At 37.7% G+C, this 72089-nt stretch overlaps 1 protein-coding gene and 2 pseudogenes across 1 annotated transcript; all 3 read left to right on the top strand.

The window, feature by feature from the left end:
* The first annotated feature begins 9603 nt into the window (after nt 1–9603).
* Nucleotides 9604–9720, top strand: LOC132041230 (5S ribosomal RNA; annotated as a pseudogene).
* A 20655-nt stretch (nt 9721–30375) lies between these two features.
* LOC132041315 (5S ribosomal RNA) lies at nt 30376–30492 on the top strand (annotated as a pseudogene).
* A 5842-nt stretch (nt 30493–36334) lies between these two features.
* Nucleotides 36335–47761, top strand: LOC132039517 (squamosa promoter-binding-like protein 6). The gene is made up of 8 exons (XM_059429985.1): nt 36335–36377; nt 39198–39386; nt 43661–43975; nt 44289–44589; nt 44926–45017; nt 45663–45714; nt 45800–46589; nt 47723–47761. The coding sequence occupies exons 1-7, from the start codon at nt 36335–36337 to the stop codon at nt 46542–46544; spliced, it is 1737 nt and encodes a 578-aa protein (XP_059285968.1). The 3' UTR covers nt 46545–46589; nt 47723–47761.
* The last annotated feature ends 24328 nt before the right edge of the window (nt 47762–72089 follow it).

The raw sequence follows: 72089 nt of genomic DNA, 5'->3' as shown, positions 1-72089 counted from the left end.
GCACTTAGAAAAAATTTGAGAAAAATAGAGTAGTATATTTGTGGTATATCATGTATATGACCTCTTAATAGCTAGGAAATTTTCAGCTTGGTCTTGTCATTTGGGCCTATTACCTGTGTGTGGTTTATTGTTATCATTATTTTTGGGCTTATTTCATACCTGGGCCATTTTTGTTATTCTGTCGTCACAAAGTATTAAGTGGGCTAGGCCTAATAAATTGTAATTCATTTTTTGGCTTTTGTAATAATCATTGTAGTCTAAATGTTTGTATTTAGTTTAATTCATGAATATATACTGATATCGCATACTCATTTGTATCTTTGTCCATTCAAACCCATTGGTGGGCCCCAACAGGGCCCAATAACGTATCTAGATCGAGTCAACTTTTCCCTTGGAGCATACGTTGGATTTCAGACGAACCCGATTGCATAAATACCTTCCTTTTGGGCTTGGTCGGCCCAATCTCTCTATCTCTATTTAATTATGTACTTTACATTGTTACTTGCTCAATTATTGTGTAAATTGGAGCCCTTATAGGATTATCATGTATTTTAAAATCGCCAAAAAAAATGAATTTGTTACAAAATGTGAGATTAATTTGAGGCATTAATGCAAACCTGTGACTAGTTTGATTAGAAAGACTAAAACTGCCGATTTTGTGAAATTGAGGACCAAATTGAGCATTTATGAAACCTGTGGACTTATGACATATGGACTGATTTGGACTAATATTCAAAACTTGTGGGACTAATTGTAACTATTTAGACTTAGATTAAAAAATAAAACTTGGCTAAAACTTGACCAAAAAATAGAATAAAAAAGGGACTATATATATAGGATACGATTAATATACGGACTATAATAGTATGCCTGAAATTGTTTTCCTAAAAACTATTTTCTATACTTAAAAAATATTTTTCCAAAACTATCTTTGGGTGGACTTACATAGAGTTCTACTTAGGTTAAGAGTCTTCAGGTATTAGCCTAAGTGTTCTAGTCCGACACCCTCAACGCCCAATTTTGGGCAAAATTTTACCATTTTTGTTTCTTGAACGTGATATATTTCGCATGAATTACTAAAATCGTTTGTTGCAGAAATATAAGTCGAAACAATTTATTTACCATAAACAATTCATATCTACAAATGCATACTATTAGAACCCATAGATCAACCGTATTCTATGGATCTTTAATACCAGGGTGCCTAACACCTTCCCGGGGGGGTCACCAGAACCCTTACCCGAACTTTGGTTAGATTAGGATTCTTTTAAAATTTAACTGTTTTAAATGAACCCTTTTCGAACTAGTTTTCCTAATCTCCTAAAAATTATGTGGCGACTCTAAAATAATATCCATTTAGAGTACCATCCACGTACAAGTATATTTTTTCTGTCACACCCTAATTTCCGATAGGGTATGATGGGCACCTGACCCTTACCTAGGGCCGAGCGAACCCGCTGGCTATCGTAATACTCATAACCATACTGGGCCCACAAAACATAACATGCGCACGTAATGAAAATTTTTCGTAAAACAAACATGCCTTTCGTTTTTTTCTCAAATCAAATAAAAATCTAGCCGTATGAAAACCGTAATATAAGGCACAATAGTACTTCGGCTTATATAGCCGCTTGCCAAACACATCGGTAGCGTAATGCATACAAACACACCGCTTACATAGCCGCTTACAAAACGTACCCGACATATCATACACTCGACATCGTTCGCAAAGTCTCTACTAACATCTCGATACCATACAAGCACTCGGACTCGCAAAGATTCGGAAGACACGGAACTCGCTAATCCAAATTCGGAACATCTTCTCGCTAACATCACCTACTCATCCGTGCTCGTGGTATTAAACGCACCAAAGAAAGGGGGTCAAGATGAATATGTATCGAGTATGTAAAGCATAGCATACGAAAATGAAATCATAACCTAAATCGGTAACAGTAAAGTGAGTATAAAAACCCAAATACCAAAGTACTCACATCCGACACACAAATCATACTTACTCATACCGAACGCATCATAATCAATATATGAAATAACATTAACCGATGTGGATTTGCCTAGACCAATGTGGGATTTGCTCCTCATCATTGGGTTTGCCCCACCATCGTGGAACAAACTCATCATATCATCATACATCATCACATACCAAATGCGGTCCATAGACCCGCTGGACGTAACGTGGTCGCCACCCTATCCGGCGCCACAACACAAGATAACACCGTAAGTTTCAAATCTCCGTACAACCCCGAACATAACACACCATCACAACATATCATAATCCATATCACAAGATAACTCCATAAACGGAACCCGCCCCTATGGCGAGGTCTCGGAACCGTAACACAAAGATAACACCGTAGTATATCATAGTGCGCACGATCATATACCGGCTCGGGATCCGTGAAAGAGGTAACACGTAACGCACGAGCAGATCGTAAGTGACCACACGCATATCGTACATCATCACGTACTCAACCGAGTGATCAAAACGAACCCTCTTTTTTGAAAATCCAAAACCATAGTCAAATCAAGTTTTTCCCGAATCTCGCTCGGGACATATCAAACCAAACTTCGTAAACCGTTGTTACGTATCAAAATCATGGGCATAAAATCCTTATTTCCAACTCGACGATAAATAAATAATCATTCTTGGGATCGGAAAAGTGGTCGTATTAAATCCCTTTTAAAAAAAAATAGGTCATTTAAAACCGACATAGAAAAGTCGGGACCCACGGACGAGCGTCAACCCAATCCGGCCCGCCTATAAAAATTTAAGTCCTTACTCGTCATGAAATCATTTGCGAAGAAATCAAAGCGATCCGAGCTCTCTCTTGAAAGTTACGGTCGTTCGTAGTTTCGAAATCGTTTAGGAACATATCTCTTTTGAAAACAAAACTCTTTTGAAACAAAATTCTTTTTAAAAAATATAACTCTTTTGCAACCTTAGAAATTTAATCATACTAAAAACGTAAGGATCATAACTCGACCGCATTAAGGACACGAATATTAAGAAACATATAAGAATCGCTTACACAACATTTCAAACTCAATCATATCAAAGACATACGAACCATAGCCCGACCATACTAAGGATACCAACATCAAAAGCAAATACAAATCACAAACATACTCGAAACTTAAGAACGGAGTTACCCCGAGACACAAATCATGTCATACCTTAATCCCGTCTAAGACATGCCAAAAGAAAAGAAGGGTAAGCTTCACATACCTCGATTGCTTCCTAAGCTAATCCAAACTCAAGTCTCGGCTTCTCAAAATCTACAATAAGGTCATTATGCATTAACCATTAGTCATAAGCATCGAGAGATCCAATTCCAAGTTTGCACTTTATTTACAGAATTTTGGGCAGCATTTCCCTATAAATGCAACAACCCCGAGATTTCAACTCGGCCAAATTCATCAACAACAATACCAACAAACATTCTAACAACATCAACCATTTATTCAAAACGCACTTTATCATCAACAACCTTCTTTCGCACAATGCGACGACATTCCAATTACGTTCAATCCAACATATATAATCAATTCAATATCATTGCTCACGCGTTCAAATACCAACTCAAAACCATTCAAACATGATTCAATAACATTTCCAACAATCCACAAAAATATTCAAACAATCCAAATAATATGCCATAGAACCCGAAACCTTCCCAACTCAACATGAACAACCATAACATATTTCTTCCTTCCAAATTCATAAACTTCACTAACAATCCGCACGTTAACAATATTATTCACGTAAATTCGTAAACCATATTAAAATCACATTATCTTCTCTAACAACTTACAAACGACTCCAACTTCCATTTAAATCATTAAACCATCATTTTCATTATGGAATCCATATCAACAACAACCAAAATATTAAATAAAAATTAGTTCATCACTCCAACATAACCAACACCTACACGGCTTCACTTCAACATACCATATTTCATGAATTTCCACACACCACAACACATATAAACCATCCATAACGTGTGAAAAGAGGATTAAAACTTACCTTCTTCAACATTTTCTTGTTCCCATGCTCCTCTAATTACAAATGAAATTATATTCGTGACTATGACGCCTCTTGACTTCGATTGGTACTTCATTACTTGAAATCTCACTCAAAATCCTCAATTGTTGTGATGTATATTTGCTCCCTTTGTTGCTGAATTTTCTGGAAATTTTTGGAAGTTTTGGATGAAAAAAAAAAAATGAGATTTTAACCCTTAAAACGGACTGTCGAAGTCGGTTTTACCGTAGCTACAAGATCGTAGTGGTACCGTAGCGGTGCCGCGGGAATACCGTTTCGCGTCGACGCTCAGTTTGTAACGTCTATAATTCTCTACTCCGATGTCCTATCAATGAACGGTTGGTTGCATTACAAACTAGACTCGACGAACTTCATTTTAGGACTTTGAACCACCTTAAAACTCCACATATACTATGAGATATGCGCCTCCAAAGTTAACTAAAATCCGTCCCGCGTTTCTCAAATTTTCGTCGAACTTATTTTCTTCAATTTGCTCAATCCCGAAATATTCCGAAATTCTCCATACATGATATTTATCACTTATTACACTAATAATGGCCATGTTCCCGTGTTTCAAAATATTCTTTCCCGATTACGACTTACGAGATCGTAATTCACCCTTTTTCTTCGTTGTTACGTACTTTCCATGGCTTGTGCCTTTCAAAACATCTCATTACTACGATGAGGTACATGTCAAACTCATGCTCTGAAAACGCGCGGTATAACATTTTCCTTTTCCCCGGTACGATTGACAACCGTACTTCCTCGGGACACTTTCCTTTTTAAATGAGGCAAGTGCAACTATGGATCGAAAAAAATAGAATCGCTACTATCACAATAAGGAAATCATGCTTTTAGAAAGAAAGGATTAGCCTTAACATACCTTTACGTCTTCTTAATTACTTGCGTTCTCCTCCAAAGTCCGCAAAATCTACATTCAAGAGGATTCATACTAAGGTTAAGTCTTGAAAATGCTCTTAAGTTCAAACTAGTGTAATTAACGAGCTTAACGAAATTTGAGCAGCACTTCTCCTGTTTTATCGACTTCCACCATATTACAAAACAACTCCCAAACAACAATAATAACACCCACAATATCATAATCAAGAAGTTATATTCAATTAAATCTCAATTTATCCAAAATCTCCTTTTAAGTTCATCTCATAGTCATCAACTTCACTTCAACACTTTATGACTTCTCCACTTTAATTCTTTTCCTTTCCAAGGGTTACTAAATCTTTACATCAACTCAATCATATAAATAATAGGAATAACATACCTTATAATAGAAGAACTTCACCTCACTCCACTCCTCCAAGACCAAGTTTATCACAACCTTGGAGAGAAACAAGAATCATCATCTTCCATGGATTTATCCTGAGGTTTTGATGTTTGATCTTCTCTCTTGATGATATGGAAGGCTTTGGAATGTTGGAGAACTCTTAAGAACTCTCTAGAGATATGGGGAAAATAATTTTGGGAGGTTGATATAAAAATGGGATCTTTTGGGATTTAAAAAGGTGCAAATTCCCCCCCCCCCCCCCCCCCCCCCCCCCCGCGCATCAATTTGCGGTGGAGATGCGGCTCAGCATATTGGATATGCAGCCGCATCTACCGTCCTCTCCCAGGGGAGGAGGTTGGGAAGTGAGTCCAGAAAATTGAGTGAGTTTACGGCCAATATGCGGCTCAACATACTGAGTATGCGGCCGCATATTGCTCATTTTTCCCCGATTTCACGAAAAACATTTTTCGATTTGTTCGACCTCCAATCCTCATGGAACCTTCTTGGACCTTGTATAAAAATTCATTAACCATCTAAGGGTACCTATATCTCCCCTCAAGGTAATGCTAAGCAATTTATAACTCAAATAACACGAAATCTCCCCAAAACATCACTCAAGTTTCAAATCCTTCAACGAACTTACTTTCACCAATTCATTTAACTTCGAAACCTTAAGGTACATACTTACAATTATAAAATACCCTTCTTAACCTTATAAGGGCTTCATGTCCACTTTGGTCTTGCGTCAGTTTACCTATAAGGCAACCACGCGAAATTTCCAAGGTGTAACATTCTTCCCCCTTAAGAACATTCGTCCTCGAATGTTAGTCTCTTAGGGATTCTACGAAAGTTTTGCCAGAGTATCCCCTGTAATTATGCCATTACCATCCTGTTAATACAACCCAAAATATCGCCTCACAGGGCTACAACAATTGTTACACCCCGTATCTTCGAAGAGCATTTATCAAATTTGAAACAAAAGAGTTATGGTTAAGTAAAACTACTTTGGAATATAAGGAGCAAGCATTATTAAGTATATTTAATGAGTGAAGGATGTATATAAGGTATACCGGAAGGTTTTATAAGGAAAGGAGTGGAAGAAATGGAGTAGTACAACTTTGGAGAAAGGATGGGTAAAGTTTCGTGTGAAAATTTTGGTCCAACTTGAGGGAAGAATATCTCTTAGCATATGAAGTGTTTTAAGGTGTTTCAAAAGCCTAAAATGAATTTCATCGAGTCTAGTTTCTAACGCAATAAACCTCTCATCGATAGGATATAGGAGTAGAGAATGATGGACGTTACAATTTCGGCTGACAAAGCAGAAACGCGTGCTACAGTAAACTGCTACTGTGACCCGACCCAAATTTGAACCTTATAAAAGGGGCAAAAACCCATTTTTTTGACCAAAAATCAGATTGGGAGCTCAGCAACATATATGGGTATTTATGTCATAAAGAAAGTGAGGAATTGGAGTGATTTTGATTAGTCGAGGCTTGGGTAGCGCATAAGCGTAATTCTAGTATTGTTGTGCGGTGGATTTTGACGTGAATTTTAAGTGGATATTGAAGATATTGCTACTTCAACAAGAATAAGGTATGAATCTCTCTTTATTAATATTACTTTTGGTTTATTCACGAAGATAGAGTGATTAAATGGTCGTATAATAAAGTTGTTGGTTGTGGAAATTGGAAAAATGTCTTGAGGGATATTTTATGGTACATATTGGTGTTGGAGATGATGTTATTAATGTTGATATTGTTGTTGTTGTTGTTGGTTGCTGAATTGAGATTTTGGGCTAGGCATATAAACAGAGGAGAAGCTGCCGAAATTTCGGTAGATTTTAGAAAGGTTTACTTGAAAGTTTAGAACAAGTATACTACAATGAGTCTGACGATTGTGTGAATCCTCTTAAATGTAGACTTGCGAGCTCGGACGAATAAGTATAGATAATTGGAGGCTGCACAGGTATGTTAAGGCTCGTCCCTTTCTTTCAAAGGCATGATTCCATAAAAGTTTTCATAACCTCCTTGTTTTCAAAAACTAGAAGTTCATGATTCTTAAAGCTTCTCATGATATTAAAGATGAGAATGATTCTATGATGATTATAATGATGATGATGATTTTATGTTTAAAGGTTCCAAGTTTATGATTTCAATGTTATTACGAGAATGTTGAGTTATTTCATGATTTTCTCGATTTTATTCATTATTGTTGATCTCGCCTTGTAATAATTGTTCCTTCAAGGTGAGATAGAGCGATGATGATTATTGCATAATATAATCGGAGGTTACCGATCTTACGTCACTCCGATAGAGTCATAGCGTTCTTTGGGCTCTCATGCATGCTACTTAGGTTATAATGTATTTATATGTATATATTTACAAAACCGAGTCCCTTACTAAAGGGCCGGTACGGTATATATTTATATAACCGAGTCCCTTACTAAAGGGCCGGGTACGATATATATTTATATATATTTACATAACCGAGTCCCTTACTAAAGGGCCGGGTACGGTATATATTTATATAACCGAGTCCCTTACTAAAGGGCCGGGTACGGTATATATTTATATAACCGAGTCCCTTACTAAAGGGCCGGGTACGGTATATATTTATATAACCGAGTCCCATAATGGGCCGGGTACGGTATAAAGAGTATATATATGCATGACTCACCACATAAGGTACAGATGCATTGGTATCCCTTGATTATCATACTTATCTCATGTCATCTTTTCACTCAGTCATGATCTTCACCATTATGCTTCATGCTTTACATATTCAGTACATTTTTCGTACTGACCACCTTTCTTCGGGAGCTGCGTTTCATACCCGCAGGTACAGACACTCAGTTTGGTGATCCTCCAGCCTAGGACTTCTGCTCAGCTGCTTGGAGAGCTCCATTGTTCCGGAGCTTGAGTCATTTTGGTACAGATCCTTTTGACATAGACTTATGCATATTCAGGGGTACGGCGGGGCCCTGACCCGTCATATATCACCGTTATACTCTTAGAGGTCTGTAGACATGTGTGGGTTGTATATATGTTTGGACAGCTATATCGACGCAGTTCGTTTTGGATATCCCTGTATATAGTGGCAGCCTTCTCGGCTTGCATATTTTGTTATGTTTGGTTAGCTGTGACTCCTCAGGAGACAGGTTCACTCTGATATATGACACTACGAGTCTACAACATGCTTTTACAAATTTCCATATTGTCCTTAGTTTCAGTCTGATTATATCTAGCAGGTTCGTATGCGAGTGTCCAGCTCGGGCACTTGTCATGGCCCTTCGGTTTGGGTCATGACAAAAGTGGTATCAGAGCAGTTCATCCTCAGAGTGTCATCAGACCGTGTCTAGTAGAGTCTTGTTTATCCGTGTGTTGTGCACCACATCTATAAATGGGAAGCTACAGGACATTTAGGATGTCATCTTTCTTTCTGATCATAGATCGTGCAGTAGAGCTAATGATAGGAAAGCTCGTTCTTGGTACGATTTTTGTTAAATTGCAGGATTGTATTGGAGAAGAGGACAAGTTCAGTTAATGGGAGCGTAAGTGAGGCTCCAAAGGAGGACATGAGACCCGTATCGCCCATCAACTCAAGATCGAGGATGTCAAGAGGTATCAGAAAAAGCATCAGCTATTCTATTAAGACGGACCCATCGGAGGATGTGGCTCCAATAGGAGGAGACCCGACTGAGAAATCATATGACAAAGACCCATTTAAGGATTCACAAGACTCATGTGGATGAAGATGTAATTGAGGAAGTACAGAGTTTGGCACATCTAGATTTTCCCTACGTTTTAGCATTATGTTAGGCCAGACTAGTAGACGGTGGGAAGACAAGGATGAAGAGCACACTTCACTCTATAGCCCACCAGATCAGGCTAAGGACCGATCGGCTACAGGTATATGAGTCTTTTATGGAAATTTCCTATGTGTGTGCATTTACTGTAGATTATTACTTAATAGCGACGAGCGAAAATCCTTAAGGGACCAATAACCAAAGTATTTATAAGTAACTGCGATTAAGGTGTTTTCGCCACCATTGGGAATCTTGAAAGTTAGGATGAAAAGTAGTCATACATGCAGATTGAAGGTGATTATTGAGGATTTTAAAGGCCAAAATAGCATTTGCTTAGTCGGAAGAGTAAGAGATCCTTTTTAATCCGGAGGGAGATGCATTACGAGAATTTATTGGGACCCGTTAGAACTTCAACTTGTTCTAGGTCATGCGATAAAGGTCACGCAGTAGGGTGGATGTGATCGTACCAGCACTAACGCACCGGATCCCATTAGCACTCCAAGGTTAAGCGTGCTGGGGTGAGAGTAATACTAGGATGGGTGACCCCCTGGGAAGTATATTAAGAGTCCTACAAATTCAGACATAAGAGACAAATGAGAAGCTAGAGTAGCCTAAGAGAAATTGGAGTATGCGGAGTGGTTGGAAACCCCAAAAGATCGCGAAGGATGAGGCGGACTAGACCGGCAAAGAGAAAGAAGGTGCATCACAGCTCTAGAATTAGGATGAGTTCAAATAGTATTTGGAAATACTTTGTAAGGTCGAGGCATTATATATATATATATATATATATATGTGTGACATGTGTGTGTGTGTGTGTGTGCCAACCGTATGTGTGTCCCAAAGAACCGACGTTGCTATATACTAAAGGCATTAATCGAACAGGGTAGTGAAGTTCAAGTGACAAATGTTACAAGGTAAGTTGATGTTATTTTCACTATAGGTTAGAGTTGGAAAGCCTTAATGCGATAATATCAGGGAAAGGAAGAAAGTGAATATATAGAAAGTAAAGAGATTAGAATGTCTTGAGAAAAGGAAAAAAAAGTGTAAGAAACGAGGGTGAGTGAAGCTTCCAAGAGGGACGACGGGTAAGGCAAGGGACTATTTGGATAAAATTCGAAGGTAGGCATGCGAAAGGGATAAAGTATGGTAGTGTGAAACAAAAGATGAATGTGTGGGGTTAGAAAACAGACTTCGATAAGTGGGACTAAAGGATAGTAATCATAAATAGGGATGTGAAGTAAGAGAGAGAATGATCAGGCCTTGCAACGATACTAAGAGATTTTCAGCTCTCGAGAGGTATATAAAGGGATAAATGTGTAGTTATACTGACACGGTTGCCTCGAAAACGGAGAAGCTTTCCTAAAAGATGATTTAAGAATAGAACGGATTTGCACGTTTAAAGGAATATTTCACGAACTTCAGGGTCAATACTATAAAATAACAAGTGGAGAAGGGCGCTTGAGGAGGAAGGAACTCAAGGAAGGTTTGAGGATGAAAGCAGGAAAGGTACACTAATGGGCTGGTCAAAAGGAGAGGAGAGAAGAAGAAGAAGGGAAGAAAAGAAAAATTGAGCAATCACCAAGGACAAGCGAGAGGATAATGAACTAACAAAGCTAACCGGGAGGTAGTACATCAATGACATGGGATGAGGATAAGGAATACCGAGATTTAATTATAAAGGAAATAAAAGGATGTATGGGAAATATTCATGAGTATGGACTAGCCTTGGCGGAAGGAAGGAGAAGAAAGAAGAGAGTATATTTGCAAGGATTTCACGACACGAACAAGAAGTGACAGAACACTGGAAGAACTACAACGCATAGGTGGGATGCAAATAAGTAGTCAAGGAAAATTTCGGATAAGTGAGCTAAGTGAATAAAAGGATTGATAGTGGAAGTGGAAGAGTGTAGCATATTAACTCTCAATGATATATTGTAGACGTAAAGTGAGACCGGAAACTCAGAGTAAGAAGAATTTCAGTGATAATAGTTGTGGAGGAAGACGAGGGATAAAAAGAGCAAAGTGTGACCAAACGTTCCGTAAAATGTTTTGATGGATTCCAATGTTCCCATTAACCCGTTGATTCGGGAAATGTTCAGTCATAAAAGGTAGAAGTAGAAAGGCCTTAAAGAAGGCAGCGAGAATGGATCTGTAATGCATAAGCGCTTCGTTCAAATGCAAAGCCCTCGATTAGCAGAAAGGAAAATAAGTCAAGCTATACGATGAGAGAATTCGGTATTATAAGAGACCAAAAGAGTTGGAGGATCGTTAAGGTTGGCCGATGACTACTGATATTCGGGAGTTACTAGTGTATAAGAACACCCTTAAAAGGGGGGAAGAGCAGATCTAGTCCTGAAATGAGGTATGGCATTGTCAAAATTCCAAAGAAAGAAAGATGTTAGCTTAAAGAGGCCAAAATTCGGGACGTAGTGGCATATCAAGAATGCATTAAGAGGGAGCAGGAATGAATTAAAGATAAGCATACCACAAAGCAGGTATGAAAAGGAATTAAAATGGATCAAGAGAATACTTCATGCGGGCGTGAGATATGATATTTCTAGACCAGGGAAATTTGTGCCGCACCTAAATAGGTAGCGACGTATCCTAAAGAGTAATAAAGAGAGTAAGAAAGCTCTGCAAGCTAACTACAAAGAGAATGACGAAATGGATGATGAGTACAAAGGACACTTTGGGTTACAACGGAAGAAAATCTTGATATTAAAGGAAAAATATGAGAATCTTAACAAAAGGAGTAACGATAAGCGGTGTGGCGATCTCTAAAGAGAGGAAGAACGATGTGGGTGCAGATAGAAAGGCAGCAGCATCACCAAAAATTAGAAAGTATATCACGGGTCACTAACCATACTGAGCATAAGGGTATGTATTATAGAATTATATGAACCATCAGCGTAAGGTTATGCCCCGCAGATGGGAATGGACACACCGAAAAGCCAACAAGGAATGACAGCTAACTAAGTGATCACTGGAATAAGGAAGTCAAGGGTAAGTATACCATACCGATGTTGGAAAAGAAGCTGTGGTAAAGTGAGAATTGCCCTAACTTTATAATTATAAGTTATATTGCAAGATTTGAGGCAAAGGAATTAAAGGGAGAGTTTTGACAAGAACTCAAAGATATTGTGAGCTATAGACCAGTTCGAACTATGATTATTGGTTCATCGCAATATATAATCCTGCTACGAGGAATAATAAAGATGGTGATGGAACATTAGGAATGTACGTATTTAAGAAATTGTATTGAGGATATGGTTATAACTGATCATGGAAAGGAATTAAGACGGATGGTTGAAGAAACGTAACCGTTAAGAGTAAGGATTTGTCAGTAGCAGAGTAACGCTGAACAAGCAATGGGACATTAGTATAAGAAAATTTATGATGAATCGGAAAGCTTGGCTGATGAATTACGAGGGGATAATCTAGCACGTATCTAAGCTCAACAAGTACAAGTAGGGATAGCCAAGATAGTATCGGAGGAGTCAACAAAAGAAAGTGTTGTATTCGAGCAAGGGAGTTATCCATTAATAAAGAAATGAGGAACGAAGAGGAAGGACGCTCGCAGGACGGCGAGTAGCCATGGCGTGGCCAGTTAAACCATAGAAAATAAAGACAGAATGAGAATAGAATACTAGTTGACTTGTGATTATATACATGAGGATTGAAGACTGTACGACTCACAAATGAATTTGATAAAGAGCTAAGAAAGAACAGGACGAAACTGACCAAATTATAGTATAAGTATACGGTAATTGAACAAAAATTCAATGAGGACATTGAGGATCGGCGCACTACAACATTCGAGGATGAATGTTTTTAAGGGGGGAAGGATGTTACACCCCGTATCTTCGAAGAGCACTTATCAAATTTGAAACATAAGTACGTTGAGTTATGGTTAAGTAAAACCACTTTGGAATATAAGGAGCAAGCATTATTAAGTATATTTAATGAGTGAAGGATATATATATAAGATATACCGGAAGGTTTTATAAGGAAATGAGTGGAAGAAATGGAGTAGTACGACTTTGGAGAAAGGATGGGTAAAGTTTCGTGTGAAAATTTTGGTCCAACTTGAGGGAAGAATATCTCTTAGCATATAAAGTGTTTTAAGGTGTTTCAAAAGCCTAAAATGAAGTTCGTCGAGTCTAGTTTCCAACGCAACAAACCGCTCATCGATAGGACATCGGAGTAGAGAATTATGGACGTTACAAAGAATCGAAACGCGTGCTAATACGATCGAGATGACTTGCAAGCTACTACGGTGACCCGACCCGAATTTGAACCTTATAAAAGGGGCAAAACCCCATTTTTTTTCACCAAAAATCAGATTGGGAGCTCAGCAACATATAGGGGTATTTATGTCATAAAGAAAGTGAGAAATTAGAGTGATTTTGATTAGTCGAGGCTCGGGTAGCGCATAATCGTAATTCTAGTATTGTTGTGCGGTGGATTTTGACATGGATTCCAAGTGGATATTGAAGATATTGCTACTTCAACAAGAATAAGATATGAATCTCTCTTTATTAATATTACTTTTGGTTTATTCACGAAGATAGAGTGATTAAATGGTCATATAATAAAGTTGTTGGTTGTGGAAATTGGAAAAATGTCGTGAGAGATATTTTATGGTACATATTGGTGTTGGAGATGATGTTATTAATGTTGATATTGTTGTTGTTGTTGTTGGTTGCTGAATTGAGATTTCGGACTAGGCATATAAATAGAGGAGATGCTGCCGAAATTTCGGTAAATTCTAGAAAGGTTTACTTGAAAGTTTAGAACAAGTACACTACAATGAGTCTGACGATTGTGTGAATCCTCTTAAATGTAGACTTGCGAGCTCGGACGAATAAGTGTAGATAATTGGAGGTTGAAAGTATGTTATCTCGTCCCTTTCTTTCAAAGGCATGATTCCATAAAAGTTTCCATAACCTCCTTGTTTTCAAAAGCTAGAAGTTCATGATTCTTAAAGCTTCTCATGATGTTAAAGATGAGAATGATTCTATGATGATTATAATGATGATGATGATTTTATGTTTAAAGGTTCCAAGTTTATGATTTCAATGTTATTACGAGAATGTTGAGTTATTTCATGATTTTCTCAATTTTATTCATTATTATTGATCTCGCCTTATAATAATTGTTCCTTCAAGGTGAGACAGAGCGATGATGATTATTCCATAATATAATCAGAGGTTACCGACCTTACGTCACTCCGATAGAGTCATAGCGTTCTTTGGACTCTCATGTATGCTACTTATGTTATAATGTATTTATATGTATATATTTACATAACCGAGTGTCTTACTAAAGGGTCGGGTACGATATATATTTACATAACCGAGTCCCTTACTAAAGGGCCGGGTATATATATATATAACCGAGTCCCTTACTAAAATAATGGTATATAGTCCAAGTCCCTTACTAAAAGGCGGGGTACGATATATATTTATATAACCGAGTCCCTTACTAAGGGGGTACGGTATATATTTATATATTTCGAGTCCCTTACTAAAGGGTCGGGTACGTATATATATTTACATAACCGAGTCCCTTACCAAAAGGCCGGGTACGGTATATATATTTACATAACCGAGTCCCTTACGGACGGCTGTGTATGGTATATATTTACATAACCGAGTCCCACTAAAGGGCGGGTACGGTATATATTTATATAATAGTATATATATATATATATATATATATATTTACATTACCGAGTCCCTTAATGGGGTACGATATATATTTATATAACCGAGACCCATAATGGCGGGTTCGGTATATAGTATATATATGCATGACTCACCACATAAGGTACGGATGCATTGGTATCCTTGATTATCATACTTATCTCCTGTCATCTTTTCACTCGTCAGATTTTCACTATTGTCCTTCATATTTACATATTCAAGACATTTTCGCATCGACCCCTTTCTTCGGAGTCGCGTTTCATGGTGGTACGTACACTCGTTTTGTGATCCTCTAGCCTAGGACTTCGTCACCGGTCGCTTGAGAGCTCCATTGTTCCCGAGCTTCGAGTCATTTTGGTGTGTATCCTTTTGATATAGACTTTGCATATTCGAAGTACAACGGGGCCCCCGACCCGTCATATGTCACCGTTATACTCTTAGAGGTCTGTAGACATGTATGGGTTGTGTCTATGTTTGGACAGCTATATTGACGCAGTTCGTTTTGGATATCCCCGTATATAGTGGCAGCCTTGTCGGCTTGCATATTTTGTTATGTTTGGTTAGTTGTGACTCCTCAGGAGACAGGTTCACTCTGATATATGACACTGTGAGTCTACAGCATGCTTTTAGAAATTTTCATATTGTCCTTAGTTTCAGTCTGATTATATTTCGCTGGTTCATATGGGAGTGTCCAGCTCGGGCACTAGTCATGGCCCAATGATTTGGGTCGTGACAACAACAACAGCAATAATGGCCACACACGATCAAGAAATAACAAAAAGAAAGCATTACATACTTGAAGACAATGGTGGCTCTACCTGAACCTCCTTTGGGACTGTAAACAAATATGGATACCTGAACTTGATATCTTCCTCAGCTTCCCAAGTCATTTCTTCTCTATTATTGTTTCTCCATAGAACTTTAACTAAAGCTACATCTTTGGTTCTGAGTCTTTAAACTTGTCTATCTAGAATCGCAATAGGAACTTTTTCGTAAGATAATTGCTCAGTGACCCGGACATAATCCACAGGTACAATTCTGGAAGGATCTCCAATGCACTTGCGAAACATTGATACATGGAAAACTGGGTGGACTGACTCCAAGTCCGAAGGTAGATCTAACTCATAAGCCAACTGGCCTACCTTGCTGTTACACCTCGCATTTTGCACTTTCGGATATTTCGAGACAATGGCGGAAAGTTTAGGGCAAGGTCATTTTTCGGTTTCGTTGTAATGCGTAAGTCGTTGAAAAATATTATTAGTGTGGAAATGTTGAGAAAGACTGAGGGCAAAAAGGGAAATTTGCAAAAATGGTATTATGGTAATTTTATGAAAAGGTTAGGGGCAAGAAGGTAATTTCACACCAATTCTAGAAAAAAGAAGTCATGAAGGGAGAAATGAAGAAAACTCTAGAAAAGAAAAGAGAGAAAGAAAAGGAAAATTCTAGAGAGGGGCATGTGCCCCTCACATGCTTGCCACATATATATATATATAAGTTGTCATCTTTTTAATTAAGAGAAGGGAAAGAAAGAAAGAAAGCAAGAAAAAAAAAAAAGAGGAAGGAGAAGCACGGCCAAGGGGGCTGGCCGAAACCAGCCCCTCCAATTTGATCCCGAAAAATTTGTTTCTTTATGTTTTCGTGCTAATCGGAAGGCCCTCGTCGACATGGAATGGTTGTTGGAATAAGAAGTTCCTCCGTTGTTGCTATGGACATCCTTAGCCGTGGAAGAAGTGAAAGAAGAAGGTATGAATTCAATTCTCTTTCATGTGTTATGGATGATTGTGAGTATTGTAGAGCGTAGAAAGGGATGAAATGTGTGAAAATATGTGTGTATGTGAGGTGTAGCCGTGGTGTATGTAGTATGTAAAGATGGTAAATTAATCGTATTTAGTATGTTTTGTGTTGTTGTAATGTGTTGAAACTAATGAAATTCATGGAAATATTGGTGTGGTGTTGAGTGCGTATGTTGGTGTTGTAGTAGTGAGCATGTTGTATGAAATAGGAGTAAGGAATTAAGTCTATGTAGTAATTTGATTGTTATGTTATGGATTATGTAATGTTAAAATAGATGAAAGGTGTGAAGTTGTGTGAATTGTGGTGTGGCCGAATGGTGGCTGGTTGGTATGGAAAGAATGGATGAATTTATGTAGTGTGTTGTTTGTTGTTGTAATGTCAAGAAATGGATGAGAATTCATCAAAGTGTATGTGTTATGGTTGTGGTCGAAAATGATCATATTTGGTAAGTTGTGGTAAAATGGTGTGGTAAATGAAGTGTTTGAATATTGTGTGGATTGCTTGGAATGTTCTTAAATCGTGTGTAAATGGTTCATGGATTAGTAATGAATATGTGAGCATTGGAATTAAATTGAATGTAAGTAGTGTGTCATGGAATTGTAAGAAAACAATTGGGAATGTTAGAATGTATTTTGGGTTGAATATTGGCATTATTGATGATAGTTTGGCCGGGTTGAATTCCGGATGGTTGTTGATTAAAGTTAATGAGATGAGAGTCTCGGGGATGTCGTATTTACAGAGGAAATGCTGCCGAAATTTCGGTAGCCTATAAGTGAACTTGTATGAAGAATTAAGGCAAACACAAGTCGATGAATCTAATGATCATATGGATCCTTTTGAATGTAGATAAGCAAGTTGGGATGAACAAGTGTAGCTAGCAAGGCGGCGCGAGTATGTGAGGCTTACTTTTCTTTTATGGCATGTCCTAGAGCTAATAAGTTGTGATATAATGCGTACTTGGGGTAATTCCGCTCCGATCTCTCGAGTCGTTTATGATTCGATTTATGTTATACATAAGCATGTTAGTATCACTAAGATGTGTATGTTTGGTCAATGAGTAAGTACGAGGAGGTTACGTAACTAAAAGAGTTCGTAAGTACGAACACCCCAACTTCGGTATGTTATCTTGATTTTGGTTCGAAGTGGGCCCACGATTTCCGACCCCTCCCTTATGTGCGTCTGTATGGCATCTGGTATGTTCATCGCTTCTGTTCCCCCGAAAGTTCTGTATGACTAAACGTTTCCTTACTTCTGTAAATGATCTCGGATTTTGCGTTTGAAAGTCGGTTTGATATGATATGCCTTGACCACACGATATGATACGTCCGGCGTTCGATATGATAATTGTCACGTCAGGTAAGGATTGATCCGAAATTTGCTCCGAGCCTTAGACATCGGTAAAGAATATTCGTTTGTCGAGTCTTGATTTATATGCATATGTTTCGCACTACTCTACTCGCGCAAGGCTCAATGTCTCTTTCACCGCGTCCGGCCGGGTTACGATATGTTATCGTGCGCATTACGCTCGCACCGTCCGTTATGTTCGCTCACCTGCGTCCCGGCAGTGTTCGTTATCGTGCCGCCTTCGCATTGTTCACCGCGTCCCTCATGGCGGGCCGGGCTCGTTTTATGATATTATATTATGATGTGATGTTATGGGCGCGCGCGTGACGGCGCATCCGTCCGTTCACCGCGTCCCGTACTTCGTAGGCCGTGTTCGTTATCGCGCCACCTCACCGGAGGGCCGGGTTCGATATGGGGCCACGCGCGTTCGATTATATGCATTTCTCGATATATGATTCTGATCCCAGTTATCGTCCCTCAAAGAGGGTCGGACCGTTATTCGCATATGGGTATGATCCGTTTCGATACTCCGTACGTCCTCGCATGACCCGTATTCTCGTACGTTCGTATGATCCGTTCCGTATCCGGCATCTCGTATGCTCGTACGACCGTGTCGTCCGTACGTATCCGTTCGGCATTCTCGTATGTTCTCCGCACGGACCGCATCACGCACGTACGAGTCAGCTTCGGACATTTTTGTACGTTCGTATAATTTGTATCGGTACACAGATACTGCGTTCGACATTACGCTCACTACCTTATCCGGCTCGATTTCCGGTTCCGTCTATATATACCTCCGTACGCGTCCGTTCCGTTTACAATCCGTCCGATATACTCGTACGTTTGCTCCGATTACGGGTTTGTCCGGGTACGTCAGTATGTCGTACTTCCGATTACGTCTACGATTTTATGCATTTATGCTTCGTACTTGCGGGTACAACTAAGGTCTTATCTGCTTCTGATCGTATTGCCGAGTCTCGATTATGGTTCTGTCGAGTCTATTTCGTACACTAATTTTGGTTATGTTATGTTTATAGTTTTTTACCGCTTTACATACTCGGCATATTTTCTCTGCATCGACCCTTATTCTTCGGCCGCGTTTCATGCCGCGTGGTACCTACGTATGAGTTGAAGATGTTCCAGTATGACTGATGAGCTCCAATTCCTTCTGGAGCACTGCTGAGTCAGAGTATGTACGTTATGTCTTGGATGGTACTAGAGACTTTGCGGCGCATGTGGTGTGGGTATAGAATGTCAGTCGTGTGGGCGGCTTCATCAGCCGACATCTTGTATAGTGTTATGCATAAATTTTGTCAGATTACAGATTTTATTTGATTTAGTATGTATTATGTTCTGGTATGATTAAAAAAAAAAAAAAATTGCGTGCGATAAAGGTCTGCGGGTTCGCTCGGCCTTAAATCGAGGTCGAGTGCCCATCACGTCCCTCGGAAATTGGGGCGTGACACTTGCGTACAATCTTATAAGGCCCAATATACCGAGGGCTAAGCTTACCTTTTTACTAAATCTCATGACGCTCTTCATTGGCGACACCTTTAAGAATACCCAGTCATTAACTTGGAACTCTAAGTCTCGTCGGCGATTATCTGCATAAGGTTTCTGACGACTCTGAGCAGTCAATAATCGATCCTGAATAAACTTGAACTTTTCCGTGGCTTGCTGGATCAAGTCTGGCCCTATTAACTTTGTTTCTCCCACTTCGAACCACCCAATTATTGATCTACACTTGTGCCCATATAAAGCCTCATACGGGTCCATTTGGATCTTTGGAATGATAACTGTTGTCATTAGCAAACTCAATGAACGGTAAGTGATCATCCCAACTACCTCCAAAATCTAACACATATGACCGTAACATGTCCTCGAGAGTCTGGATCGTACGCTTAGCTTGTCCGTCAGTCTGGGGATGAAAAGTTATGCTACGACTCACCTGAGTCCCCAAACATCCTTGGAAGGATTTTCAGAAATTAGCTGTAAACTGTGCTCCTCTATCAGAAGTAATGGATACTGGAACACCATAGAGTCGTACTATCTCCTTGATGTAAAGCTTTGCATAATCTTCAGCTGCGTACGTAGTTCTGACTGGTAGAAAATGAGCTGACTTCGTAACTCTATCTACAATTACCCATATAGAATCATACTTATGCTGAGAACGGGATAAGCCTGTAATGAAATCCATATTGATTACTTCCCATTTCCAAGTTGGAATTTCCATAGTTTGCAATAATCCCTCAAGTTTCTGATGCTCAATCTTTACCTGCTGATAGTTCAGACATTGAGCTACGAACTCTGCTATGTCTTTCTTCATTCCGTCCCACCAATATATGGATTTAAGATCATGATACATTTTCGTTGCTCCTGGATGAACAGAATAGCGGGAACAATGGGCTTCCTCCAAAATCTGGTGACGTAATCCTTCCACATCAAGAACACATAATCTGCCTGACATATCTGAGGACTCCATCTGCAGAAATCTCAAAACACAACTTTTTCTTCTAAGAAAGTGTATCCCTGTAATGAACCAACCTGGGATCCTCATACTGGCGCTCTTTCACCTCAGTTACTAGCGACGAAACAGCTGAATTCTGAATGGTAACTCCCATATTGCCCGAGTCCATTAATCGAACTCCTAGGCTAGCTAATTGCTGAAGCTCACGAGCTAACTCTCTCTTCTCTGGCTGAACATCACATAAGCTACCCATAGATCTACGGCTAAGAGCATCAGCTACAATGTTCGCTTTCCCTGGATGATATAGGATGCTAACATCATAATCTTTCAATAGCTCCAACTATCGCCTTTGCTGTAAATTCAACTCTCTCTGCTTGAAAATTTATTGAAGACTCTTATGATCTATATAAATATCAACGTGAACACCATACAAATAATGCCTCCACATCTTCAATGCATGAATCACAGCAGCTAACTCCATAACATGAGTCGAGTAGTTTTTCTCGTGTTTTCGCAACTGCCTTGAAGCATAAGCAATAACATTACCGTCTTTGCATCAACACACACCCTAACCCCACGCTTGACGCATCACAACAAACAACATAGCCCTCCGATCCTTCCGGAAGTGTCAGAACCGGGGCCAAAGTCAATCTATCCTTCAGCTCCTGAAAACTGCGCTCACACGCATCCGTCTATTGAAATTTAACTGATTTCTGGGTCAGCTTCGTGAATGGCGCAGAAATAGAAGAAAATCCCTCTACAAATCCTCTGTAATAACTTGCCAAGCCCAGAAAACTACGAACCTCCGTAGGTGTTGTAGGTCTCGGCCAAGTCCTCACAGCTTCAATCTTCCGGGTATCCACCCGAATACCATCACTTGAAATAATATGCCACAGAGAACTTACAAAATTCAACCAAAACTCACATTTTAAAATTTTTGCATATAGCTCCCGAGCCCATAGAACTCTGAAGACAGCACGTAAATGATTCACATGCTCTGCCTCGGATCGAGAGTATACCAAGATATCTCGATAAACACAATCACAAACAAATCTAGGAAAGGCCTGAACACATTATTCATCAAATCCATGAACACTGCCGATGCGTTAGTCAATCCGAACGACATTACCCGAAATTCAAAGTAACCATATCGGGTTCTGAAGCCCGTCTTCGAGATGTCTTCCTCCCTGACTCTAACCTGATGGTACCCAGATCTTAAATATATTTTTCAGAACCATTTGGCACCCTGTAGCTGATCAAATAAGTCATCAATTCTTGGGAGCGGATATTTATTCTTTATTGTCACCTTATTTAGCTGCCTATAGTCAATACACATTGGTAAGGAATCGTCTTTCTTTCTTACAAACAATACAGGTGCTCCCCACGGTGATGAACTAGGCCTGAAAAAGCCTTTCTCCAGCAAATCCTTCAATTGCTTCTTCAACTCTTTCAACTCTGCAGGAGCCATTCTATAAGGAGGAATAGATATGGGCTTAGTATCTGGTAGCACATCAATAGCGAAATCAATCTTCCGCTCGGGTTGAAGGCCTGGAAGCTCATCCGGAAACACATCTAGAAACTCATTCACCACAAGGACAGATTGAAGAGTTGGCGACTCTGCTTCTATATACTGAACCCGGACTAAATGATAAATACAACCTTTAGCAATAATCTTCCTTGCCTTGAGATAAGAAATACACCTACCTCTCGGAGACGCTGTATTACCCTTCCACTATAAAATCGGTTCTCCCGGAAATTGGAAATGAACTATTTTGGTTCTACAATCAACATTGGCATAGCAAGAAGCCAACCAATCCATACCCATAATAACGTCAAAATCTACCATATTCAACTCAATCAAATCTGCCATGGTGCGACGGTCACAGACTATAACCACACAATTTCTATATACCTGACTAGCTATCACTGGGTCACCAACGGGTGTAGACACTTCGAAAGATTTAATTGACTCAGGTTTCACCCCAAATCGACCAGCAACATAAGGAGTAACATATGACAATGTAGAGCCTGGATCAATCAATGTATATACGTCATGATAAGATACCGATAATATACCTGTGACAACATCGGATTTCAAGTTAATGTGACTGGAGGGGGAGATTGATGAGGTCCATCCTATTTGTTGTAATTGGCATGTGCCAATTTACTTGGTTGGAAATTGAACTTAGAGAGCAAGTTAAAATTTGTGGAAGAAAAATATTTTAATTCCTTTTCCTTTTTCTCTTTTCAACTTGGAGCCCAAGTATTTCCTCCTACAAAAGGAGGAGCCCCCTCACTTCTTTCAACACACGAAACAAAGAGAGAAAGAAGAAAGAAGAGTGAGACATTCATTGATAGAGAAATAGTCTATGAAGAAAAATTGGGAGTGTGAGTGATACTGTAGTGAGGTGGGTAAATCAAAAGAGGGTTATTTCTTTTGAGTGTGTAGTGGCCTTTAGAGTTTTTTTTTTTTTTTTTAACTTATAGCTACAAAGTGTAAAATCCTTGCTATAGTGATATCAGTTTCTCCTCTCGGCCCGTGGTTTTTTTCCCTTTTGGGTTTCCACTTAAAAATCTTGATATCATTATCGCTCTTTTTATTCTTGTTGATTACCGTATCTCCGTGCTATATTATTATTCCACTGTAAATACCGTGAATATTATTTATGTGACGAGTTTATTCCCAGCAGTTTGCTCGTGAGCAAAATAAAACTAGTTGTAAATGTTTGTATGGAATACGCAAATTACTATTCCCTCTGTTTCAATTTATGTGAACCTTTTCAGAGTATGAAGGTCAGACTTTATAACTTTGACTGTAAATTTTGAAATAAATTTGTAAAAATAAAATCTGTATATTTAGAAACTATATAAAAGTACTATAAATCGTGATAATTTATAATTCAAACAATTCAGAAAAATGTAATGAAAACCTAGTTAAGGAATCACCTCGTAGACCCCCCAAATTAGGGCTGCTTATCGGACGGATTGGGCGGATAATTACGCTTAACGGTTTGGCTTTCCGGCTATAGGCTTTTAAATGTACTAATCTGCTAGCCAACCGATAAGATATCGGTTGGTTAGGTATCGGGTTAGAAATTATCGGACGGTTACCGGGCGGTGTATCGGTTAAATCTAAGAGACAATGAAAACTAGAATCATAACATGTAATCTAGCTTCCACCGACAAAATTAAAATCACACCATCCAATTCTTTTGCACTACTATTTTTGTATATTTTCAGGCATGCTATGAGTTTAAAAGTTTGAGTCATTGTGGTAAGAAAAACCATGAAATGTATACATCAAAACTACAATCTTTAGATGAAGAAGTAAAATTCCAACATAATAAAGCTTAAAACTTTAACAAATCTCTCACAAAATCGTCACAATCAACTCAAGAAATAAGCTAAGTGAATAGAATAGAATACTGAATGGGACTTTAGCTTTAGGGTTTACAATATATTTTACATAGCTAGAAGTAAAGATGTAAATATGATAATTCTTAACGGGTTAACGGTCTACCCGATAAGAAAATTGAGTAATTCGTCCCCGCACAATAAGCCATTAACTATAAAGTTTTAATCCGTTCAGCAACCATTAATCCGATAACCCAATACCAATAAACCAGTAAGCCAACTTTGTGGTTGGGTTATCGGTTACGGTTTGGTTTTGAACAGCCCTCTACCCAAATAGTAATAGGTTCACATAAATTGAAACGAAAGGAGTAGATATTGTATTCCGTCACAGGAATTCAAAAGAAGATTTAAAGGAACCATTGTAATTCCATTGTAACTAGATGTAGGCATCAGATCATTGCAAGAACTAATACAGAAGTTCTTGGTCTTGTCTATTTTTAGCATTTAAATAGTGCACGCATCACTTGAAAGTTCTTGGTGTCTATTTTTAGCATTTGAATGACTTGCTTCTTATTTTCTTGTTTTGAATTCGAGTTCTATATCTAATTTGTGATATATACAGAAACCTTACCAAATCTTAGTCAACTATCTTTGGGTAAGTTGACTCAATTTTAATCAGGACACAATTCGTCTCCGCTTGGGCTTCCAAATTTAAACCTTTTTCCTATTAAGAATAAAGAGATTTTTCTTTATTATTCATATCTTTTACTAGTAACTTCTCTGAGTTTCTTCTCATTGAATTAAGAAAAGGTATTCCAAGAAAAGGAGTCAAAATAAAAGTAAAAAGGAGACATACTAACAAGAAAGATATATTTTTATTTGTTTTCTATTATTTTATTTTGGTTGGATGTGTGCTTTACCACGAAAGGATATAGTGGATTGATGTGATCCCTTCACCTTTAATAAAAGATCTCAGATTCAAGTATTGGAATGAAAAAATTCTTGATAAAAAACGCTTTCTCCTTGATAGATCCTACAACACACAATTTAAAATAATCGGGTTAGTAAGTTCGAGATGTATATCAGATGATTAGAAAAAGAAAAAAAAGAAGATGTGTATGCTTTATTCTCCCTATCTTTTGTTTCTTTTTCTTTATCATTTAATCTACACCTCTTGACTGAAAAAAAGAGAAACAAAATTGTGTGAAAATTGCAGTTTTCCGACTTGCTAAGCAAAGTAGCAAAAATTAACCACCACCGCCCCTCCCCCCGCGCCCCCGCCCGGGGCCCATTCCTTATGGACCGTGGAGGTGGGAACCAAAGTTTCATTGAGTGGTCTCTTCATCAACTACGTATCCACATAAGTCAAAATAAACTGTTGTCTCAATTTATACCATATAATTCGCATTTCGAGAAATAAATTTTATATTTTAATCGTGTATTCGAACATACAATTTTAAGGTTTTTAAAAAATAATTTACATAGTTAAGAACTATATAAAAATTATTAGTACAAAATTTAATGATTTAAATTTAAAGGGCATACGATACAATAGGTTAAAGATTTTTTTATTTGAGTCTCGAAATCAAAACTCCAAACTCAGTATACCTCTTTTTTTTCATTTAAATAATCAATTTGGCAGCTTTCTATTCTGCATTTTTTAGTAGCTAGACCACTATCTCAATTACCAACTATAGCAGAAGATTTAACTTATGGTGACATTCAAGAGTTGAAATTACTCTAGGTGACATGTGGGGACCACTCCAATTCAAAACCCAATTAAATTTGGTATTAAGGAAATTGGGGTTCAAAATATATTTTTTAAAACTTCTTAATCTTTTACAAAATACAAAAAGACTCCAACTTAATCACAAAAAACCCACCAGCCCCCCTTCTCCTCCTCCCACCCCACACCCTCCCTCCTTCCACCCCCAATTTTTTTTTTTAATTTTTTTTTTTGATATTTTTAATTTGCTTTTTCACCCCGCCACCCTCCTCCTCCCCCCCTCCCCCCACTCCACACTCCCCTCTCCCCCCCCCCAATTTTTTTTTTTTTTAAAAAAGTTTGGATGTTTTTTATTTGCTTTTTTACCGGCCCCCTCCTCCCCCTCGCACCCCTTCCCTCGCCCCCCCCCCCCCACCCCAAATATTTTTTTAAAAAAAAAGTTTTGATTTTTTTATTTGCGTTTTAACCAGCCACCCCCTCCTCCTCCTCCCACACCCCACCCCCAAATTTAAAAAAAAAAATTAATTTTCTTTATTTGTTTTTTCACCCCTCTCCCCTCATCCTCCTTCCAACCCTTCCCCCCCTCCCCTCCCCGAATTTTTTTTTTAAAAAAAGTTTTTATTTTTTTTTCACCAACCCCCACTCCTCCTCCTTCCACCCCTCATCCCCTCCCCCCAAAAAAAGTACCTTTTAAAAAAAAGTTTTGAAAAGTTTTTCTTTTTGTTTTTTTTTTTGCACCCCCACCCTTCCAATTTTTTTTTTTTTAAAAGAAGTTTTGAAAAGTTTTTGTTTTTGTATTTTTTGCACCACACCCCACCCCCAAAAGAAAAAAATTTTCTTAAAAAGAAGTTTTGATTTTTGTTTTTTTTTGTTTCTTACTTCCCTCACCAGCCCCAAAAAAAATTATTTAAAAAAAAAATGAAAAGTTTTTATTTTTGGTTTTTTACACCAAATCCCCCCCCCCCCCCCAACTCCAAAAAAAAAAATCTTGAAAGGAAGTTTTGCATTTTTTTTTCTGGGTTTAGGAAAAGTTTGGATAAAATCCAAGTTGTTGTTGTTATGTGCTTGTAGTGAAATAGATGGTTTTTCTGTTGTTGTCTTTGGTATGATTCGGGGATTAGGAAAATATATCAAACAGATGGTTTTTTTGTTCTTGTCCTGATGTTTATCTAGTTCAGTTTGTAGAAGATAACCAATAGATTTGTAGTTGTTGCAACAAGTTCTACACTTTTTGCAACAAGTAGACAATATGTTGCAATGACTCACTAATCTGTCGGACATAGCTTCAGTTATTTGATTCTATTTGTAGAAGATATCCAACAGATTTGTAGTTGTTGCAACAAGTTCTACACTTGTTGTAACAAGTAGACAATCTGCTGCAACAACTACAAATCAGTTGGACATAACTTCAGTTATTTGGTTCTGTTTGTAGAAGATATCCTACATATTTGTAGTTGTTGCACCAGTTCTACACTTATTGCAACAAGTAGAAAAAAAATTGCGTCGTTTGTGTTGTAAGTAAACTAACGTAAGCTCGGAGAGGTCATGGAACCCTTATAAGGCTAATGAATACTCTTAACAAGTGTTATGGACAGAGTAGAGAATTATGGACGTTACAAGTTAGGCAGACAGAGAAGAAATGCACGCTACAGTAGCCGCGCTGCTATGGTACTGCTACAGTTACTGCTATAGTACTACTACAGTGTCACCGACTTTACCTACCTATAAAAGGGTCAAGACACCATTTTTTTCACCAAAAATCAGATCAAAAGGTTCAACCCACACAAAGGGCAATTATGTCATAAAAAGTTGAGGGTTTCAAGTGATTTTGGTTAACCGAGGCTCGGGTAGCGTATGGTTATGTTCTAGTATTGTTTTGCGGTGGATTTTGGCATGAATTCAAAGTGGATATTGAAGATATTGCGGTCTTAACAAGAATAAGGTGTGAATCTCTCCTTATTAATATCACTTTTGGTTTATTTACAGAGATAAAGTCGTTAAATAATTATATAGCGAGTTGGTTAGTTGTGGAAATTGGAAAACATCGTGTGGGATGTTTTATGATACATAATGGTGTTAGATATGATGTTATGGATGTTGGTATTGTTGTTATTGTTGTTGATTGTTGAATTATGATTTCGGGCTGGGCATATAAACAAGGGGAGATCTTTGGCCGAATTTTGGCAACTCTAGAAAGATTTACTTGAAGAATTAAGACAAGCGTATAAAGGTGAGTCTAACAATAGTATAAATTTTCTCGAATATAGATTTACGAGCCTGGGAGGACAAGCGTTGAGTAGTTAAAGTTAAGGCGACCAAAAAGGTATGTTAAGGCTAGGCCCTTTCTTTCTAAAGGCGTGATTCTTTTTTTATGAATCCACACATGTTTTCCATAACGTCCTTATTTCCCGAAAGCTAGAAGTTCATGATTCCCAAAGTTCTTATATTTCTAAAGATAGATGTTCCATATGATGATAATGATGATGATGATGATCCCATTTCTTGAGATTACAAAGTTTACGATTTTGATGCGATTATGTGATTATTGAGTTTATTTCATGACCTTCTTGATTTTATTCATTGTTGTTGATCTCACCTTATGTTACTTGTTCCTTCAAGGTGATATATAGCGATAATGATTGTTCCATAATATAAATCGGAGGTTACCGACCTTACATCACTCCGATAGAGAAGTAACATTTAATTGGGCTCTCGTGCATGTTATATGTATTTATATATGTGTAATTTAGATACTTACTGAGCCTTAATGGCCGGAAAAGATACTATATATATTTCACCGTGCCTTAATGGCCGGACAAGATACTATATATATACAACACCACGCCTTAATGGCCGGACAAGACCGCGCCTTAATGGCCGGACAAGATACTATATTTATTTCACCGCGCCTTAATGGCTGGACAAGATACTATATCTATTTCACAGCACCTTAATGGCCGGACAAGATACTATATATATATAACACCGCGCCTACATAGCCGGACAAGACCGGGCCTTAATGGCCGGACAAGATGCTATATATACTACCGCGCCTTAACGGCTGGACAAGATATTATATATGTATACATTGAAAAGTCTTTTTTTTTTAAAAGCTAAGCATGCATGACATCGGCCTTAAAAAGGCATTCAGCGGCACAGGTTGATCTCTTTTATATTACTTTATCTTCATACTTTCATTATGTTATTTTCCATGTTCGATATCTCTTACTATGTTACTATTCATGCCTTAAACACTCATACTCGCGTCCCAGGACGCTGCATTCATGCCCACAGGTTCAGGTAGTCATTCGGATGAGCCAAACCAGTAGGATCTCCTCAGCCGCAATCAGTGCGCTCCACTTGATTCGGAGGTGAGCTTTTGGTATGCTATTTATGAGGTCTACAGATGTGGGTATGACGGGGCCTTGTATCTGTCTTTCTACGGCTAGACTCATAGAGGTGCGTAGAAAGTTGTATATAGTGGGAATATCATGTAGCTTTGTGGTCTCTATGTTCCGTACAGCGCATGTAGTGGCCATGTCGGACTGTGTTGTCATCCGTTGCATGTATGCCTGTATATACATATCCACGTGCATAAATTATGTGTTTTTCGAGACAGCGTTTATTGCATAAATTTTGCAGCAGATACTATGGCTCAGATATGAGTTAGACATAGGCCATCAGGTTATTCAGCATATGGCAAGTACGAATTTAGAGGTGTTGGGTCAGCAGTGATCGGGCACTCGTCACGGTCCATGGGTTTGGGTCATGACAAAAGTGGTATCAGAGCAGTTCTTCCTAGGGATTATCTACAGACCATGTCCGGTAGAGTCCTGTTTATGGGTGTGAAGCCGGCCACACTTATAAATAGGAGGTTGCAGGATATTTGGGAATCATTGACCTTTCCTTCTATCTTAGATCGTGCGATAGAGCCAGAGTCTAGGAAAGATTATTTCTGACCCTCTTTTCCTGTAGGTAAGCACAGATTGATAAAGATAAAGAGTTCAGCCTCAGAGAGTGGGGGTGCTAAGAAGACCCCTAGAGTAGATTCAGGACCACAGGCTCCGAGACCGAGCAGGAGGAACCTTAGCTATTCCATCAGGACTAATCCCTCTGAGGACCCCGCGACGATTCCCCCAGAATTTCTGACTTTTAGAGAGGAGGATCCATCGGAGGACAACTATGACACGGACCGTCCGAGGGTTTATAGGGCGCCGGAGAGGATGAGATTTCGAGAGGCCCCCGTACTTGAGTTGACTCCCTCTGCTGCTCCTATGGCAGAGCACTATGTCAGGCCAGCTACGCCTGAGAGTGTTACTGATTATTCTAGCCCATTATCTTGGCCATCAGCAAACCATAAGCTGCCCGAATATCCGTATCCCTCGAACTCAGATGAGGAGAGCCAGACTAGCAGATGGCGGGAGGACAATGAAAAGGACACTTCACTTTATAGCCCTCCAGACTAAGCTCAGGACAGGTCGACTACAGGTATATGAGTTCTTTATTGACATTTCTTATGTGTGTACAATTATTGCAGGATCTCATTAATAGGTGACAAATGGGAGTTTAAAGGAACCGATAACCAAAGTACTTATGGATAACTGCGACTAAGATGTTTTGGCCACTACTAGGAATCTTAAATTTAGGAATGGAAGACAGTCGTGTGTTGATCGATGGTTATTATTAAGAGTCGTGAGGGCTAAACCAGCATTTGCTCGGTCAGGAAAGTAAGGGATCTTTCCAATCCGTAGGGAGATGCATTACAGGAATTTTATTGGGATTTGTTAGAACTTCAACTTGTTCTAGGTCATGCGATGAAGGTCACGTAGCAGAGTGGATGCGATCGTACTAGCACTAACGCACCGGATCCCATCAGGACTCCAAAGTTAAGCGTGCTAGGGTGAGAGTAATACTAGGATGGGTGACCCCCGGGGAAGTGTACTAAGAGTCCTACAAATTTGGACATAAGAGAAGGATGAGGGACTAGAATAGCTTGAGGGAAATTAGAAGCGTGTGAAACTCACGGTTTGAAACCCCAGATAATTGTGAGAGATAAGGCGGACCGGCTTGGCAAGGAGAGAGAAGACGTATTACAGCTACAGAACTAGGATGAGTTTAAAATAGTATTGGGAATATTTGTAAGTAAGGTGTTAGGAGAGGTATATACGATATTCTATGTGTGGTCAATCAGTTTGCGTGCCCCGATAATCGACGTTGCGATGTGTTAAAGGTGCTAATTGAACAAGGTATTGAAGTTCAAGTGGTAAGTGTTACAGGGCGAGGCGACATTAGTCTCTCTAAAATTAAAGTTGGATAACCCTGATGTAATCACATCAGGGAGAAAGTGAGCATATAAGAGTAAGAAGATTAGGATGCCCTGAGAAAATGAGAGGTATAAGCAACGAAGGTACGTTGCTAAAAAGGGGTAACTCAAGCGGTAAAGAACCATTCGGATGAATCTCGAAAGTAAGCATACGGAAAGAATGGAGTATGTCGTATGGAACGGAAGACGAATGTAAAGGGTTCGAAATTAGATTCTGATAAGTGGGACTGAAGGGTAGTAACAACGAATAAAGATGTGAGTTAGGAGAAAATAAGCAGGTTTTGCAAAAACTGCCAAGGGATTTCTGGCTCTTGGGGGGCAGTCGAAGAGATAAATGTGCAAGCATACTGACACGATTACCTCGGAAACGGGAAAGCCTTCCAAAAAGATGATTTAGAAATAGAACGGATTTGCATTCAGAAAGGATATTTTATGAATTTCAAGGACAATACCATAAAAATAGCAAGTGGAAAAGAGTGCTTCGGAGGAAAGGGACTCAAAGAAGGTCCTGAGGACGAAAGTAAGAAAAGTACACTAATGGATTGATTAAAGAAAATCGAGCAATCTCAAGGACAGGAGAAAGGATAATAAGTAAACAAGTCTGGCCAAGAGGCAAAACATCAGTAACATGGGATAAGACCCTTGATAAGTAATACAAAGATTCAATTATAAAGGAAATAGAACAATACATGGGGGATATGCATAACTATGAACCAGCTGTAGTGTCAGAAAGGAAGATGAAGACTCAACGAAAGAAAAAAGGAAAAGGGTGTACTTTGTAAGGATTTCATGATAGGAACAAGAAGCGGAATAACACTGGAAGAATTATGATGCATAGCTGTAATGCAAACAAGTAGTTAAGGAGAATTACGGGACAAATGAGCTAAGCGAATGAAAGGATGACACGTGGGAATGGATGGTATGGAATATTAACTTTTAATGGTATAATATAGCCGTAAATTGGAATTGGGAACCCAAAGAAAGAAGAATCTAGAGGGTATTAAGAAGAGAATCATGGAAAAAATGGCTAGGGATTAAAGGAGCGAGGTATAATCGGACATTCTACAGAGGACTTAATGAATTCCGCCATCCCTATTGATTCATCAGCCCAGGGAATTATTAGTCATGAAAGGTAGAAGTGAAAAGACGATAAAGAAGGCACCCGCATTGGATCTGATATGTATGAGCATTTTGATTTGATACAAGGCTTCAACTAGCAGAAAGAGAAATAAGTCAAACCATGTGATGAAAGCAACTCTGCATTATAAGGAACCGAGGGGTAGAAGGATTGTTAAGGTCGGCCAGGTGATTATAAAAAATGATTAATATTCAAAGGTTACTGGTGTATAAGAACATCCTTAAAAAGGGGGGGGGGGGAGCAGATTTAGTCCTGAAATGAATTACGACCTTCCCAAAGTTCCAAAGAAAGAAATGTGTTAGTTTAAAAAAGCCAAAGTTCGAGAATGTATCAGGAGAAAACAGAAACGGATTGAAAATAAGTATATTATGGGGCAGGTATGAGAAAGAAAGTATGATAGGAAAATAAGGGGAATTAACGAGTCAAAGAAAATGATGTGAGATATGATGTTTCTAGACCATGGTTTGAAATCGCTCGTATCAAAGAAATTTTGATCGTATTTAAATATGTAATAACATACTCCGAAGGATAACAAAGAGAACAAGAAAGGTTCGCAAGCCAACCAGAAATGAATGGATACAAAGAACAATTGGGTCACAGCAAAAGGGAATCTTAGTGCCAGAAGAAATGGATATTTTAACAAAAAGGATAATTATAGGCAGTTTGGTAATCTCCAAAGAAAAGGAAGGCGGTGCGCTTATGGACAGCAAGATAGCAGTACCGCCAGGAATTGGAAAGTATCTTATAGGTCGCCGGTTATGCCGAATATGAGAGCATGTGTTATAGAACTATACGAACAATCATCATGAGGAAATACCCAACAACATGGTGTAAGGACAACGATAGAAAGCCAGAGAAGAATAAAGGCTAAGCGAATGGTCACCAGTACAAGAGAACCGAGGATGAGCATCCTCGTGTTGAAAGGGAATTATGACAAATTGAGGTTTTACCTCAGTTCTATGATTGTAAATTTACATTGTAAGATTTGAGGAGAAGAAATTAAAGGAAAAGTTCCAATATGACTTCAAAGATATTTTAAGCTATGGATTAGTTGAACGATGATTATTAGCTTATCATAAGTGTAACCCTGCTATGAGGAATAATAATAATGATGGCGGGGAAACATTATATATATATATATATATATATATATATATATATATATATATATATATATATATATATATATATATATGTAAGAGATGATTTGAGGTAATTAACCACTAAGAATATGGATTCATTAGCAAGGAAATGCTATTGCAAGTCGTCTGAGTGTTATTATAAGTGAACCTATGATGAGATCGTAAAGGATCAAAGAGCCTGACCAATGAGCTACAAGGATGTTACATCCGGCATTTTTGCGTATTTGAAAATTTGGAAATAACCTTGACTTATGAGGAATAAGGTCATGTTGGATTTTTCTTAATATGTGTATGCCGGTTATGGAAGTATGGATGCGGAGATATTAAGTAAGGCTAAGGGCAAAAATCGGAATTTTGGAAATTTATTTCATGAAATATACAAAGTAGCCAAACTATTGGGCCAAAAAAAAAAAAGAAAAATTGAAGCCCAATTTGCAAAGAGTGGCCGGCCATACATGGCCAAGCCCATGGAATTTTTAATCAATTTTCCATGTGCTAAAATCATATAAGGAAGGTAGGATCAAGAAGTTTCAAGAAAAATCAAAGGAAATCAAGAGAGAAAAAAAAGAAGAAGCTCACGGCTCCAAGAGAGAAAGAGAAAGAAAAAAAAAGAGAAAATTTCCTAGCCTTCAATTTCAATCCAAAAATCTTGTCCTTATTGAATTCTTAACAAGTTCAAGGCGCTCTTCGACGTGGTATAGTTGGTTTGGAGAAAGAACTCCGTTTGCGGAAAGTTGAAATTTTAAGAAAAAGGTAAAATTCTTATGTTTCATGTTATGGAATGAATTTATATGCTATGATGATTAGAAGTAGACGAGAATTATGAAAGCGTGACGTGTGTGTGCATGGCGTGTGTGTGTGTGGATTATGGATGTGGCCGTGAGCCATATGATGTGTGGGAAGTGATGAGTTTGATTTTTCTTAGCTTATTAGTTGTGTTGTTGTGACTTTTGTGACGTAAATAAAGGCTTAGCGACACAAGTTGGCGTTGAAATGGCATGTATGTTGTTATGGGAAATTATATGATTTTATATGGTTTTTATATAATTGTGGAAGTAATGGTCTAAGGTGTGAATTAATGTTGTTGTGAATGAATTTGGAAGATGACAATGCAATTTTGTAAATTGGTTGAAATCGTAGGAAGTTGGGTTGGCTTATGGTTTGATGAAAAACTTGAGTATTTTGAGAAATAAGGAGGAATGTGTTGAAATGTGTTTGAATGGTCTTGAATTAGTAAATGAATATGAAAATGTCGATATTGGATGAGAAGTATGAAGTTAGAACGGAAGTTGATGCATTATGTTGAAAGAAAGACTATTTATGTTAATATATGTTTTGTAGTGTTTGTTGGTGTTGTTAATGTTGTTGTTGGATTGGTTGTTGTCTTTTAAGCCGAGTTTAATCCTCGGGGATGTTAGATTTATAGGGGAAATCTTTTGCCCGAAATTTCGGTAGTCAAGTATGAACTCATTATTGAAATGCTAACTCTCATGAATAGTAACTGGTAAAGGTGACCATTTGCAGATTCTGGGCGAAACGGAACTTGAGTTTAAGCGTGCGTAAGACATCCGTACGGTATGTAAAGCTTTCTATTTCCTTTTCATGGCATGATCTAGGTGTCTTAGCGTCGGTTTTGACCCTTTGGGTCAATCTTATCTCCGGAATCCACACCTAAAGTTGGAGCGTTTTCATTGATGGAATTGAACCAAATAGGTCACAACTGACTAGTTTGGCCTTAAATGTCTAAAACTTGCCCGAATCCAATCCGACCACTCCCGAACCGATTATAAATGATATCATGAGGTTCGATATGCATGTCCCATGTACGCCACCTCCGTTAACCCGGGGCGGACCCGCTATTCCCGGATCTCCGACTACTGTTTTATTTGACTTATTTCCGTATCACAATTGAAGAAAAACTTTTGGCTATTGCCCTAACTACTAAACGATATTTTATTTAAACTTTTCAAAACCATTCCGAAGGGAGTGCGATATTTTACTTAAACTTTTCAAAACCATTCCGAAGGGAGTGCGATATTTTATTATTCAGATTTTCCAAAACCACTCCGAAGGGGGTGTGAAATTTTATTAGTATTATTATTATTATTATTATTATTCCGAAGGGGCTAGGATTAGTATGATGTCACAAGTGGCATGCCCGACGGGGCCTGGGGTAGCCGTATGTCACGAGTGGCATGCCCGGCGGGCTAGGATTATTATGTCGGGGCCGCATGTCCGATGGGGCCGGGATAGACGTATGTTGGACCGACATGCCCGAAGGGGCCATTATTTTATTCCGGACCGCATGTCCGCGGGGCCGGGATAGACGTATGTCGGGACCGGCACACCCGAAGGGGGATTATTACCATTATTATTACTGTTGTTATCATTTTTTTTAATATTATCATTGTTATTATTATTAGGCCGGAAGCGGCCGTCCGAAGGGACTGTTTTAATTAAATATTAAATTCATGTCAGGTAGCCTAAACTTGCTTATTGTTGAACTCTCCTATTTCTTGCTTCAGTGATGCTTTACATATTCCGTACTGACCCCCTCTCTTCGGGGGCTGCGTTTCATGCCCCAGTCCGGGGGCGCGTCGGGGAATCCGGCTACTTAGAGGAAGTCACCACCGGGAGTCGGCGGCTCCATTTGCTTCGGAGGTCGTCCCGTTTTGGTATAATTTTATGTATTGTACGGGTCATACTACGTAGAAGTACGCGAACGGCGTGGGAGTTATAGTTCTTGTTTGGCCTCGTCGGCCGTTATTTTGTTGTACGAAATGGCGGAGGCCTTTTTGGCTCGCCTTATTCTATGTCGTGTATATATATATATTATGTTTGAGATGTCTTGAGCTGCGTGCTAATTTTGGTATTTCATTTACAAAAAAATTTTGAGTCGACGTTTAAGGGTCCGCTCGGCTCTGACGAGAGTCGGGTGCCCGTCACGCCATGATGAAGATTGGGGTGTGACAGATACAATATAGCGCGTATAAAAGATCAACGAGTATAAGAAGGGATAGATCGAGGCAGCATCGAAGGAGTAAACAAGAGAGTTGCCCACTAATAGGGAAATAAAGAGGGAGAAAAAGAGAGTATTCGCAGGATGGCGAGTAGCCGTGACATAATAAGGCAAGATTACTGTAACGGGGACAGAACGAGACCGGTATACTAGTTGATTTCTGATTATGTACATGAGAACAAAAGAGCTCCAGCCAGAGACACCATTATCCTCAGGTATGTGATGCTTCTTTGAATAATTTCTTGGTCGTGTGTGGCCAATATGGGTATTGATGTTGTAGCCGTGTGAGGCATTGCATCTTTTGGGTTGTTGTGATAGGATGGAAGTGGTACAATTACAGGGGAAACTCTAGCAAAATTTTTGTAGAAATCCCTAAGAGCTTAACATTCGAAGACGAATGTTCCTAAGGGGGGAGGAATGTTACACCTCGAAAAAAAATTGCGTCGTTTGAGTTGTAAGTAAACTAACGTAAGCTCGGAGAGGTCATGGAACCCTTATAAGGCTAATGAATACTCTTAACAAGTGTTAAGTAAGTATCTAAAGGTTCTGGGATCAAGCAAATCGAAGAAAATAAGTTTGTCGAAAATTTGGAAAAAGTTGACAGAATTTTGGGTCAATTTTGGAGGGGTATATCTCCTATTATATTAGAAGTTTTAAGGTATTTCAAAAGCTTAAAATTAATTTCATCAAGTCTAGTTTCCAACGCAATAAACCGCTAGTCGATATGACATCGGAGTAGAGAATTATGGACGTTACAAGTTAGGCTGATAGAGAAGAAACACACGCTACAGTAGCCGCGCTGCTATAGTACTGCTATAGTGTCACAGTGCCACCGACTTTACCCACCTATAAAAGGGTCAAGACTCTATTTTTTTTTACCAAAAATCAGATCAAAAGGTTCAGCCCACACAAAGGGCAATTATGTCATAAAAAGTTGAGGGTTTGAAGTGATTTTGGTTAACCGAGGCTCGGGTAGCGTATGGTTATGTTCTAGTATTGTTTTGCGGTGGATTTTGGCGTGAATTCAAAGTGGATATTGAAGATATTGCTGTTTTAACAAGAATAAGGTGTGAATCTCTCCTTATTAATGTTACTTTTGGTTTATTTATGGAGATAAAGTCTTTAAATAATTGGATAGCGAGTTGGTTAGTTGTAGAAATTGGAAAACATCGCGTGGGATGTTTTATGATACATAATGGTGTTAGAAATGATGTTATGGATGTTGTTATTGTTGTTTTTGCTGTTGGTTGTTGAATTATGATTTCGGGCTAGGCATATAAACAGGGGAGATGCTGCCCGAATTTCGGCAACTCTAGAAAGATTTATTTAAAGGATTAAGACAAACATATAAAGGGGAGTCTAATAATAGTATAAATTTTCTCGAATATAGATTTACGAGCCCGGGAGGACAAGCGTTGAGTAGTTAAAGTTAAAGCGACCAAAAAGGTATATTAAGGCTAGTTCCTTTCTTTCTAAAGGCATGATTCTTTTCTTATGAATCCACACATGTTTTCCATAACGTCCTTATTTCCCAAAAGCTAGAAGTTCATGATTCCCAAAGTTCTTATATTGCTAAAGATAGATGTTCCCTATGATGATAATGATGATGATGATTATCCCATTTCTAGAGATTATAAAGTTTACGGTTTTGATGCTATTATGAGATTATTGAGTTTATTTCATGACCTTCTTGATTTTATTCATTGTTGTTGATCTCACCTTATGTTACTTGTTCCTTCAAGGTGAGATATAGTGATAATGATTGTTCCATATATAAATCGGAGGTTACCGACCTTACGCCACTCCGATAGAGAAGTAACATTTAATTGGCCTCTCGTGCATGCTATATGTATTTATATATGTGTAATTTAGATACTTACCGAGTCTTAATGGCCGGACAATATACCATATATATTTCACCGCGCCTTAATGGCCGGACAAGATACTATATATATATATGTATATAACACCACGCCTTAATGGCCAGACAAGATCGCCCCTTAATGGCCGGACAAGATACTATATACATTTCACCGCGCCTTAATGGCCGGACAAGATACTATATATATATATATATATATATAACACCGCGTCTACATGGCCGGACAAGACCACGCCTTAATGGCCGGACAAGATGCTATATCTATTACCGCGTTTTAACGGCCGTATAAGATATTATATATGTGTACACGGAAAAGTCTTTTTTTTTTAAAAGCTAAGCATGCACGACATCCGCCTTAAAAAGGCATTCAAAGGCACAGGTTGATCTCTTTTATATTAATTTATCTTCATACTTTCATTATGTTATTTTCCATGTTCGGTATCTCTTACTATGTTACTATTCATGCCTTGCACATTCAGTACACTGTTTGTACTGACGTCCTTTCTTGTGGACGCTGCGTTCATGCCCGCAGGTTCAGGTAGTCATTCGAATGAGCCAGACCAGTAGGATCTCCTTAGCCGCAGTCGGTACGCTTCACTTGATCCGGAGCTGCAACTTTTGGTATATTATTTTTGAGGTGTACAGATGTGGGTCTGATAGGGCCTTGTCCTGTCTTTCTACAGCTAGACTCCATAGAGGTGTGTAGATAGTTGTATATAGTGGGAATATCATGTAGCTTTGTGGTCTCCTATTTTCCGTACAGCGCATGCAGTGGCACTGTGTTGTCATCCGTTGCACGTATGCCTATATATACATATCCATGTGTATAAATTATGAGTTTTTTCGAGACCGAGTTTATTGCATAAATTTTACAGCAGATGCTATCGCTCAAATATGAGTTAGAAATGGGCCACCAGGTTATTCAGCATATGGCAAGTACGAGTTTAGGGGTGCTTGGTCAGCAGTGATCGGGCACTCGTCACGGTCCATGGGTTTGGGTCGTGACAGGCAATCTATTGCAATAACTACAAATCTGTTGGACATAGCTTCAGTTATTTGGTTCTGTTTGTAGAAGATATCCAACAGATTTCTACACTTGTTGCAACAAGTTCTACACTTGTTGCAACAAGTAGATAATCTATTTCTGAATCAGCAAATGCTAAGGAAAGATATAGTCAAATTGACAGCCAAACTGACAATCAATTCTCAGAAAGAGAGAAAGAACAGAGCCAAGAAGCAGTAGATACAAATGAAGAATGTGAAGAAGAACTAGAAGATAAAGAAATTGATGATGGAAATGAAGGAGAAGGGGTAGATCAAGGAAATCTGCTACACCCAGAAGGCAATTGCTGAACCAATTATTACTTAAGTTGTGGTATTTGGAGCTAAGGTGGTTGTTGAACAATTTATGTTTTTTTGTCCTTTATGTTATTTGTGAATGATGTTTATGAACTTATTTATTTTGATTAGTTGTGGTATTTGGAGCCAAGGTGGTTGTTGAACAATTTCTGTTTATGAACTTATTTAATTTGCTTACTAATTGTTGCAACAAATTCAACAAATCATATAATTGTTGAAGAAGTTGCAACAAGTTACTAATTTGTTTCAACGAGCTACTAATCTTTTTAAACAAGTTGCTTAGTTGTTGCAACAAATTACTCACATTATTGAAAAAATTCAAACAATTGCTTAAATTATTGCAATAACTAAAAAATATGTCGTAACAGATGAGTTAATTGTTGCAACAGATCATACACTTGTTGAAGAAATTGCAACAAGTTACTAATCTGTTTCAATAGATAGATCAGATGTTTAAGCAAGTTGCTTCGTTGTTGCAACAGATTAATCACCTTGTTTGAATTGTTGCAACAACTTACTCATATGTTGCAGCAGGTATCTGATATGTTGCAACAACTTACTCATATGTTGCAGCAGATATCTCATATGTTGCAACAACTTACTCATATGTTGCAGCAGGTATCTCATATGTTGCAACATCTCCTCCATTGTTGCAGCATATTCACGATATTGATCACGTTGAATTCCTTTGTTTATCTTTGAATAACATTGAATTAATTTGTTTGTCACTAAATATGGTTGAATTAAGTACTTCATATCAAATCACTCTAATGATCACTTGATTTAGGAAGAATACAGAATTGCCCATCTAATCCATGAATTACTATCTAATCCATTAAGGATGTTAGTAGATATATATATATATTCATCACTAAATACCATTTATTTCCTTTATTTAACACTAAATATGGGTGAATCAAGTAGTTCGCATCAAATCACTCTAATGATCACTCGATTTAGTGCTTATTGACGTAGTAGATCATCTTTCCTGACTCAAAACATATCAAATTGATTAAGTATTATACATTGATCACTAAATATCATTGATTTCCTTTGTTTAACACTAAATATGGGTGAATCAAGCAGTTCGCATCAAATCACTCTAATGATCACTCGATTTAGTGCATACTGACTTAGTAGATCATCTTTCCTGACTCAAAATACATCAAATTGATTAAGTATTATACATTGATCACTAAATATCGTTGATTTCCTTTGTTTATCACTAAATATGAGTGAATCAAGTAGTTCACATCAATTCACTCTAATGATCACTCGATTTAGTGCATATTGACTTAGTAGATCATCTTTCTTGACTCAAAATACTATCAAATTGATTAAGTATTATATATTGATCGCTAAATATCGTTGATTTCATTTGGTTATCACTAAATATGGGTAAATCAAGTAGTTCACATCAATTCACTCTAATGATCACTCGATTTAGTGCATATTGACTTAGTAAATCATCTTTCTTGACTCAAAATAGTATCAAATTGATTAAGTATTATTATATATTGATCTCTAAATATAGTTGATTTCATTTGTTTATCACTAAATATGGGTGAATCAAGTAGTTCACATCAATTCACTCTAATGATCATTGGATTTAGTGTATATTGACTTAGTAGATCATCTTTCCTAACTCAAAATACCATCAAATTGATTAAGTATTATATATTGATCACTACTTATCATTGATTTTCTTTGTTTATCACTAAATATCATTGATTCCCTTTGTTGATCACTAAATATGGGTGAATCAAGTAGTATTTGTTGCAACAAATGACATAGTTGTTGAACAGGTCCTTACTCTTGTTGGATAAAACACAATAAGTTACTCAGTTTCTGCAACAAGTCACTCCACTTGTTGGAAAACCCCCAATATGTAACTTAGTTGCTGCAACAAGGCATGTCAGTTGTTGCAACATATTGCTTACTTGTTGGAAATCTTTTAGCAGTTGGGTAAAATACAAGTTACTAGTTGTTGCAACAAGTCTTGTTACTTCTTGGATAAAACCCAACAAGTTACTGTAGCATTTGCAACAACATTCATTACATGTTGGAAAGCGTTTGACAATTTATTAACAACAATACACACATTGGTGATTTGACCACGATCAACATATCATAAAACCAAGTTCACAAACACCAAGAACATAAATTACCATTCTAAAAAAGAACAACATTAAAATGTCATAAAGTTTCAACAAATAACTATTATTACAGCACAGTGCAATTAACAACTATGGAGTATTTTGGCTTGGACAACAACTACAAATCTGTTGGATATCTTCTACAAATAGAACCAAATAACTGAAGCTATGTCCAACTGATGAATGAGTCGTTGCAACAGATTGTCTACTTGTTGCAAAAAGTGTAGAACTTGTTGCAACAACTACAAATCTGTTGGTTATCTTTTACAAACAGAATCAGATAAATACCAGGACAAGAACAAAAAAACCATATGTTGGATATCTTTTCCTAAACCCTGAACCATACTAGGACAACAAAAAAAAACCATCTATTTCATTACAAACACGCAACACCAACAACTTGAATTTTATCCAAACTTTTCCTAAACCCCAAAAAAAATAATCAAAACTTCTTTTCAAGATTTTTTTTGGAGTGGGGGGGTTGGGGGGGGGGGGGGAGGGCGATGGTATAAAAAAACAAAAACAAAAACTTTTTTTTAAAGCAAACATTTTTTTTTGGAAGGCTGGGGGGTGGTGGGTGCAAAAAAACAAAAAGAAAAAATTTTCAATTTTTTTTTTAAAAGCAATTTTTTTGGGGGGGGGGGGGGGGGGAAGGGGAGTGAGGGGTAGGAGGAGGGAGGGGGGTGGTGAAAAAACAAAAAAAAAAGAATATCATAACTTTTTTAATTTTTTTTTTTTGGGGGGAGGGTGGGAGGAGGAGTGGAGGTGGTAAGAAAAAAATCAAAACTTTTTTTTTTTTTTGGGAGAGGCGTGGGGGTGAGGGGTGGGGGGGGGGGGGGGGGGTTGCGAGGGAGGAAGGGGTGAAAAAACAAATAAAGAAAATCAAGATTTTTTTAATCTTTTTTTTGGGGGGGGGGGGGGGGGGAAGGTTGGGAGGACGAGGAGGGGGTGTGAAAAAACAAATAAAGAAAATCAAGATTTTTTTAATCTTTTTTTTTTTGTGTGTGTGTGGGGGGTGGGGGGAGCGGGAGGGAGAGGGTTGGGAGGAGGAGGAGGGGGTGAAATTTTTTATTTTTTTTATTTTTTTAGGGAGGTGAGGCAGGGGGACATGGGGTCGGGAGACGGGAGCGGGTCAAAATGTTAAAAATAAAGTTAAGGGTCAAAGTATCAAAATGAAAACTTTTGGCAAGTACAAAACCCTTTGTCGTCGTTTGGTAGATAGCCAAAATTATCCTGGGATTATAATCCCGGGACTAATTTATCCCACTTCTTGGGATAAGGTGGGATATCCCACCCTTAGGATTAGCCTTCATTTTGTAACGTGTTTGATAGGAGGTATAAATTTATCCCAGAATAAATTTATACCTTCTACCAAATACGGTACAAAAATTAGTTTGGAATATAATTCTTATACCATGCACCAAACGACTCCTTAATCACTAATAAAAAAATTATCACTTTCACTCAATAATTAAAACGTTGAATCACTTCCGCTAAAAAAAAAATAAAAAAAACGACTAAAGTTTCACCTATAATTAAATAGCCCAACTATAGCTATCCTTACATTCGATGCCTGCTTTGCTTGCATTAAGGAAGCACGTATTTAACTTGTTCACTACTTTACCTTCTTGATTGAAATTTGTGTCTAGTTGCACACATTTCTGCAGTGTTTTATGACTTATTTTCTTCTTGGGTTACAACTTTTTCAAGAATAGTCAAATCTTCCAGTTTTGCAGTTTTTGGAGCTTGAAAAAAAGAGATGAGTTTTCCTTCACAGTTTCTCAGCTGCAAAATTTGCTGGTTATAGGAGCTTATTTTTAATGTTCTTGACTTGGTATTTATTGGTTTGTGGAGTGTATTTGAGGCAAATTAGGTTCCTCTGGTTTATGTGAAATTATAATCAGAAGAAATTCATTTCCTGAAAAAAATAAAAATGGAGTCTTGGAGCTTGAAAAAAAAAAAGATGAATTGTCCTTCACAGTTTTTCAGCTGCAAAATTTGCTAGGTGTAGGAGCTTATTTGTGAAGTCTTGGTTTTTTATACATGGGTTTGTGGAGTGTATTTACAATTCAACATGGTTCCTATGTGAAATTTTAATCAGAAGAAGTTCAATTCTTGAAAAATTTGGAGTCTTGGAGATGTATCTGTGGAGGTAATAAGGGTTTTGTGTCTGAAGAATCTGTTTCTGTTAATGATGGAATTGGAATTACCTTAGGGAAAAATAGAGAAAGTGGCTGGGAATTGAACACCCCGTGCAACTGGAAAAACAGTTTGGTATGCTCAAGTCAAGAAGGCATAAAAAATCAAGAATTTTCTGAACTGGGCTCTCAACATTTGATGAGAAAATCTATGCCCAATAACCAGATTAGAGATGGTAAGCTTGGTGATGAAACTCGTAGTTCCTTGTTCTTTGATTTTCCATTACTATATGTTGTTTCGTGTACTTCGGTTATAGTGTTATTAGCTGTTACTATTGTTTCTTTCTTTCATAGTGCTTTGCCTGGCTTTCCTTATTATTTGTCATGGTTTCCTCACTTACGTATGTCCCTTTTCCTATACTGCTTTGAATTATTTTCCTTGAGCCAAAGGTCTATTGGAAAAAAGACTCTCTTCCTTCACAAAGGTAGGGTTAACGTCTGCGTACACACTACCCTCTCAGACCCCACTTGTAGGATTACATTGGGTTTGTTGTTGTTGTTGTTGTAAGCTAGGCAGTTAAAGAGCTTTTGTTTCTGCTACGGATGAGTCGAGTTCAGTTGTGGAATCAAACTATAAAGATTCATCACTGATTGATTTGAAGCTTGGGAGATTTCCTGATGCACAGAGTTTCAAGATTATGCCAAATTTGTCTTCAACTAAGAGAAATAGAGGTGGAGGTTTGACCCCATTTTGCCCAGTTCAAGGTTGTGGGAAGGATCTAAGTTGCTGCAAGGACTATTACAAGAGGCATAAATTATGTGAGGTTCACTCAAAGACTGCTAAGGTCATTGTAAATGGCATTCACCAGAGGTTTTGTCAGCAATGTAGCAGGTTTATTTCCACTTCTCAGCAGTCTCTCCTTAAATTCTGTTTACTATGTAGAATTCTGGAAGTCACTCTTAGCGTAATCTGAACTTTTCCAAAAGTAGAAGGTATGTATTAAATCTGTGAATATTGTACAATCTCTTTTGTTCTGAACTGCCCTGAACTAGTTGATTGATCTTAGCATCTTTATTTCTATAAAATTAAAATGCTATCCTCTTTTTCTTTAATATTTATGTTGTGGCTAGTTAACAGATGTATTCTCTTTATCAAAAAATAAATAAAAAGAAGCACAGATATGTTCTCTCAGAGCTAATGGATATGATTCTTATTGTGAACTTGTAGGTTCCATCTGCTACCTGAATTTGATGATGGAAAACGCAGCTGCCGCAAACGTCTTGCAGGTCATAATGAGCGGAGAAGGAAGCCTCATGCAGGTCTGCACTCTGGCAGAGCAGGAAAGCTCTTTCAATCATATGCTGGTACAAAATAGTCCTCAATTCTATGCATCGTAGTTCCTCTCCCTGATATGCAACACTTAAAATGCCTTACTATTAGAGCTCTACAGCTTTGCTTCATTTACCAGCGATTGCTCCCTGGAAAGACATGTTTGTTGTAGAAGAAAAAATGTTGAACCATCTCGACAAAACATGTTCTTCAAATCAGTAATTATACGCATTATAGTGTATTGTCTTTATGTTCTATAATGGTAAAAATGGGAAAGAGAGAATGAGTAATTATCTGCAGGGCTAAGATGCTTCTATGGATTACTCTGCATCACTTCTTTAATGTCTAAAGGGAACAGTCATTGAAGTTTGGAGCTAAAGGAGAAAGGGGGGAACTAGTAGTGCATAGCTGAATATGATAGAGATCAGGATGCCTCCCTTGATATCTGTACTATTACGTGTCATTGGTCTTTAGTTTATTTGTTTCCACCTCTTACCGTTAGCAACACTTTGATACTCTTCTGTTTCATGTACTTCAAAGGAAAATTTGTCAACCAGGCTACTGTGTTTTCTTCTGTGAAACATTTTGGGAAAATAAGAACGTAATGTTTTGGTAACACTCTTTAGGCTCTGCAGGTACAAGGTTTCAAGGAAGTTCTTTTGCAACATCATCCTTCATTTGCCAGGATAGCTAACACATGCAAATCTCTCTCGACGGCCCCTCCGTAAGTAACTCAGTGAGAAGTAGCTCAGCGACTACTTTCTACGCCTATCATACTTGGCTGCAGCCTTCTTCATGAACCAAAACACGATATGCATGACAGGTATAAGAATGTAAAGGTCGAACATTGTTCTGATTACAACCCTCAACTCTCCATGCCTTTTACAAATGGACACTCACAACCTAGAACACTTTTCACTTCATACCATACCGACAAACACTTTCTAGCTCTCCATGATGAAGGAATAACAGCTATAACAAGAAACAAAAATAATGAGAGTAGCAACTCATATCTGAATGATATTGGAGGCTCAGATTTGGTTTCCTGCTCTCTTTTCCACAGCACCTCAATAGGGAGTGAAGTCTTGAATGTTATGGACTCGGCCTCATCTTTTCAAGGGATATCAAACTCTGGTTGTGCTCTCTCTCTTCTGTCATCTCAATCACAGGACTCATCAAATTATTCATCTGTAGTTCCTAGTGCTCACCACCTTATAACACCTTGCGGTAATGCTTATTACAATGTGACACAGACATCTGAAAAGATCCCAGCGGCGAGCCCGAAGGGTTCAACAAGTGCAGTATCTCATATTTTCAATTTATCTGGAGTTATTTCCGCAGAGGGGCGCTTGGAACAGATACTAAGAAACAATTGCGGCATCAATGGGAGTATTCAAGGATCAGATTGTGTGAACACCAAGAATCTACTTTCTTGTGAAGATGGTCCAACTATTGATTTGCTTCAGTTGTCGTCGCAGCTTAATCAAGTGGAGCATCAAAGACATTCCATGAAATGAAGCAGGATGGCGACACTTTTTCCGGCCTCTGAATCATTTGAGCAGGTAATTGAATAATGTGCGTACCACAATGAGAGTTCTATATTATATTTCTGAGTGAAGTATGTATGATTTCCCCTTTTGCTAGAGATAATGTTGAATACCAATAACTGGATAAATATCAGAAAGTTTTTTCTCTGGTTCCGGGGGGGGGGGGGGGGGGGGGGGGGCATATATGGACATGCCACAAACCTCTATTTCACACCTTGTAAGACTGTATAAAAAGGAATTTCTTAGGCTCAGGGATGAAGTTTCAGGGCTAATATTTTCTCGTGATATCCTGCTTTTAGTGTTGATGTAATGTACTTGAATCAAAATCAAAGAATTAGGGCAGAAATGGGAATTTTATTACTTGTAGGATTCAATATAACAGTAGCTAGAATGAAAGAATAAAATGATGGAGAACTAATTCGAAGCTAAACTCCATTAACAAGCTTGAATTCCTCTGTGAAATCCCTAGAAGAAGATATGACACTTAAAACTCACGTGCGTCCAATTATATTTGGGTTCATGACAGTTGAACATCCCCTACAAACGTATATGTTCGTTGCCACAACAAGACTTGCTCATAGAGTTTGATTACACTGCAGCTTGGATCTAATTTTTTGTGCAAATTTGCTTGATTTAGTTGTTCCTTTTTTCTCTTTTCCTCTTATTTTGCTCATAACTGTATGAAACATAATTTCTGCTTGTGGGTCGAACAACAGAATGTTTTGATAATGAATTATATGGCAATTCAAAATCTTCAGGGTAGGATGTGATTTTAAAGCAAAAAATCTTCTTTGCATGAGAAAATTAAAATCATTCGATCAGAGGTTGGTATAAATCTGCTAATTACCACTTATTCCTCAGGTATTTCATACTCTGCATATTACCTTGTACGTCTAAGATCATTAGTGGTCAATCAAATGTGATATATGTGAAGGCCTTGCTTAGCTTGCTAAAAAGTTCTCTGCCTAATCATGTATTCTAGCTCTTCTTACACTCGTTCCTCCATTCGCTACTGTGCTTTTGGCAGATTGTAACTGATCTGTCTAATAAAAGTTACTAGCATATCACTAGTTCTTGCAAATTACTGAACAGTAATACTTGCCTTTTAATTATGTTTAACTTCTTACCATAAAAGTTGATATCTGCAGATACGAATGTACAGACTAAAGTTCATATTGAAGTCTCTGCTGATATGTGCAGTAATTCAGGCAACAAGCAGTACACCTTTCCAGCTAACAGAAATTGAATTGTAGGAATCAAGCGTCAAGAACCTTGATGTTCATCTACTGTTTTTTCTTCATGTGATGCTAACAACTATCCTGGGCAACACTCTCATTCAAAAATGAGTAATGTGTTATCTTTTGTAGGATGAATAGCAGAAATAATCATTTATTATTGGCAAAATACATCAAAACCCCCCTGAACTATACCCGAAAAGTCGATATCACACCTAAACTATACGAGCGACCTATTACACACCTTAACATCTAAAAACTGAATTTATTTGCACCTTATAGCTTGACGTGGCAAAAAAAATAATGATAATTAATAAATAGGCGAGTGAAGTAGTAAAAATAATTTTTAATTTAATAATTTAAAATTTATTCTTTCACAATTTTGCTTTATTTACTTTATTAACAAAATTAAAAATTTTAAAAACTAATTTTCCCTCTTCTTTTTCATTTCACCACACCATCCCCCCCCCCCCCCTTCCCTTCCACCTTCACGCTACCCCCCCCCCAAATCCTTCACACCACCATGTGGCTACCACCCCCACCACCCAAACCCGCCTCTCCTCCATTTCATCACCACCACCACCACCACATCCCCCTTTTCTTCTTCACCCCCAACCCCCACCCGTCCATTTCATCACCATCAAAAAGGGGTGGTTAATACGACCACGGAAGAAGACAAGAGAATCGTTAGGTACGTAAGAAATCATGACAATGTGCATCTTCGGAAGCTAGAGCTACGAAAGAGAAGCACTATTAAATTCTCCCACCAAGATTTCAATCTGGGAACCAACAAATGAATGAATAAATAAATAATTCCTATTTCGCATTGGTTTTTCCATCAAAGAATGTCAAGGACTACTTCCAAAATATCAGGTTTCGAATTCCTCTCGGAATAGGAGAACATGATTTTACAAAATGTGGGAGAGAAATAAAACCCTTTCCAGTTTATTGTATGGAAGAGTACTACAACTGGATCTCGACTCCTTTGAAGCCAAATAATGATATGCTGCATCTTTACAAATTAGACGTGCACATGAACCACTAAAACACTGTTCGATAATAATACTAATAAAGTAAAACGATCGATTTAATTTGAAGTCAAACGTTGTTGCTCCATTTTTGGGAAGGGAAGGGGGGGGGGGGGGGGGGGGGGGGGGGGGATGGTGTGGTGAAATGAAAAAAGAAGAGGGAAAATTAGTTTTTAAAATTTTTAATTTTGTTAATAAAGTAAATAAAGCAAAATTGTGAAAGAATAAATAAAATAAATAAAAATTAGAGGATTTTTTGACGTGGCACTGACATGGATTGACGTGGTACTGACGTGGACTGACGTGGCATTGACGTGGGGAGAGAGTGTGTACACTCTTCCCTAATGCAACTGGTCATATTATATCAGGGAGCAAAAGATATCACTTTTAAATATATTAGGTGTGTAATAGGTCGCTCGTATAGTTTAGGTGTGATATCGACTTTTCGGGTATAGTTCAGGGGGGTTTTGATGTATTTTGCCGGCCTTTATTATTTGTTAGGTTTATTTATGTATGAGACCATGCACCCCATTGTCTTATGTGAATTCTTTTTGTCATGGACTAGTTGGTCACAATATTTCATGAACAAGAATGTCATTATTCATTTCAAAAGAGAATATGAATTTGTTTCAAGGGATTTTGCCTTGGAAATTTCCTTCTATGAACGGAAAATATTAGGGTTGGAGACTTTTGGTTAGTGACTCTCTTGCTGAATTCTCAGAACTCATGGACTGTCTAAAGCAGCATGCATCCTTTTTGAAGATTATAATAAACAAATGGCGTGGATTCATAACAGCTCAAGGAATCAAAGCATTTATTTCTTATGGTTTCACACCTGGTGTGTTTACTCGCATTGCGGCATTGGTGTTTCACTGATCCTGCATAAGGCTCAATAAAGGGAAAGCTCTCCCTATTGAGATATTTTTTGTCTCCTGTTGAATTCGAGACTTCTAACTAAGAGTCAAATAATTATATCCATCTTGCACAATCCTTAGGGGTAGAAATCAGAGGATATTCAACCTCATTTATTATTTATCTGATTCAGTCTTCCAAAATTCCTGGTTATTAACTTTTCACGTCATGAACTGGTGAACTCGATATGTGAATCTTATCGATGCTAAATGAAAGATAGAATATGTGGAAACACACGAATTGAACATCACGGTCGTAGTGGTAAGTATTCCCGCCTGTCACCTGGGTGACACGTGTTCGATCCTCGGCAATGGCTTTAATCTTTTCGTGCTACGGTACAAACGCTTCAAGGTTCGAGAAAAGAGATTTCCTAAGAAAATGACTTTTTCGAATTTCTTTTATAAAATATAAAGATCTCGTAAAAGGAGAATAAAACTATACAAAAATCAAAGTTTATTAAATTTTGTATGGGACTTCGAATAATCAAATGTTCCTCAACCCCAGTTAAACAATCTCCACTCTCCAGTGATTTGCTAGATTTGAGCCTTGCTTGTCTTCTTGTCATTATAAAACAAATAACTTAAACAGTGTTCCATTTCCGAACATTATGTTGTTTTGAACCATCAAAACAATGTAACTTAAATATCCCCCAGTCACAAGTCAATTTCGGTCTAAGCATGAGTATTTATATACCGTATCTTTCTTTATCTTTTTGCTTTTGTTTATATTTTCCAACTGGATTATTGCAATATTAATATATGCTTATATTTGTAAAACTTTATTCATTTAAGTAAATCACCAATTTACCACGGTTCATTGCTATCATGCATATTACACACGTCTGCAAATATTGGGAACAATACAGAAGTGGATGATAAGTGTCATAATTGCAGAATAAACAATTAAGTTTCAGCAGAGAAAAAAAGACTGAGGTTTTTACTTAGTGAAAACTCTTAATTTTGTTGGACGGATTAAGTGGGTTATCCCGGTATAAAAATTTATATTAAATTTATCATGTGTTTGGTTGAGGATATTAGCTTAAATCCAATATAAATTTTATAGCCTAATTATGAGATTATTCATCTCATATAGATGGTTGGACAAGGAATAACAATTCTGGAATAAAATACGAGATTATTTTAGACTTGAACTGATAAACTTTGGTCGATTTTAAGCCAGTTAAAGGAGTACATGCGTTGCAAATACTGCTTCTGCTTTAAATAGTAATCGTAAAAGTGGTTACTGTTACTTTTTTTTTCAATTTTTTTTTTTTTATAGCTAAAGGATCACACAGCCAGAGCTGGTGATGTTTTATTAATAAGAAGAGACATATGTACACAAAGATGTTACAGAGCTGGTGGTTACTGTTACACTTGACATCATTTGGGCTTTATTAGGGTTGTAAGAATGGGCCAAGTGTGTGAAACAAAGAATTTCTATTGCCTATATATGTTATCTTTTCTTTTTCTATGGAATTTCTTTAGGACACCATGTTAGGTCTCATCAACTTGACATGCTAATCGAATAAAATTCCACAAAAATTCACCTCTAATTTGACAAAACAATATCTAATGCTTGCCTACCTCCTGCTCAACTGTCGGTTATTGCTTCTTCCTTTCAAGTTCAATTCATGAACTAAAAAGTTTTCCCCTAGTTTAGCATTGTCTTGTTGATGTCTCGCGTCAGTGGGATAAACTGTCCTTGGTCTCCTTATATGATCTTGGACAATACTCCCCTCATGAGCTAGCTTTTAGAGTCGACTTAGACCTAAGCTAAGATTCATTTCTTCATCATGGTATCAGAGTCAGGCTAATTCCAATTTATTGTTTCCGATGTTGGACCCACGTTTTATATTGTTCACGCTCCAGATGTCCAATTCCCTGGGCGTGAGGAGGGTGGGGGAGGAGGGGGGGGGGGTTGGTTGGAGTACTACATCGGGTGAAATAAGGTGTCATTGGTCTCTTTATATGGTCTTGGACAATTCTCTCCTTATGAGCTAATTTTTGGAGCTGAGTTAGATCCATGATCCATTTTTCCTTCGTCATGTCTTCAAACTCATAGAATTGCCTCACCCTATTTCCGTTGCGATACATTGCGTTGTTTCAAAGTGTAAGCTTTTTTTCCTCTTAATCCTAATATACTGGGACACTTGTACAAGTGAATTTTTTGACGCCATTATTAAATTATGTTTTTCGTTAATTTTGACACATAATTGACATAACTTTTAAAACTCTTCAAAAATAGCACATCTTATTACTTTATTGGCATATTTACAAACGGTCATTTATCCCACTAAACTAGGGATTCACATTAAAATTTATCCCACTAAATGAGGGATTACATTTATTCTCTTACCCATTATCTTTATTTTGTTCTCATTTCTCTTTCTTCTAAGTGAGACACCTCATTATTTTTATTTTTCCCTCTTCTTCAATTGATACACCATTTTGATATTCTTATCAGGTTCTTGTAGTTCAACGCTTTGCTACTACTCTATCATGGATTAGTCATAGTTTACAGACTGTGCGAGATGGAAAATGTGTTTTTCCCTCCCTTTCCTTTTATATTAAACTCTACCTTTTTTTTTTTCCTTATATATTTTCTTTTACTTGAGGGAAGATGAACTAAATTAAGTTGTTTCAGTTATTTTTGCTTTAAAGAGTTGATATTCTCTATCTAATGAATGGAAGTTCGCTTTAAAATCGTCGGCCCTGCATCCACCCTCGAGTATATGCTTCAACAAGAATCACAGAAGGATAGATTAGAAACCTCTCCTAAAATGCCCGCCCCGAGGATATATTTATGTGGTATTAATAAAGTCTTGGAAAGATGTTATGTTAAAACCTGACAAAGTCAAATTATTGTTATATTTTTGTATAAATTTATGGGAACGTATTCATGGTATGCATTTGTTATATCGAAAGTAATTTTAGTTTTTTTATCACATATAAATTTATATATGTAATATATGCATGGTATAAAAATTTATATCTAAATTATACCATGTATTTTTATGGTATAACTTTTTTATATCTAAAATATACCACATATTTTATGGTATAAATTTTGTACTTTTTATGATTTGTTTATTAAATATAAATATTTATTCATAGTATATGTATGATATAATTTTCTTAGCATACCACCTATAATTAGGAAAGTCGGTTTACTATATGGAGAGGAAGTGGGAACTAATTGCCGTGAGAGGAGGTATCTTTTGAGCAAAAAAATAGGAAGAAAAGTTGCTATGTTAGCGACCGTATACTTTTAATGGACGGTAATTTCATATGGTATCTAACTCTAACTACTACTGAATGTTAACTAAATAATTATGCTAACATTTTGTAAATATTTTTATATTTTCATTTTGTAAATATTTTTATATTTTTGTATAGTCACGTTTTTTCCCCTTTTTATTCTTGCATTTTTTTTGCGCGGATTTCCCTTCATATGGGGTGGTCTTTAATTTTTGCCCTTCAAATTGATGGTCTTTAAGTTTTGCCCTTCGCCTAATACTTCGAGGTTGTGAGTTTGAACCCCAGTTCAATAAAAAAAAAAATCGCAAGGTAAAATTTTGCTTTTCAAATTCTTCTCATTTTGCAAATCTGTCCAGGCAGAATTGCAAAACTCTGCCTTGTGATTTTTTTTAAAATTTTGACTGAGCGAAAATTTGAATCCAAAATTGAGAGATTTTTAACGAAAGATAAAAGTTAAAGACCACCAATTTGAGGGCAAAAAATTACAGACCACCCCAGCGAAGGCCAATCTTGCAAATTGTCCGTATTCTTGCTCTAGTACATTTGACCGCTCAATATAGCCTATCATTGTCCAATATAACCTATCATTGTCAATGTATAACCTATTCTACCCACTAACTTAACATGGTGTACAGATTATGATGGGATGTCATATCCATTATATGCATTTAAGGACTTGATAAACACATTTATTTCATGATAATAACGTTTTATCATATAAGTAATTTGATGTGGTATTCTTTGTAAATCACTTTCTTTGGCCTCCTTTATTTTCTCTTTATTGCTAGGACACTGACAACATAATTCTTCTTATATAAGGATCAAATAAGTTATAAGATAATTATAAGGAAACTTTATAAGCTCTATTAACTACTAATCTGATCATAAAAACAGTACTAACATATTATCACCTTATTATACTATATATAAATATCATAAAAATCTTTACACCAACGATGTTCATAATTAAATCCTATTGCTAAGATAGGTTCAAATATGCACACCACAAGCACAAGGGTTTTTTCAATTCCCTCATGATTCATGCATGCCACGTGTCAAAATTCTATTTGCGTGATAAAAGCAAATAGTTTTCTAGTACTCGTTTTGATGAGTTATGAGTTTTGATGATTGACATATGAATCAGGGACCAGGTCCTTGATCGGGTCCCTACAGGCCTTTATCTGCTATGGCATGTTGTAAAGGCTGCAACCTTTGTTCCGACTTATAGAGCCACAGCAGGACAGACGGACCATGCAATGTCTCTATTTATGTCACATGCTTCTCACATGCTCCTCACTTGGCCCCCTATGTATTAAAAACATGTTGGCATTTGTTTGACCTAGCAACTCAAAATATATTATTCTCATTGTTGAAAAGAGTAGCCACCACTGCCTTCTCAGAACGCTCAAGATCAAGACTAAATAACTCCAAGGACCAGATCCCAATACTGCAAGGGCCAGATCCCAATACTGAAGATGTCTTAAGTCCTAGGTTATTTTAGTCTTTATATTTTGATCTAGCTATTGTAAACCTACTCTTCTTTTAAGAAGGGTTTTTGTAGGTGTTTGGTTTATTAAGCTTTTTGTGTTGACACGTAACTATAGTTAGTTATGGTGAGTTGAAGTTCAGCTAGAGGTAGTTGAATTAGTTTGGTTCTTGGCTAGAGTTAGTCAAGTAAGTGCTTGCAATAGAGGTATTGTAAGGAGATGGATTAGTAGGCTAATTTCTTGGTTGCAAAAGGCTTGTAATCTAAAAGACGTTGCTTAATTAGTGAAGTTGAAAATCCTACCAGGGTAGGTCGTGGTTTTTAATTTCTTGAGCAAGGATTTTTCCACATAAACATCGTATCTTGTTTATTTTCTGTTTTAACTTGAGGGAACAGATAAGGTACCTGGTCCCTTATTTGTTCTGGTGGACGCTTAGTTTCCATCAATTGGTATCAGAGTAGGTTCTTTCTAAAAGGATAACACCTAGAAAGGATCTCTCATTATGGCTGTTCCACCAAAATTTGAGGAAGGACAGTCAAGCACGAGGCCTCCAAGATTTAATGGAAAGTATTATGGATGGTGGAAAACTAGAATGCACGACTATTTGATGGCTGAAGATTCTGAGCTCTGGGACATCATTCTTGATGGTCCTTTTGTTCCTACAAAGACTGATGCTGAGTCTGGAAAGTAGAGGAAAAACCCAGGAAAGAATATACCAAAGCTGATATAAAAGCCATTGAAAAGGGGTTTAAGGCAAAGAAGATTTTAATGTGCGGTATTGGACCAGATGAATACAATCGTGTTTCATCTTGTGAAACTTCCAAGGAAATATGGGAAGGCCTTATGACAGCTCATGAAGGAACCTCTCAAGTCAAGCAGTCCAAAATAGACATGCTCACCACTGAGTATGAACTATTTTGAATGAAGGACGATGAGTCAATTCAGGAAATGCACACTCGTTTCACCTCTTTTATCAATGAGCTTCACTCTTTTGGCGAAGTCATTCCAATCAACAAGCAAGTTCGAAAAATACTTGGTGTTCTGCCAGGATCTTGGGAAAGTAAAATTAATGCCATAACAGAAGCCAAATATCCGGAGAAAATTACCATTGATGACTTGATTGGAAATCTCAAAACTTATGAGGTAAAGAAGAAGAACGAGCTTGAGAGACGGGAGCCAAAGAAATAGAAGAACCTGGTCCTAAAGGCGGCCAAAAGTGACTCAAGTGATGATGAGTTTGATATGGCCTACATTACAAAAAGGTTCCATAAGATGATTCGTAAAAATGGTGGATTCTCCAAGATGGGAAGCTCTAGCAAGAACTTTAAATAAAATGACTTATGTCACAAATGTGGGAAGCCTGGTCACTACATCAAGGAATGTCCTCTACATAAGTAAGACTACTACAAAAATGCTGACAAGGGAGTGAGGAGGAACCAGGTCCCTGATAAGAAGTTCAACAGAAGAGATGTGGCTGACAACTTGGTAAAGCAGGCTCTAGCTGCTTGGGGAGACTCCCTCAGTGAATTTGATGATGAAGATACAGGGGATACCTCCATGATGGCTATTAAAGATGAACCTACGAACTATGAGTCCATCTTTGTGCTCATGGCCAAGTCGGAAGATGAGAATAACGATGAGAATGAAGAGGTAAATTTCTTTGATGTTCAGAAAAATTTGAAAACTTACTCTGAAAAGAAATTAATATCACTTGCAAATGTGCTAATTGATACCTATCATAGCCTTATCAATGAGAGAAATGTTCTAAATGAAGAGATTGACGGATTATAACAAGTAAGGCATGATATGGTAGTAAACATTGTGGACTTAAAGGAACAAGTTGAAGTGCTAACTAGGGATAATGTCTTGCTGCTTAGTTAGATGAACAAATGGTTGAATACTCCTAAGGGAAAACAAGTGGGAAGTGAGATTTATTTTGAGCTTGATAGTGAACTCAAAAGGGCTAAAATGAACCTCTCCAGTGAGCTAAAAAGAAATAGGCAACTTCAAGAGGATCTAAGCCGCGTGAAATCTGAACTCGATAAGTCTCTTCATTGGATTTGTTCCTCTGACAAAGTGGTTGTTATGTGCAAGGGTAATAATGGCAGACAGGGGATTGGTTATAAAAAAAAACAAGACCCCATTCAACCCTCATAACAAGTATGTTTCTGTAGCTGATAACTAGCTTTGCATCCACTATGGCAATACTGCTAATTACAAGGACTCATGCAAAGCAAGAATTCAGTCCATGCACAGAAACAAAGCTTATGTTGACAAACCCAAGAAGGCGGGACCTGGTCCCCAAAAAATGAAATATGTGCTGCCTGCATGGGCAAATAAAGCTCTTATTCACCCATTCTATGATTACAAGGGACCCAAGTTAGCTTGGGTTCCTAAGACTAACTAGTAACGTTGTTTGCAGGCCAGAGTGAGAGGAAGCAGTCAAAAATGGTTTGTTGATAGTGGCTGCTCAAAGAACATGACCGGAAGGATGGAAAATTTTCTCTCACTCAAGTCCTTAAAAGGTGGGAGTGTGTCTTTTGGTAATGGGAAGAAAGGATATATTCTTGGTATTGGCAAAATTGGCAAGACACTCTTCCACGCTATTGAAAATGTTTACTACGTGAAAGGTCTAAGCTACAGTCTGCTGAGTGTGTCACAAATATGTGACAAAGGAAACAAAGTGGAGTTCTGTCTCATGTGTGCACTATCACCAATCTCAAATCTAGAGAAGTTGTACTAACTGCAAAAAGATACAAGAATATGTATGCAGCAGACTTTGGCTCATCTGATGATGGTGATTTGACATGTATCAGTGCTGTGGCACAAAAAATTGGGACATGCAAGCTTCACCTTGCTGAACAAACTGGTGGAAAAGGACCTAGTTCGTGGGCTGCCAAATGTTAAGTTCAAAGATCCTGAAAGTGTGTGATGCATGCATAAAAGGAAAGCAAGTCAGAACCTCTTTTAAACCAAAGAAGAAAGTAAGCACCTCTAGGCCACTGGAGCTTCTTCATATGGATCTTTGTGGGCCTATGAGGATTCAAAGCAGAGGTGGAAAGAAGTACATTTTGTAATTGTTGATGACTTTTCAAAATTCACTTGGACCTTGTTCCTAAGAACCAAGGATGAAACATTCCCTGTGTTTGTGGCCTTCGTGAAACAGATTCAAGTGAAGTTGGGATATCAAGTTGTAAGCATAAGATTTGATCATGGCACTGAATTTGACAATGCAAATTTTAATGAATTCTGTGCTGAAAATGGGATTGGTCATAACTTCTCTGCTCCCAGAACACCTTAGCAAAATAGTCTGGTGGAAAGGAAAAATAGGACTCTTGAAGACATGGCAAGAACAATGCTGATTGCTAGTGATGTGGCCAAAAGCTTCTGGACAGAGGCTGTCAACACAGCTTCTTTGCTTGATCAACAGGTGCATAATTAGATCTTTGCTTGAAAAGACTCCCTATGAGCTGCTAAATGGAAAGAAACCCAATCTAACTTACCTTAAGGCCTTTGGACGCAAATGTTTTATTCTCAACAATGGCAAGAGAGCCTTGGGAAAGTTTGATGCTAAGAGTGATGAAGGAATCTTTCTTGGATATTCCTCCCACAGCAAGGCATATAAAGTTTTCAACAAAAGAACTCAAATTGTGGAAGAAAGTGTGCATGTGATCTTTGATGAAACATATGAGTTGGGGAGCAAAAGGATACAAAGGAATGAGGCAGATGATGGAGACCTTTCAATTCCAAATGAGGTGCTAGAAATCACCAATGGAAAGGCTGAAATAATGAATCAAGTTGAAGCAAGCAATCAAGAAGATGCAACAGATTGTATAGATGATGTGAAGGTACCCGGTCCCTCTATCACTCCACTTGAGGCTGAAGATAGAGTTGTTAATGCTGTGTCAAGCATTCCTAGTCCTGATCAGAGAAGTGCAGATCATACATCTCTAGATGTAAATGACGGTTCCAATGCGGAGACACTTAGTCCCTCAAACAGTGAAATTCAAGTATCTAACTGGAAACACAAAAAATCTCACCCTCTTGAAAATGTAATCACTCCTTTGAACTCTGGCATCCAAACCAGATCTAAGGCAAGAAACATGTTTGCCTACTCCGCGTTCATTTCCCAAATTGAGCCCAAAAACATCAAGGAGGCATTGAAAGATGCTGACTGGATTAGTGCTATGCAAGAAGAGCTTCATCAATTTAAAAGGAACAAGGTGTGTGGCGGTTCCTAGACCAGCAGGTAGAACAGTGATTAGGATTAGGTGAGTGTTTCGTAACAAACTTGATGAGTTTGGAAACACTACCAGAAACAAGGCAAGACTGGTGGTTCAAGGGTATAATCAAGAAGAGGGTATTGACTATGATGAGACTTTTGCACCAGTGGCAAGGATGGAGGCAATCAGGATTCTGATTGCTTTTGCATCCCATATGGAGTTTAAATTGTTCCAAATGGATGTCAAAAGTGCATTTCTCAATGGATATTTGAAAGAAGAAGTCTTTGTCAAGCAACCTCCTGGCTTTGAAAGTCATGATCATCCTGAGCATGTCTTCAAACTTGACAAAGCTCTTCATGGCTTAAAGCAGGCTCCTCGAGCATGGTATGAAAGATTGTTAAAATTTCTTTTGAAAAATAGGTTTACAAGATCAAGAATTAACAACACTCGATTTCCTAAAGAAGAGAGGAAAGAATCTGCTGATCTTGCAAGTACATGTTGATGACATCATTTTTGGTGCTACTCTTGATTCCTTATGTGAAGAATTTCTTTGAGCTCATAAGGAGTGAATTTGAAATGAGCATGATGGGTGAGCTAAATTTCTTCTTGGGCTTACAAGTCAAGCAATCTCAAAAGGGCACCATGATTAGTCAACAAAAGTACATCAAGTAGTTTGCTTAAAAGGTTTGAAATGGAAAATGCAAAGCCTATTGATACCCCTATAGGAGCAAGCATTAAGCTGGATATGGATGAACCTAGTTCCTCGTTGAATGAAACCATGTATAGAGGTATCATTGGGTCTTTGTTGTACCTAAGCGCTAGCGAGGGCACGACCTTGTGTTTAGTGTAAGGCTGTGTGCCAGGTTCCAATCAAGTCCTAAAGAGTCTCACTTGAAAGTTACAAAAAGAATTTTGCGATATCTTAAAGGTTCACAGGACCTGGTCCTTCTTTATCCCTCTGGAGACAATTTTGAATTGATTGGTTATGCTAATGCTGATTATGTTGGTTACCTGGTGGACAGAAAAAGCACCTTTGGGATGGCACATTTTCTGGGGTCATGCTTGATCTCATGGGGTACAAGGAAACAGAATTCTGTGGCTCTCTCTACTGCTGAGGCTGAGTATGTGGCTGATGCCTCTTGTTGTGCTCAATTGCTGTGGATCAAACAACAGCTTGAGGATTTTGGTGTCTTTCTTTGCATGTGTGCCTTTGATGTGCGACAATACAAGTGCCCTGAATATGGAAAAAAAATTTGGTGCACCACAAGAGAACCAAGCACATTGAGGTGAGACATCATTTTCTATGAGATAATGTGGAAAAGGGGTTGATCTGCATGAAGTTCTGCAACACAGAAGATCAAATTGCAGATATTTTCACTAAGGCACTGAGCAGAGAACATTTTGAAAGAAATCGTTTAGAGTTGGGCTTGATCAATATCAACTAGTTATCCTTCAATGATTGACTATGTCAAGAGAGAAGGTACCATGCTTTAAGTTTTTTTTGGAGACATCTGACTCATTCTTATCTTTGTTACAGGTATACTCACATGGCACTCTCAAGACAGCCAAAGCAATGAAGCCATTGGATATTTCAGAAGTTTCTGCTTAAGCTTTATCAAATCAATGTAGTTAAGGGACCTGGTCCCCTTAACTCAGGTTAGTAGTCCTTTCAATACTTATATACTAGAATTAAACTGTCAAAATGCCATGTCATTGTTTTTCCCCACTTCCTTTCACAATCTAACGTCGAATCATCATGTCACGCCCCGAAACTGGGCCTGGACGTAACACGGCACCCGATGCATTGCGTATCGCATGTGACCGAGCGAACCAATCGGGTAAATTTGAATCAATATGTGATATCAAAACATAACTGATTTATAAAATAAAACTAACACATCTTTGATTAACTAAAAGTCTGACTGAAATATTATAATGCGGAAATACATAGACAATCCGAACATATCTGAAAGTAGCCAACATGGCTAAACCAAAACAAGTGAACAACTGAGTATAACTGTATACAAGGCTAACATAACAAATATTTGACTGTCTGTACTGTGTCTATAAAGCATCTAAGAATACTGAATAATAGAGCTGTCTATAAACTGAAATAATCGGATAGCTGACAATGCCCCGAAGGAATTTGGGGCTCATCAGTAGCTGATACGTGCACTCCTAAATAGCTGAGTCGTCAAGTATGTTGTTACCTGCATCGTGAGATACAGGCCCCCAAGTAATAAAAAAGGACATTAGCACATTTGAATGGTACTGGTATGTAAAGCAACTGAAGCAATAAAATACTGGAACTAAAGCGAAATCGAACTAAACAGAAAGCAAGAAGGCCGAAGTACTCCGTTTCCGGATGAAGAATCACCTGTAAAACTGTAAATATAACTGTGGCCTAGGGCCCAAATAACGTGCACAAAAATTATGGCCTCAGGCCCAAGCAATACGTATGCATAAATTGTGGCCTAGGGCCTAAAAATACAGATACAGGTGTTCAACATTAACAATTTACAAGACTGAGATTGGCTATAGCTGATAGCATGATAACTGTTTCTCATTATGGGACTCATGCAAATAACTGGCTATACACTGACTGAGACTCATGTGATAACAATGCATAAGTCTATAAAGATTACGTGTTGAGTTCATGACGTTCAAAGTGACAACCATGAACGTCACAGAATCGCAACCCTAGAAGATAACGATTCTATATCATGTCATGAAATTAGGGCTAAACTATATTCGAGTCAAATTACCGACAAGTATGAAGAATGAGGCGGAGAGGAGAGATCATGAATATTCCCTAACGTAGATAGTTAGCCTCACATACCTTAATTCCAATTTTGAGCATAATACAACGTTCGTCAACCCTTTCAACTCTGATCTATATCAATACAAGTCAAAGGGATTCTATAGTAGCAATAATATCCATGCTTTGGTCATCTAAGCATTTTATCAAACACTTGGTGGGCATAAAGCTCCACAATGTCCATTAATGGTGTTTCTTCACCCAATTCCCATTCTATTACTTCTAGGTGATTCTAAAATCTTAAGTTGATGAAAGTAACATCATTCTTCATCACCCATATGACTACAACAATCCTAAGTTAATAATCCAAAACCCTAGCATAGTTCATATGATACTCTCTACCAAACCAATTTACTATTCTCCCAAGAACTCATCAATTCACAACTATCAGTGATTAGAGAATAAAAGTATTACCTTTTTGAAGTTCAATCCTCTTGAATTGGGATTCTAGGGTTCCTTTGTCCAAGACGAAGATTCAATCGATAATCTATGGAATAGATTGGGATTCTAGCTTTAATCTTTGTTAGATCGATGTAATAATCAATGGGGTTTGAGTAGGAACTCACCGTGTATGCTTTGTGGAAGCCCTAGAGTGTTTTCTCTCCAAAAAGATGGTTTAGAAAGAAGTGGGAAAAGTTTTTCGGAGTTGGGTACATATAAATTCGAAAAGGACGTTTCAGGCATAATTTGGCCTGGTGCGTCGCCCTGGGTATCGCCCAAGGCGGGGCACTAGGCCTATACTACAGGCCCTGATGAAAATTACATTTTTTGCAAATTTTCGCTTGGGGCGGCGCCCTAGGCCATTCTGACAGCGTTCGGTAACATGGGCATAACTCCTAGCACAAAACTCCGTTTTGGGTCCATAATATACCGTTGGAAAGATATTTCAAAGAGCTACTATTTTATTTTTAAGTTTTCTCAAATTCCTAACGTATTTTCTTGAAATTTGGATGGAAGGCAAACGTATCAAAAACTTAGCCAATTCTATCGAATCTGAGCAACCCTCTATTAGCCATTTTGAGACGATCATATCTTCTTGATTCAGACCCCGATTGGCCTGATCCTTATATGTTTGGAAAGGCATTTCTACATACTACAACTTTCATTTAGGTACTTTTCCAAATTCCCAACTAATAAAGGGTTTATGGTTTCCCAAAGTGGGCCTGCCAACCATTTTCGAAAAACGTTCAAACCTCCAGTTTTTCCACTAAAACTCTAACGATATGAGTCTAACCTTAGTTCTAAGATATAGGGTATTACACATCACACCTTTTCAGAACCGACCCGACTCAATTGAAATAGTTTGTTTGCAAATAGGAACCAGTTCCTTCACTCTCATTTAAAACCCAACCATAAAGTTTCATTTTCTCTCTCACTTTACTCTCAACACTCAGTCTTCATCATCCCCATTTGCTCTCAACCATGTCCAACAACGAGTTCTACCTTCTAGTGTCTCAGAAATCAACTCTTCCTCTCCCAAATAGTGTACTTTACCCAACCCATAAATGAGTTCATCATCTCCCCCAGTTTCCCTTCCCAAAGAACCAAACCCTATAACGTCTTCTCCAAAACCTGTTGTTTTCTCTAGAACTCGTAAAAACTAAATCCCAAATATATTTGTGCCTTCTCCCCCATCCTCTGAGAAACCCAATTCAGAAGAAGGCACTCCTACTATGCCGACCTCTCCCAATCTTGAGACATCTGTTAATACTATTGCAAAGGACGACGGCATGAAGGTAACAAGTCAAGGAATAGAAATGGAGACTGCAATTGAAACGGGAGACGTATGGGAAGTTTCTTCGGGTTCAGGTAATCCAACTTCTCTTGCAAATGTGGATGTTTCTGGGGTTTTTGATACGAGTGTGGCAACGGGTGGTGCAACAACGAATAGTGTAGACAATATCTCCACTGAACTTGGAAATAGTGGGGGTTTGGGCACTGAGGAAGTGGGTGCTTCAACTTAGGGGGAACAGAGCAATTTAGGTCATACTGTAGTGAGCATGGGACCTGGTCCCCCTGCAATAGCATCTACCTCTCAACAAGTGTCTACAATTGTAGTTCCATGGAAGGAAACTACTCCTGAACAAAAAGCCTCCTCAAAGGAGGAATCTGGTTTCTCTTACCACTCTGAAAGGGTTAACTCTGAAGGGGATGAACTAAATTCTGATGATGAGATTATATTGAAGTCTGTATATCTACAAAGGTCTGGGAATGCTAAGTAGATGAGAAAAGGGAAAAGTAGAAGAAAATATTTTGCTGATAGGAAACCTTCTTCTAAGCAAAGAAAGAGGCCGCCCACTACAAGGCCGAAGTCTAACGCAAGATTAGACTCTGCCTTACTGGTTAATAAAGCAAAGACAACTAGTCAAAGGAGGAGGCGAATTCATTTTGAAAGTCTAGATAAGTTGAGGGATGAAGAAGAGAAAGTAATTACGATGTTTGATGGTGAAGAAGAGGAGGAGGAAACCCCCTTAGACAGTAAAAACTCCTAAAGCGAAAAGGACAAAGCCGTGGAAGTGGAGAGGATGGTGTCAAAATCCCCTCAAAAAAGAAAAGGCGGTTCTAGTAAGGAGCTAGGCTTTTCAAAAAGGAGGAAAGTCCATATCGAAGGACCTGGTTCCTCAATAGAAAGTACGTATGCCTTTGGAAAAGGAATGACAACGTAATCTACGAGGCCAGAAAGTTTTATTGGGAAGGATAATTGATCCAAAGATCATCGACCACAAAGCGTAGGAGGATTTGATGGAAGTGCTCAAACCTCAACAATGGGAGCACCTAATGGAAGGTCCTGCAGTGGCCTATGAGAAGGAAGTAGCTGATTTCTTGGTAAATCTTCAGTACATTGATGACTTCTTATTGGTTTGCCAAGTTGGTCAGGTGGAGTTCACACTAAATGAAGAACAGTTGGGGACAATTCTTGGTGTTCCAATTGCTGGAGTAAGTCGACTACGGAGGGAGACAAGACTACTGCAGACTTCAAGCTTCACATTGTTAAGAGGGGCGAGCATGTGACCACTGAGACGGTCTCTAAGAAACAAATGACGTCTCAGTACTAATTGCTCTTTGAATTTGTGAACAAGGTCATGCTTCCTCGCACTGAGAAATGATGTATTGCTTCCTGGACAGACCTGGTCCTTATGGAAATTCTTGATGGTGGCCATTCGGTCAACTTGCATGGCATTATCTTTGCAGCACATGATCGAAGTTGTGGATATCAAGGACGGTAAGCATGGTCTTCCCTATGGCTTTCTTCTTACCAAAGTGTTTGAGCATTTCAATGTGCCTCTTAGAAAAGCCTCCAAAGGGACCAGGAAGCAAATGTTTTCTATGTCCACTCTGGAAGAGTGTGAATGTGTTCCAAAGAAAGGAAGAGCAGGGACCACATCCACCATACCTGGTCTGATTGAAGCAAATGAAAAGATCTTGGCTGATGTCGAGAGGTTGCAGGTCGAGAACACCCTGTGAAGGCGAAAATCACCAGACTCAAGCTTGAGGTACCTGGTCCCAGTGGTGATACAGCGACAGAAGTGGCAGAGTTGCGAGAGGTTAATTCCAGTCTCATGAAGAAAGTTGCCGAGCTTCATGAGCAAATCTTAGCTAATCACAAAGCTGCGGATGCCAGACTAGCCATGATGTTCAAAGCTTTCAACCCTGCCAGTTCTTCCAGCCCTGATCCTCTATCCCTTCACATTTTTTTTTCTTCTTCTTGATATTAGCATTCTGACGTTTGTTCCATTATATTTGTATTGCATTGATTACTATGTTTTTATACTAAATCTTTCGTATGCTTGGAACATTCTCTGATTTTGTTTACATATGCTTCTATTGGCGCTTTCTTTGTTCTTGTTAGTCCTCATGCTGCATTGCCCATGTGGCCTGGGTCGATGTTTATGAACTTCTTATTGCTTGTGCATATCTTATATCTTTTCAATGATGCCAAAAAGGGGAAGATGTGTATGTGTTAATGTCAGTTTGTGCAAAAGGCACCTGGTTCTCTGAATGAACACAAAAATATTCTATACTGCATATTGTTGGGGCCAAATCTGTAGGGGAATCTGGTTTTCCAAGGGAGCTTCACTTACGAGTTTGTCATCATCAAAAAGGGAAAAATTGATGAGTTATGAGTTTTGATGATTGACATATGAATCAGGGACCAGGTCCTTGATCAGGTCCCTTAGGGACTGTACGACTGTGACAGTTGTAAAGCTGCGGCACTGTTCTGACTTACAGAGCCACAACAGGACAGACGGACCATGCAATGTCTCTATTTATGTCACATGCTTCTCACATGCTCCTCACTTGGCCCCCTATATATTAAAAACATGTTGGCATTTGTTTGACCTAGCAACTCAAAACATATTATTCTCATTGTTGAAAAGAGTAGCCGCCACTGCCTTCTCAGAGCTCTCAAGATCAAGACTAAATAACTCTAAGGACCAGATCCCAATACTGAAGATGTCTTAAGTCCTAGGTTATTTTAGTCTTTATCTTTTGATCTAAATATTGTAAACCTACACTTCTTTTAAGAAGAGTTTTTGTAGGTGTTTGGTTTATTAAGCTTTTTGTGTTGACACGTAACTATAGTTAGTTATGGTGAGTTGAAGTTCAGCTAGAGATAGTTGAATTAGTTTGGTTCTTGGCTAGAGTTAGTCAAGTAAGTGCTTGAAATAGAGGTATTGTAAGGGGAGAGATTAGTAGGCTAATTCCTTGGTTGCAAAAAGGCTCGTAATCTAAAAGACGTTGCTCAGTTAGTGAAGTTGGAAATCCTACCAGGGTAGGTCATGGTTTTTAATCCCTTGAGCAAGGATTTTTCACGTAAACATCGTATCTTGTTTACTTTTTGTTTTAACTTGAGGGAACAGATAAGGTACCTGGTTCCTTATTTGTTCTGGTGGACGCTTAGTTTCTTTCACGTTTCAAGAAACAATAATTCAAAGATCTGGGATAAACATAAAATTTGAAAGTTGAAGGAGATGAAAATGACACAATTCCATTTCAATTATAAAAAAACAAACATCTTAGCGAAATAATACAAACAAATCTTACCAAACACATACTTTATGTTCGACCAAAAAATTTATTGGTAGATTTATTTTTAATACATATTGGTTGCCTTATCTGCTACACCTCTCAAATTCAACTCTGCTATGCCTCTTATCCGCAATGCTTCTTCTTGAAAATAAAATTCCAGGTTATTGACACGAGCAACCAAAAATGTAAGTGACAGCAAATATGATATTGTTGAGTAATTTTGTAATTAGGACAATTAAGAAAAAGGTATTGGTGCATATGTTGAACTTACATATTCAATAAACTATTTTGTCTAGCAATAACAAGTTCAAGTACATTAATTAATAGGTTGAAGTGATGAAAACAGCCCTAAACTTGGCACGAATTATTACTTTAGTCCCCAAAATATTGCCACACGTAAAAGCACCCCTAATATTGGCAAACTGAATTTAAATTCACCCCATGTTGCCACATGGCATAGCAAGAAAATGCCAAGTGGAGAGCGCGTGGATTCACGTTGCTAAGGTGTCCTAACACGGGGCTGAATTTAAATTGAGTTGGCCAAGATTAGGGGTGTTTTTAAGAGGGTCAATAGTTCAGGGACTAAAGTACCAAAACGTGTTAAGTTTAGGGGTGTTTTCACCACTTCAGCCTAATTAATAATGTAAGAAAAATTATGTTGTCGCTGTTACGCTGTATATCAGTTAAAGCATTTATTTTGCAATGACATTTCAATATATTTAGGAGCCGTTTGGACATGATTTGAAATCATGAGATGAAGTCATGTTTGGACATGCAATTTGAATTTCTTAAGTTGTATTTTTTGTTATAGATATAAAAACCCCACAAGTTGTGAAAACCATCAAAACTTTCCCAATTCTTATACAATCTTACCAAATAAGCAAGAATAGTTCATAACAAAATTAATACGCTACTAGAAGGCCTTTCTAAAAAATACAACATCAATTGATCAAACTTTAGTTCAATAAAATGAAAAATTGAACATGAGTTGTAGTGTAACTACTCTTTAATATAATCCTCTCACATGATTGGTAAGAGTAAATTTGTTATAAATATACTACCAGCTTGTAGATCTTTTAATATTTGATAGAAATGATTGGTAAACATGATTGATAAATATATCTACCAACTTATGAATCTATTTATACAAAATATAAACTAATAGCTGAAGTTCTACATTTAAAAATTTTGAAATCATGATTTGAAATCCCAAATCATGTCTTTTTTGATGATTTGGAATTTTATCGCTGATTTCATCTCATGAGATGAAATCCCATGTCCAAATGCTTATTTCATCTCATGAGATGAAATAGTATGTCCAAACGTCTACTTAAAAAATACTACTTAGCATAGAGAACCCTTTTCTCTTAAATAATTTTGTCTGGGGGTGTACGTGGACCGGGTTGGTTCTGATTTTTCAAATACCAAACCAAACTAATTGCATCGGGTTTTTAAATTTATAAACCAAACCAAACCAACAAAAGTCGGGTTTTTCAACCTCGGGTTTTTTCGATAAAGTATTCATATAAAACATATAACTTTTACTTCAAATATTTATTTAGCCCTAGTAAGTTACGACTATCTAATTAGGATATTTTTTAGAAAAATAACACAAAAAATGAAATGAGAAATAACATTGTACTAAAATATTCAACAAAAAAAGTAACCAAATCGCATAAAATAAAATGATCATAATCTAAAAGTACAAATTCATGCTAAAATAAGTACGACTAATAAGTATTAATTATATGACTAAATATTAAAGAAAAAAATAAAATTAAGTTATGTATTTCCACTGTCTAAACTAATATAAAACCTAAAGAATAGATATCTAATATTATAGTCATTTCTAGTGTTAGAATTGAATTTTCTTTGTTAGCATTACTATTGATTTGATTTTTGCTGAGGTTTATTTGAGTTACTAACATCTATGGGTTATAAAACTTATTGGACCATTCAAAATTCTAAATCCAAGCTTGAAATAATATGTTAAAAGATAAAAAACTATGAAAAAGTATAAGAAATATTTATAAAATTACATTATTAATAAATATTTTTGAATTTTTTCATGTAATGTCGAATTGGTTTGGTTCGGTTTGACTTTTTTTAATTAAAACCAAACCAAACCAATGGTGGTTGGTTTTTTCTTTTTAAAACCAAACCAAGTCAAACCAAACCACTAGTTGGATATTTTCCCCAGTTTGATTCGGATTATCGATTTGGTGTGATTTGTCGGTTTCATTTGTACACCCCAATTTGTCATATGCTTTAAACATAAGTCAATATTCCTATACAACTATCTTAGGGATCAGGGACTCGAGCAAAGTTCCCTTCGACTATATATATATATATATATATATATATATATATATATATAGTTGCACCTGTGAAGCGTCGAAGCACTTCTAATTAACAACAACAAAGAAATATATATGGTGGGTTGAATGATATTTCTCATAATTCTGATCAAAAGTGTCGGATTGGAGCCGTGTGAATAAAGAAATTCCTGCATCTAGGGAATATTTCACCTTTAAATGAGCAATATGCAACGCGAATTTGGGTTAGTTTGACCACCTAGTGGGTTGCGAATACAAGATGATTTAAAAAAAAAAAACTAATGCAGACACACAGTTGATCTGAAAAGGGAGCTGGTTCCTCTGAACATCTATGGGATTGGGTGAGTTGGGAAGCTTTATAATATGAATAGTCAAAATAGAAGTCCAATGCTTTATAGCTTTACCAATTTCACCCATTCCTATGAGTTTTTGGGGTTCTCTCCCTTTTCTCATCTTTGCAGCTTCCTTTCTGAGACATAGCAAAAGCTCACTTTAGCTACAGGTATATTATCTTGTAACATACCCTAATAGTTGAGGTTTTTCATGATACTTTTTGTTTGCTAATTAAGTTCAGTTTGCTGTCTTAACTCTGCATTAAGGGGTGGATCTATGGAGCGGGAGAGTGTTCACCCGAATCCTCTCGGCAAAAAGTTACACAGTATATAAAAGGTAATGCTTTTATTTTTATGTACATGTATGGAGTATATAGACTTTGAATCCCTTGAACATAATACTAGAGTTTGACTCAATGGTTTATATATGAAACTCAAAATTAACCTTGAGGTTCATACATTAGGTTGGACTATTGAGATCTTTCGCAGTCTAAACTTCCATATGATGAAACTAGCGCTAGCTGATCAAGTTTATATTTCATTTCGTCAGCAGATTTTATTATGAGAGTTGCCAGAAGAAAATTAACTTGCACGAACTATGCTTGGGAATTAATCAGTCAAACATAGAATCTAGAAGCAGCAGATTTAGAATTACTTTGACTTTATTATGTGTATACATGTTTAAAGTTTTCATTTTCTTATATATATCTGGTTTGAGTCAAAATCTATGAACTTAGTTGGTTTTGCCTAAATTCTCTGATGTTCGGTCAAAATTTGCATATATTTAGCCAATGTTGCCTCACATTCTAGTACTTTTAATCGTCTTTTGAGTATTAGTTATCATGACTTGTGCTTAATGTTATATTTTTACTATGTAGGAATAAATGATGAATTACAGATTGAAGAAGAAGAATCTATGAGAAGAAGATTGCATGAGAAATATAAGAACTTGTATATTCAATGTGTTAATCTGAACTGATGTACAATGATCAATATATAGAGAAGGTAGTTACTTATTAACCTCCATGATTCACTAACTATCCATCTAACTATACACGTGATTAATTTAACCGGATTAGTTAGGATAACTAACGTAGAGATAACTAACTAACTTGTACAACTGGAAGGGATTAACTGCCCTTTATACACTTTTACTAGTTTCTGTATATCAGGTGTATATCACCTGTATATTCACATTATGTAACACTCCCCCTCAAGCTGGGAGGGGTGAATATATTCAGCATCCCTAGCTTGCTCTTTAGGTACTCATGTTGAACCTTGGATAAACCTTTAGTAAGCAAATCAGCTGGTTGTTCATCAGTGGAGATATCTTTTGAGTAGTAACTAACTTTTCCTGAATTTTTTCTCTGATGAAGTGGCATTCAATTTCGATGTGCTTTGTCCTTTCATGATACACCGGATTTGCTGCAATCTGTATGGCTGATTTACTATCACTGAAGGTGGTTACATGTAACGACCCATTTGGTCGTTATTGCTCTTTAGGTACTGTGGTTTTGTACTGACCTGCACTTGCTACATTCTTTTATGAATGCGAATTTCGGAGTAGAATCTCGCCATTTCTCGTGGTGATAGTCGCTCGAGATTTGCTTAGAGTCTACAGGGTGAGCACGAGACGTCCGTTGCCTTGAAGATTTTTCTTTATTTATGTCTTATTTTCTATTCCAAGACATACTCAGACTTGATGTATTATTGATATTCAGACTTGTAGATTTTAGTTAGATGCTCTTGTATGGATTAGAACAGACTCTGGGGTGTATTTTCCTTACTTCCGCATACTTTCGGTATTATTATCATCAGACTTACATGATTTTATTTCTTCTGCTTATTTTAGTAATTCTTTGTATTTTTACTATTGTTGGATTGAGGGTTCGCCTACTGAGGTGGGAAAGGTAGGTGCCCGTGCAACTTAGTTGAATTGGGTCGTGACATTACCGGTTGGATAATGTTGGTTCCAATCTCCTTTAACAGTCCTAGTAACCAAACTAACTCAGCTACTTTAGTTGCAAGGCTTCTATATTTAGCTTCTGCAGAGTTTCTAGAAACAATAGTTTGTTTCTTTGATTTCCAAGACACCAAAGAGTCCCCTATTTTGATGAAAAAACCTATAACTGATTTTCTTGTCAATGGGCAAGCAGCCCAGTCAGCATCACAGTAAGCAGTGACTGTGCTGTTTTGTCTGCTGGATCATAATATGCCTTGTCCTGGTTGATTCTTGATGTATTTAACCATCCTTAATGCAGCATCCATATGAGATTTCTTAGGTGCTTGTAAGAATTGACTTAGTGTTTGGACCGAAAAGCCTATATCTGGTCTTGTGACTGTTAGATACAAGAGTTTGCCTATCAGTCTTTGATAAGCTTCTTGGCTGGCTATAAGATCCTTTTTCTTTCCCAATGTAGTTGTTTCCCTGATGTGAGAGTCATACTGTATAGATGTGAGTTTGATGTTTGTTTCAATAGGAGTTTGCACTGCTTTTGCTGTAGCTAATCCTGCTTCTGAGATTAGTTCAAGTGCATATTTCCTCTGATGCATGGTGATTCCAAGTTCTGATCTTGCAAATTCTATTCCCAAAAAGTACTTTAATTCTCCAAGATCCTTTATTTTAAATGCCTTTTGCAGTGAAGTTTTTGTTTCTTCAATTGCTTGCAGACTGTCTCTAGTTATAAGCATATCATCTACATAGACTAGTACTATAATAATCCTTTGACTAGTTTTTCTGAAGAACAAAAGATGATTATATTGACTGATTTTGAATCCAAAACCAAGTAGAGCCTCAAACAACTTAGCATTCCACTGCCTTGGGGCTTGTTTGAGTCCATACAAGGATTTAACAAG

Source organism: Lycium ferocissimum, chromosome 12, assembly GCF_029784015.1.
Source record: "Lycium ferocissimum isolate CSIRO_LF1 chromosome 12, AGI_CSIRO_Lferr_CH_V1, whole genome shotgun sequence".
Lineage (NCBI taxonomy): Eukaryota > Viridiplantae > Streptophyta > Magnoliopsida > Solanales > Solanaceae > Lycium > Lycium ferocissimum.
The sequence above is the reverse complement of the archived record's forward strand: the minus strand, read 5'-3'. Positions and strand labels throughout refer to the sequence as shown.

What these genes read in the sequence shown, in the direction of transcription:
- LOC132039517 (XM_059429985.1), top strand. Translation starts at nt 36,335, where the DNA reads ATGAGAACAAAAGAGCTCCAGCCAGAGACACCATTATCCTCAG. An exon ending in TAGTTCCTTGTTCTTTGATT is followed by an intron (nt 43,976 to 44,288) that starts TTCCATTACTAT and finishes AAAGAGCTTTTG; the next exon opens with TTTCTGCTACGGATGAGTCG. An exon ending in GAGAAGGAAGCCTCATGCAG is followed by an intron (nt 45,018 to 45,662) that starts GTCTGCACTCTG and finishes TAGGCTCTGCAG; the next exon opens with GTACAAGGTTTCAAGGAAGT.